The 68,897-nt window shown below is 39.5% G+C and overlaps 2 protein-coding genes across 2 annotated transcripts; one reads left to right on the top strand and one right to left on the bottom strand.

Annotated features, from left to right (window-relative positions):
• Window positions 1–12,185: 12,185 nt before the first annotated feature.
• On the bottom strand, window positions 12,186–41,263 carry TNKS2 (tankyrase 2). The gene is made up of 27 exons (XM_030950927.1): window positions 40,924–41,263; window positions 36,402–36,626; window positions 35,361–35,456; window positions 34,658–34,694; window positions 34,274–34,349; window positions 32,892–32,986; window positions 32,270–32,336; window positions 30,423–30,609; window positions 29,377–29,498; window positions 28,791–28,882; window positions 28,629–28,707; window positions 27,517–27,688; window positions 26,800–26,879; window positions 25,672–25,817; window positions 25,138–25,303; window positions 24,636–24,855; window positions 24,130–24,239; window positions 23,247–23,435; window positions 22,244–22,496; window positions 21,541–21,623; window positions 20,992–21,112; window positions 18,960–19,057; window positions 18,243–18,317; window positions 17,144–17,249; window positions 16,331–16,517; window positions 14,805–14,961; window positions 12,186–14,531 (listed from the first exon to the last, which is right to left on the bottom strand). The coding sequence occupies exons 1-27, from the start codon at window positions 41,126–41,128 to the stop codon at window positions 14,469–14,471; spliced, it is 3,507 nt and encodes a 1,168-aa protein (XP_030806787.1). The 5' UTR covers window positions 41,129–41,263; the 3' UTR covers window positions 12,186–14,468.
• A 22,741-nt stretch (window positions 41,264–64,004) lies between these two features.
• Window positions 64,005–68,039, top strand: PPP1R3C (protein phosphatase 1 regulatory subunit 3C). Its single transcript, XM_030951211.1, has 2 exons — window positions 64,005–64,041; window positions 65,528–68,039. Exon 2 carries the CDS (start codon window positions 65,529–65,531, stop codon window positions 66,471–66,473), a length of 945 nt encoding a protein of 314 aa, XP_030807071.1. The 5' UTR covers window positions 64,005–64,041; window position 65,528; the 3' UTR covers window positions 66,474–68,039.
• The last annotated feature ends 858 nt before the right edge of the window (window positions 68,040–68,897 follow it).

Genomic DNA, 68,897 nt, shown 5'->3' with positions numbered 1-68,897 from the left:
GAACTGGATTTAGGAGATGAATGATATTTCACCCAGCTAATGGCGTACTGTTGAAATAGGCAAGTTGTTTTCCAGGGGAAAGAGGGGTTTGAGAGATACTTTATCCACACAAAATGGGGTACATTTTGGTAAGGAAAGCTAAAGTTTCCCTCAGCTGCCTGGGGTCCTACACAGGCCTAGACATCTGCCTATGACCAGAACAGTTGCAGACTCTTTCTGTAGGGTTTTAAGGATGGCTGTGAGAGGGCCACTAAGAAGTAATCAGGATCTTCCCAGTGGCTCTCACAAGAATCTGGATTGTTGCATGCAGCTCTTAGTGCCAAGACAATTTCATTTACAGCAAATAGCTTGATAATGCTCTGTGCAAGTGCTATGCCAAAGCTTCATCATCACTGAATGTGGCTTGGATGACTTTTTTTTTAATGACTGCTCACTTTTCCTTCACGAGCCTGCCACCCAAGCAGCCACAGAGCGGGCAGCTGGCTAGAGCATTGCACAGTACCTTGCAATAATGCCCAGCTTTGTTTTACTTCCATGGCCCCAGCACAGCAGCTTTGTGCAGCGCTGCTAGAGCTTGTATTTCTCACCATCAGATGCAAAGGTGGAATGCCATGGCAACCAAGCTGATTACCCACATCACTCTGCATTTAAAAACCCAGCTAGGAAGGCTGAACAAATTCATTGTTTACCCAGGAGGGAGAAGAAAGAAGAGGGTCCCTTACTCTATGTTTAACCACAATATTTCCCTGAGTCTCCAAAATAGCTCAAAGTCTTCCTTTTAGCTCCACAAACTAATAAAATAAAACAACCCAAGAGACTGTATTAATTGCATTTACTGTGGTTAATAACACCAAAGCCTAGTGCTGAATAACAAACAAATACTCAGTTTTTCTATTGACAAACAGATCTGCAGATCCCAAAGGCTGGGAAACCACAGTGAGATCCTTAGAAGATTTGTTTTTAAGGGGGAAGACCATGGCCTTTTGATTCCTATCTCAACATTTTAATCCTCTCCCATTATTGGATAACAGCTGCTACCACCAGCTAAGGCAACAAAACCAGAAACACTTTGCAGCCAAGATCTTCACGTCCAACAGAAACAATTCGTTTTAGTCCTGTGGCAGCTCCACAAGATGTACTCATTACACTTCCCACCCCTGCATTTAGTTCAGCTCACCAGATCTGCCCATGCACCCACTCTGCACCCACCCTTTACCTCTGCTCTCCCATTGCAGCTGGGGCAGTCCTTCGCCGCCGCTCTGGGTCCTGGCTTGCCTGGCTCCTGTCATCATATCCTTCCTTCTTCAGCACCTCCTGACTGCCCTCAGCAAGAAGAGCCAGTGTGGCCAGCCTGGCAGGCTCAAACCCTGACTGTTTGTCCAGTTGGCCTGATAAACTCTTCCCTCCCAGAGGAAGGTGGTGCTGGGAATAATCAACCTTTGCCATATGCAGCTGCTGCTTGGGCTGTCATCACAAGGGTGCTGCCAGCTGACAGACCAGTACACTAGGTGTGGTTTTCAAGGAAAAGCATAAGCTACCTTAAAAAACAAAAAACAAATGATCAACATTTTAGCTTCTGGAAATGAATTATAGGAGGTCTAACTCAGGAAGTTTTCAGAAGCAAAAAACAAAAACAACCATAAAACCCCACATCTTTGTGCCATATTTCTTACAACGACATTGTTTTCTTTCCTTTGGCTGCTGAGCTCATCTCTGTATCTGGAGGTTCCAACAGAACCTTGAAAGCTGGCAATACCATTTCCTGATTTTCTTTTGGAGAAAAATCAGTGATGCTGAATCTGGGCATACTATTAGTGCATCTGGCTTTAATTGCTCTCTTTATATGCAGAAAGCCCTTGATCCTATTAAATAGCACTAATCTCTCTTTCACCACCTTCTGATTTTGAAGGGACATTTAGGAGATGTTACTGTAATTTGCAAGGTTAAAGAAGGCAGTAAGCTGTCTTGCTGTGTGTAGCAATTCTTTCCTGTAAAGTGACATCAAAAATTAATAAATGGAATGGAATTACTCTTTCATCACTGTCTGAGCAGAGCTTGTCCCACAATGGATCTGGAGCTGCAGACCCCAGACTTTGAGCAGTTCAGTCTTTTGTCCCAGTCCACAACAGGAATTACTCTTTTCTGGGTTCTGCACTAGGCATTGCCTTCTGGAAGATGCTGATTTTCCCTCTCAGTCTTTATTAATTCCTCTGAATTCAGAGGTTCAACAAGTGAAACCTGCTCAAGCAGTCATAGCTCAACCCTCAGCTCTACCAGCTGTACTTGCCTGTATTTGCATATTAATGTTTCCACATGCAATTTTGACACTGATGCTTCCTACTTGAGTTTATGACCAGCCTGTGCTAGGAGAGTCTGTGAAGGGATGCAATGTTTTTGGAAGTTTGTGGTGCAAGTTAAAAGCCATCAGACTATTAGCAAATAAGAATAAGGTGGAGACACAGAAAGAATAAAAAGAAATGAAAAAATAAAAAAGCAACTATTCAAGCTGGAGCTCATTGGATAATGGAACCTGAAATCTTTGGGAATCTCTCTTTAATTGCCCCTGACATATTTCAGGCCTCCCTTGTGCTGTGAAGCCTATCTAAGACTTACTGTAAAGCCAAGCAGCACACGAGGTGAGTGAATGGCAGGCTTTGTCAATTTGCCAAACAACAAATCCCCTCCTCTGCATTAATCTGGATTTTTTAAGAATTCCAAACTCACTTCATGAACACAGGTACATGAAAGAGTCTTTTAACCATACAGTATTACAGAGTTTAGGTTAACCCTCTCAGCCCTCATTCTCCTTCCTTGTACCTTGTACAGATACCTAACTTGTATCTGTTAGGTACAAGTATATATCTGTTAGGTACGTGTATATCTCCAGCTTTAATAATTTTAGGCTCTAACATGATATTATTTTCTGGCATAAAATAAGAAAATGTTTAATAGAAGCATCATGGTAAAACACAGAACTGATTTCTTATTAGACACTCATAAAGTACTAAAATATCTATTTAACAAAGGAGATCCATAGGACAAAATCTGGTCCAATTATAAATCTCCAAATCCTAAAATACAAAATTGTATCTAATATCTACTTTAGCACACATTCTTAATTCAATAAGAAATATCTTAAAGCATTTTATTCTCCAGATTATTTACAGATCCTATATTTAATCTGACTGCTGGAGCCAGCAGATATTCTCTCATGTGTAAATGAAAGCCTTAGGTCCCAAAATGTCTATAGGGCTTGAATTCTTGGTTGAAAAAGAACAAAAAATCCTAATTAAAGTAACTGGAAAATTTACATGCTGCAGTTGTAACTAGAAAATACATTAGATGCATCATCCTCAGAGTTAGTTTAGTGAAATGCAGAAGAAGAAAGGGTAGTGGCTAACCTTTTAAAGCTGTGTTTCTTTTCAATTTAAAAAAGTACTGTGCACTTCCCAAAGTCACGATCCTTAGCAGCAGCATGATTTGCACTAACAGGAATAAATATAGCCTCAACTCCATGTGTTTGCTGCTTCTTTTTTAATTTTAAGAGCAAAACCTTTTCCAAAATTATGAATAAATTTATCACCAGTATTCTTTTGATGGGAAAAGACCAACAAGACAGCCAGACAAGACAGTATTATTTCATGTTGGTCGAGACAAGATGCTGAGAATTTGGAGCTGATCTTTTGTTTCTGCTCAAAGACAAATGGTATAAAATTTATATGCATGCTTCTGTCCTGACAGCAAAGGGCTTCAGCACGACTCTTGCTGAGAGCTAATGGCTCTTGGGGATGCTGCTCTCTAAGTCCCTGGGCATGAAATGGTCTCTCGCAATTTATCTCCCGTTAATAGCAAGACTACAGTGTCTCTCTTTTTTTAAGTTCTTTTATCCCTGGCCGAAGCTGCCTGTGTTCCCATTGGAGCCGAGAGGGTGTAGTGATGGTTTTCTCCCCTCAACTCTATTCTCTCGCAGCTCTCAGCAGACGTCGGGGCAAGCTGGATGCCCTATGGCAAGCGGGGCCTGATGTCATCCCACCCAGCAGGGGCCAATGAACGCCTGCAGCCCCCGCCGGCACACACGGACACACGGACAGCATCTCAATGGCCTCTGTGGAGCTCTATGGGGCCCGGCAAATGGCAGTGGGAACGAACGGGACAGCTCTGGGCCAGAACATTGTGGGGCCGGAGTCATGTAGGAAAACAGCAGGAGAAAACAAAAAGTAGTTTGGTTTAAGAAAAAAGTATTTATAGACCCAAGGGAGATAAAGCTTCTGTTTTCATTTCTGTAGCCCTGGGTAGATGAGGTAGCCCTGGAGTGGAGGCCAGCCATGTGCAGGAGGCACCTATGGGGAAAACACAGAACTGGGACACCAAGAGGAGCCATCTGGCCCTTTCTGCCAGCACCAGGCTGGTGGGGAGAGTGCAAATCACCTGGCATTGGTTGCTTTCTTCCTTTTAATGTGCCCATGCGGTAAACGTGGCTTAGTAATGAAATAACATCACAAAATGACGAGTATATGCCTGATGATACCCCAATATAATCAGCCACAACTTGGTCTGCCTTTTACATAGGTCCTCCTCACCTGCAATGGTTGTGCAGATGTTTCATTGCCTTCTTCATACTCTTTGCTGCCTCAGGAGATCAGACTCTGATGCTCAGGTACGTTTCCACCTCTGTAGTTCCTCTGCCCACAACCTGATGGAGTTGGGACTCTCAACAGTGCTAGTTCCTTTCAAATTATTCAAACTAAGGTGCCAGTGTGGAGTAGGCTTCTTGTGGGAAATTTGGAGCTAACCCCTGAATGAGGTTAATGAAAATATTTCCATCACACATCAGTTGCAGTAGAAGTCATTTACACTTGAGAGGAAGTACCAGCTAATTTTAAATCAGTGAAAGTGTGAGTAAAAAATTGGCATAGGTAACTCAGAAGATAAGGCTGGAAAAGTCGTAATTTCCTGAAAAATGATAGCTCATTTGTTTTTTTATTATTACAGTCTAGGTAAGAAGTAAGCACATATAAATATTTTTTGAAAATTTAAAACAGTGGTTGGTTGGATACCCTCTATTTTCTAGGTACCTTAGGGATCCTGTTCAGCACAGGCTTGTGCTGTTAACCCAGTTAGCCCACATGGACACCCCAAGGCTGGGGAATATTGTGAGGGGTGTGTGGCCTTTGTCACTCAATACACACAGCAAACTGAAGCCATCTTCAGTCTAGTGACAAGCACAAACTGTATTTTACCAACACTGGATGATCACCACTTATAGATAAATATAAAATAAAAATAAACATGGGAAAATAAAAAAAGTGGTCTAAGTCTTGTGTGTGGAGGGGGTGAAAGGACAGAGATTTAAAGCTAACAGAGTTTTCAGCTACATTTCTATTGGTAAATTAACCTTTCCAAGACCTTCAATAATTGCTTGAGGCTGTAGAAGGGTAGTTTCTGTCAGATCTTCTCTCTTTATCTCCTAGGGACAACTTTTGTGGACTGTCATAGAAATGCATTATCATTCAACTTCATGAGTGTGTCTGCATGAGCTCACCACAGGGAAGAGCATCCTTCCCTGAGCAAAACGGCTTTTACAGCTGCTGCTGCCCTTGACTTGCATTAAGGTTCTAGCTGGAAGAAGTCAGACCAAGCAGTATGATTTCTGTTAGGTCTCTTAAAGTAACACAGCCATGCCACTGCCAGAATGACTGGAAGAGCAGTAGGATGTAAAGGGAGAAAGCCCCCACTGCCTCCCAATCTATTAAAATGAGCCACAAACACAATACTGGTGTGGTAAGTCAGGCAATATGCAAATGGCTGCATGTCCCAGAAACCCTAATCCTATCAAGAATGCAGAAGATGTTAATTTGGCCATCTTTCACAGCTCATAAATCTATGTGTAGCAAAGCCAGGCTGGCAGATGTCATCCACTAGCACTGCTTTGAGGCTGGCAGCCTCGGCATAGATGCCCAATCATGCCTCAGTAAAGACCAATGAAGAGCATTGTTTGTGTGGCCTGAGGGCAGCTTCTCACATTTTGCTACAATAGAGGAAAACAGTGGGAAATGTGAATGACTGATTGGCAGAACTGGTGGTCTTGGCTGTCCTGCTTTCCACATAGGGAGCTACAGATTTCACATGCATTTTTCATCAGCAGCAAGCAGATTAGTCTACCTCGTTCTCAACAGTTAGTGGTGCATGTTCCCCAACTTAAGTTTGTGAATCCTAAACTATAAATACAAGCTGGACATAGTTCCTTTTCTCTCAGGCAGATACTCCTTATTTACTTCAAACTACTTAAAAGAGCAAACGGCTTTATTATGATTTGATCTTACTCCTAAGATTTAACATCTAGGATAGAAATATTCTACTTCAAAGCAAGCAAAGGTCTGTAAATAAAATATCTATACAGCCATATACTCATTTTATCCTTCTTAAATACAAGCTTTGAAAATACCTGTTGCAATATAGCTTCTTTAATATCAGCCAGAATTAATCTAATTTTTACAATGAGGATGGTAAAATGGTAGCACAGGTTGCTCAGAGGGGGGGTAGATCACCCATCCCTGGAAATATTGGACAGGGCTCTGAGCAGCCTGATGACATAGTTGAAGATGTCCCTGCTCATTGCAGGGGTTTGGACTAGAGGATTTTTAAGGGTCCCTTCCTACCTAAACCATTCCAGGATTCTGTAATAATTTGCTTTTAAAAGGTGTATATTGAAAACACCACAGCAGAACTTTTTGTGTGAAGTTACCTGGGAGCAAGGTGGATGAACCTCACTTTATGAACTGTCTTTCAGCTTCTCAGTGGATATTGTGACAGTCACAGAACTCCACGTCAAATCACTTTATTAAAGCACTGGGCTGAAAAAAGAATCGTGACAAAATTATAAAGAATGCTGTAGAGAAACAGGGATTTACAGCAATCAAAATGGCACGTGACTGTCTGCTATTACAGGTACAGACATCCCCATGGAAACTGCTGTTCATTTAGGGTGTATGCATTCCTGTCACAAGCCACCCACATCACTTCATTTTAGATCATGAAGCTGCATCCCCACAGAACAGATTTCTCCTGCTTGTTCAGAGGGTCTAGAGAGGGGCAGGCTCTGAACCGAGAAGCTGAGCTGCTTAATGCTGGCAAATCCCTGCTCTCTGCAACAAGGGAGAAGGTGCAAAAGGCAGCCACAGTTAAATAATTCAGATGGGTCTAAAGAGACAGAATGCTGCAAAGAAGAAGAAACCCGAATGAAGTAAGTTTTAAAACTTAAGGACATAATGAATTTGCTTGGGAAATCCTGGCTGCATTTTACCATTGGAATTAGATACAACAAGGGACAATGCATTGTGTCTGATGATATGATTACTATTCCAACTCAATAACCTTAAATCACTATTGCTAAATTATGGTATAAATATAGTTCTGATTAATTTTCTGGACACTAACAGAATTAAAAGACAAATGTGTGTTTACAGATATGCGATAATTCATTGCGCTAGAACTAGCAGGTCAGTAAGTCCAAACCCATTATTTTAAGTAGGTTAAAGATGCTGAACCACAAACCCCACAAAATAAGTACTTTAAATTCTGTCCAGTGTAGGAGACATATTAAACACTATTTTGTAGTCTGTTTGTTTCTTTTTTTAAAGGAAAACATGTTATTTATTGATATTGTAGTAAAACATCTGTAATCCATAACAATGCACCCTATCACACAATAGTATCTAAGCTATTAATTGTACAAAGTCACACCATTACTCTTTCTTCTTTACAAAATATTAAACACTGTTGAAAGTTGATATATGAAATATTTAACTCATACATCTTGTCCAACTGCTTTACTGAACAGCTAGTATTTCTGAGAAAGGGGAGGGAAGTCTCAGAAGACACAGAGGAGGCATACCTAAACCCAAGAGCTTATGGACTATTTTTATATGACTCCTTGGCTTTTAAAATTTGCCACAAGGTTCTCATATCTCTTGCAAAGTATTGTCATGATTTCAGTATTTCTGCTGGACTACGTCCCTACAGCTGACACATGGTAGTCACATGAATAAAACTATCCAAAACTTTAAAGCATGTCCCTGAATAAATCTATTTACACTAAGTGTAAAAATTTCCTAAAATTTCTACTAAATTTTCCTTCTGACTGAAATATTCCACTTAACTGCTCCATGTCTGAAACTACTATTATTTCTTTCTGCATTTTATAAATATCTGTCCTTTTTATTAGTGTTTCCAAATTTATAATTGACTAGGAACACTTTTAATATCAGGTGGTATTACAGAAGTGCTTTGGAATATGGTCTAATATACAATTACATAAAAAAGCAGGTTTCCATATTTGTCCAGTCCTATCCATAATGGGTTATTCCCATTAGAATTCCCCTGGGACTTATCTGCTCTGTGCTACTATTGAGAATTGCTTGAAATGAGCTAGCTCATCATTCTGCCTCTCCACCTCATTTTGAGTCTGATTATACAAATGCCAAGGGGCTTTTAAAGCTGCCCAAAATGCTTACATGACATATATATGTAGGATGTTGGATAGAAGGTTCACTCTAATTTTGTTTATTTCAGAAATTCAGCAATCTGACACACTGACAAAAAAGAGCAGCATGTTTCATTAATTTTTTCTCCTTATCAGGACACTTGGTGCCTTTCACTCTAATTTAGTGTGGACTATTTCCTTGACCTTGTGGTGTAACACTGACCTGATTTTCTCTGTTAATGTAGTTCCCACCACTCTGAGATGCTCAGTCAATTACACCCACACCCCTGCTCCCTTCCTCTTTTTTAAACCTCATTTTTTTCTTAAGGTCTGTTCTGCACCTTCAGAAATCCGTCTCTCTAGTAATGTGCTAAATGGTTCTCCATTCAGAGATTTACTCCCAATAGGAGAATGTTTTCTTAAAACCTATCATTTTGCAGTTTCTAGTGCATTTTCACATTCCTAATCTTTTGAAATAAGCTTTAACATTACCTCATTTAGTTTGAAGTCAGATTTATTTCACTGTCTGATTACTTGGTTTAGAATCTTTGCATTAAATAACACCTTTGACACTGTGCTTCAGGGGCCTCGTGTTATTACTAGAACTATGCTGCTGTCTGTACAAATTGCACTTATTTATGTACTTTTTGATTATTTATAAATCTTGAAGTTTTAGTACCCAACTGCTAAGTGGGTTTTTTCCTTAAATACTGAATTAGACTTTGTTTGATGAAAACAAGTGCTCTAATGAATACTTATTATTCAAAGTAAACCTCCTTAAATTCAAATCTAATTACTTAATTTCATGTTTGCAATGCTTCAGTAAAATACTTTCAAATAGGGAACCATGATCAGACATTGGTCATCATATGAAGGTTTATTTATTTAAAGATGACACTTTTAGACTGCGTAGTAGCTCACTCTACCATTAATTAAAAAAATACTTAATGTGACTGCTGTCAGCTTCTACTTTGACTAAAAAGCTATTAGATACAATATCTCCCTCACCTGGGTCATAAATATCATGTAGACGAATTGATTTACTGTTACTCATTTTTGCAAGAAATTCTGCTTTTTCCTTTCACAGAATCACAGAATCAGTAAGATTGGAAAAGCCCTTGAAGATTAAGTCCAACCTATTTGCTTAATTAATTAACCTGCTTAAGTTACTTACCAGCTTCTTTATCAGGCTAGTAAGAAATTCTATTTCTGTATACATCTATTGATCTATGATGCCCACAGTCCCACAAAATTGAATAAATTTCTTGTGAAATAAATAAGTATGAATGAATAAATTTATTGTGAAATAAGCTTCCAAATGCATTGCTGGCAAAGGTTACCTTTTTGAAAAGCAGCTGGACAGCACAAAGCCAGACACCTCTGGCCCTGACAAAAACAACTAGTTCCCAGTCCACTTCACAGGCTACTTCTATCAGCTACACTATTCAATATTAATCCTTCCCCACATGTACCACTCCAGTTCTGTACACAGTATTAGCAGGTGACACAAAACTGCATTTCCAACTATAAAAGGCCTCAATCACACATTCTTAGGCACTGGTGCATCTTCTTTTGCTCCTTAAACAATTCACATTTGTTTTATATGTTAAGGTGTGCAAATACTTCGTGGTCTTTTGAAAACTCCTAATGGTCCTAGCTTAAAAACTCTGCAAGGAAGTGTTCCCCTGGCTGTGCCACTGCACGTCAGGAGCCACTGCAATCACCTTTGGTGCCACTCAGGAAGACCCCAGCTGAAAAACACTCATCAATGAATCAGCTTTATCAAGATTGCAGATGGAGAGATGGATCTCACCTCCACTTCCTTCAAATTTCCTGGCTGCACTAAAATCCCCACCTTCCCATATACATCCCACCACTATACAGAATGCAGGTGGATAATTTAATGTGACATACTTTGCTTTTATGCTGTCTGCAGGGGATTTTCAGTTTGTCTCTGATAAATCAATGCTTCAAAACCAAAGTTTTGAAGATCTGTTGTGCAGGGCATTTGCCTTTGGTATTTAAACCCTATTTCTTTACTTGCACACACTTTTCCCCAGATCTAACATTAATGTTTTGAATTTGGTGCAACTTTCCTCTTCTAGAACATGTGTGCTCTTCTCAAAAGGAGCCCTGTAATGTCCACACATCAGTGCTTTTTTATGTCAAATGTAAACTGGGAAGCTGATGTACCATTACTTTGGCCATTCCTAACAATTATATTTGCTATTCCTAACATGCCTTTTCAGTGTGTATAGTTTGCCTTTCTTTTTTTTGCAGGTTATTTCTTCTATTCTCTCCCTCCTGTCTGTCTTCTCTCAGTTGCCATCCTTGCTCTTTTTAGGGCAGAACTTGTTATCTTCAAACCAATCACCTACATGCTTTTTCTTTTTGCATTCTGCTCTGGCTGCCTGTAGCTTTCTCTGATCTAGTGAGCGACAGGGAGAGGGAAGAAACCCCTGATACTCTCAGAAGCACCACTGCTTATGCTTGCTGCACTGGGACAAGAGGAGGGACACAGCTCCCCTTATGCCCTCCATGGTAGTACAACCTCCACCTCCTTCTGCAACTTAAGCACAGCTCCAAGAACCAGAGGGGCAGGCCTCAGTCAGTCTCACTGCCAGGTCATTGAAGGCAAGAAAGCAGCCTTCAGCTCAATACCAATCAAGTCTATTTTTTTAAACTGGAAGGTAAAAGGAAAGCCACCCATGGGGCTGTTTCCAGTGAAAGAGAAAATCCATTTTAAGTTCAGAAGATGGGCCAAAGAAGGGGACATGGCTCCCAGGCTGCAGCACTTGCACTGACAATGATGTTCTGCAGGAAAATACACCTTCAAAACTTCTTTTAAATTTTCCTTCAGAGACTGAGCAAGTGTATGTGTATGCACAGACACACACACATGGCTAAGGAGCAAGTTCAGGGCAGAAAGGACAGTGGCAATTCCTTTACACTTTGTCATTTGCATTCTAAATGAGTGGCAACATACCTCTGTAACATGTACTGTATGGGTAATCAACTTTTTCAATAATATAAGATAGAAGAGTGTGGCTGAATGTTTTTTGATTTCTAAGAACTAAAGTTTAGCTTCTGAGCAAATTTTTTAAGAAAAGATCCTAATCTTTCCAAATTGCTTAGTTGCATAATTTATTTTTATACTAATTATTTAATTAAACAAAACCAAATCTAATGTAGATGGAAAGTTGATTTTTTACAACCCAGATAGGTGGAATTTTCAGAAGCAATTTTATCAGAAGTTATGTTCCCAAGACCCTTTAATGATTTTCATTACCATTGATCTTAGAAAACATTTGCTTTCCTGCCCTCTAGTGCTCACGTCTACTAAAGTCTTCTATACAAACCTGGTTTTGGAAACCTACCACCATATAAATGGTCCTATTGAAATAAAATTACTTACTTATTGCAATACTACCAGTGATTTAAACAGTTCCTTCTGTTGTTGCTCAGGTATGTATCACACCCATGCAGTTATCTGAAAGGTAAGACTCTTCAGGTTACTTTTCATTTTACCAAACCAATGTAAGCAATTTTTCTTTCTCAGTTCTGGACCACATAATGGAGTTCGAAGTGCACAAATTGTAGCTGACTTCTGGGTTTATTACTAAAACATTTTCACTACTAGCTAAAGCTGTTAGTTAGCCATATATCAAACTACACGTTTTCACAGTATTTACAAGTTTTCATCCACATTAAAAGCTCTTCTACTCAATGTAATTAATTTTGCCTCCAGTGATGCAGTTTGTTACAGCATTGTGCATGCTTACATTTAAAACAATGGGTTAACATACTACGTCTGTAATTACTCCCAAGCTACCAGAAAACCAGTGAATTAAATTTATTTAGTGTTAAATGGATATGGAATGTCATACAGTACATGTAAAGACACTTCAAGATGAGTAAAGCAGAACTAATTGCACAAGGGATTAAAGGTTCACCTCAACAGTCAGTATTATCAAATCATTACAGCTTCCATCTTCAGAGTGCAAGGTATGTCATGCAAAAAAACAGCTCAAAAAATCCCCAAACAGACAAAACCAACATTGTGGTACCACTTAAAATGCTATCATACCACAATATTTTACAAGACATCAGGTGATCATTCATACAGAATGAAGCATTTTAGCAATAACAAAAAAGTTTTAAACATAATTAACAGATTTTGCATGAACACAAATTCCAGCATTACTATACCTAAGGAACAGGCAACATGCTGGGAGAAAGTACCTAAAAATCAAAGCCTTTTTTATTCATAGCCAATATTACCTTCTGCAAGAATTCTGCAATCTTATTCAGTTTCCTCACATAACTGGGTAAGGTTCAATACATTTTACATAGAGCATAATCACATAACCACCACATCAGCAAGAGGATTTCATTATCTTGATCAGTTACTACATTTAAAACCATGGTAAGATAACATGCCCTGCAAACAAATTGTCTTCTGGGACAGTGTTCTGTATGTAGAAATATTAAACAACTAAAATATACTCCTACCCACTTTAACCCCAAGTAACTTATAATTTGTATTTACATATTTTTGAAATATGTAGGTAAAAACTGCAGATGGCAGGAAAGCAGAATACACACGAGAACTATGACAGCGCTGACGGAGCGGGTGGAACCAGGAACCCCCAGTGACACCTGGGCAGGGGCTGTACCTTCTGCACTCTTCCCCTGTCCAAGGGGCCTCAGCAGGGCTGCCAAAGGCAGCAGCTGCTGTGGCTGAGCTGCTCCTCCCCTCCCAGCTGGCTGAGCTGTGAGCAGAAGGTGCAGCCCCAGCAGTTCCACACAGCTGAAAGCAGACAAACACACTCCTACACACCTGCTTCAACCACAGCTTGAATGTTAACATGGACGAGACACAGGAGATGAGAGGATGGCTTTTAACATTTCCACCTTGCAATGCTCATATTCTGAGGGCACAAACAGGTAGATTAATCTACCAAAAAAAGCATACAAAAAAGGCTAAGTTGTTTGCCCTCATATTAGGAATAAACTATTTAACTTCCTGGCTTAAATGTAAGCAAGAGAAACTCAAGAAAGAACTTCTTGAGGTTAATTTTCCATCTACATTCAAAGAAAATAATTTACTAAAACTGTAACTTGCAAGGTCTACTAGCCTTGAAGTGAGGATACAGGTTAACTATACCTATAGTTAAATAAAAAACTTCAAAAGGCATTTTACAGAAATAAAATATGCAACTCTAGGAAGTAGGTGGAAAATCACTTTAGTATTTTTCTGGAACATTCTACTTTCATTGACCATCATTCTCAGGAATGTATATTTCATAAATAAAAATACAGAACAAAAATTTGTGGATTTAATCTAAAGTTGGATCTTTCTAAACCTCTTCAGATAAAATTTGCTTTCTCCCTCACAATTAAGTGATAAAACCTGAAAAAAACTGACTTTTCAAATCTATCTCGCATGAGAAAACACAGATGAACAAACCAACATCTGGAAAGAACATTTTGTACAAGATTGCAGTTCTAAAACACTTATATTACAAAGCAATGTAAATAAATACCAGGCTAGTACAAAAGCTCTTATTTACAGTTTTACAAATGAAAACGTTTTCAGTGTAAATGCAGTGTTTTAAAGAACACAATATTAGTAAAATGAGTTCCTGTATAGACCATTACAATTTCTGCTAGGTTTCAATGCAGTATTGTATAAAACCATTGTTTCAAGTTAATTTTTGTTTATAATTTAGTACAGCCAAACCCCAGTTTATGCCTGGAATGGTATCTGTTAAAGTGCTGAAAAAGAGGACATTTCTGAAATTTTAGAAAAACATACTGTACATTATTAAAGCTTTATCAAGTCAAAACTGGTATATTTTGTTCACATTTGCTACCACACCACCTGGGAATGGGAAGTTTTTCAACAAAAAGTTGTTATTTTTGGGATGGCAGCCATTGCTATCTTCACATCCAGACTCTGATGGTTTCCCACAAGTAACTCGTCTTAAGCTTCAGCGGTGGCTTCAGGTTTCATAATCTGGTAAGTAATCAAGTATTCTGGATAAGCCTAGAAGAGTGACAAACACATTGTTTATTATTATTTGATTCTCTGGATGAATGAATAATGTTTGTTAAGGAGGAGAAAAAATTAACACCAAAGGAAAAAAGGGCAAAATGTCAATAAAAGGGCAAAACATTTCACCTGCAACCACAGCTGGAGTTTGCTCTAAAACAAAATTAAGCCCTAGCACCCACAAACCTAGGGGAAAAAAACCCCAATCATGCCATGCCTTTGAAAAGACAAAAGAAAGTCTGTAAAACCAACCCAAAATCTCTTTACCTGCTCTCCTCTGTAAATGACATATTCTGCCAATGCCAGTCCATTGACACTGGGCCGCCCAGTCACTGAGTGATGTCCTGGGGGAGAATGAGCCATTTTCATGGCACTGAACTGCAGGAAGGACTTGCCCAATGTTACACGACAGAAGAGCAACTGCCTATGTTGAAAGGGAAAAAGGACCATAAATACACAGTGCTCTGAACCTTGAAGCCACTTCAGTCAGCTTTCACAGTTCATAAATTTCTCAGGTTCTGTTCTGCTGAACAAAAGTTGCGCTCACTTTGGAAAGCTCTAGCCCAAGGAAAACGTTGGTAGTAATATGGAAAAATGTTTATCTTAGTTACTAGAAACAGCATGCTTAACAATGTACTCAGAGATTGCCACAACCTTTTCTTTGCCTGTTATTTATTTTCATTTTTTTGGGCTTTTTAGGAAAAAGTTTTTTATCACCTCCCCCCGTGACTCATCCTGGCAACATAATTCACAAATGTTCTAATGTTAGATTTGTATCCAACAGCCAAGTCAACATCAAGGCCAAGGCAAACTCTAGGTCAACGCAAAATACCTCAGACTAGCATTTGTCAGTTTGTTATGCTATTTTCACTATTAAAAGACTCAACAAGGGCTCTTATTTCTGTATACATGTACCTACTCCAATGACAATGCAATTCTGGCATTTTTATAGACCAAAGTTACGTATCACCTCACTCTGCCAAAACTTTTGCTTTTCTCACTCTTTGCAGAAGACAAATTAAAAATCCCTTCTTATTCAAAACTTTAAAAAGCATGATGAGACTCTGACATCCTCTGTAACTCTGGAAGATGATCCTCATTATTTGAGAGTCCCACAAAAGAGTAAGCAACATGAAAAGGGGGAGAGACTCAAAGAAGGATACTGAAAGGATGACTTTATCCTTGTATACCAATGTAAAACAGGATGTACATAAACACTAAATATTCTGCTGGTTGAAATGACTGCCACCATCAAAACTGACTCCATGACCTAAGAGTTTATTCTGAACTGATGGGCTTGGTAACAGGTGTTCTTGTTGAAAAGTGAATTCAAGAAGTCAGTTAGTGGCAGAATCCACAAATCCACATCTCTGTTTCAGTGTGTGAAAAAGCGGTGATGTGAGTGTTGACTGTACATCCTCCTCTAAGAAATACTGCATCTGAGTATCTCCAAATTCCTCCTTCCTCTGTAACAGACAATGAACTAAACTCTCATATTGCATCTTTCATGTAAGCATCTAGCAGATCCTCTTCATTCTCTGGCTTCCTAAGTCTGTACTGATTTTTACACTAAGTTAAGGGCAAAGATGTGGTTAAATGCATTAGCATGGTTGAAGGTTCTTTAGGACTTTGAAATGTCAAAAGTTTTCTGAAAGTTTCTATTAGGCCCAGAACACAGAGAGTACTGAGAAGGTCTGGTTAGCAAGCAAATCTCTCTTCAGAGAGAGACTGCTGCATTGATAGTCTAGGACACAATATACAAAAGCAAAATCAGATTCTTTCAAGAGACTTACCTGTGGCAAACATAGCAAGATCTGTCTTTGTGGATTGGACATCCAGTGCCACCTCCAATTCCATACACATACTGATTGCTTTTGGAAGAATTTTCAGCAAAATAAATCCCAGCTCCAAACATGCCACCTATATAGGCATGTCTCTCATCAAAGCCTTTGTGAATGATTGCATTCACAAACGGGGAGCCTAAGAGAAAGGAAGTAAAACACTGAAAATACAGTACACACGTTTTTGTATGTGTCACAATTCACTCACTCATTCCCAGTGTGTTGGGAACTATGTGGCCTTCCTTATGAACATGCACTGCGAACTTTGCTCACCAGGACAAACTCTGTATTTGTGTACAGGAAAGACTTCAACTGGCTTTACCTTGCTAATGATAGGCTATCTTTGGAATGCTTAACAAAACAAACGTATCGACTTATAAAACCAAGAAAACAAACAAAAAAAATCCCGCCCCAAAACAATCCTTAACAGAATAAAGCTTGACCTTTAATCATTTTGGTCATACAGCTGACAAAACAGACTCGAGGAGGCACACTAATTAATTCTTCATTCATAACTACTGAAATGTTTTCACTTAGATCTTTGAAGTCTCCTTTGGGGAGAGACAAGGAGATGGAAATTTCAGAAGAACAATACAGTACATTATATCATCCCTTGTGAATACACAAACACTTGTTCATAAAAAACTAATGTAAAACCTGGAACCTACTTCCACTGAGGAAATTTACTTTGTTTGAGGCACTAGAAACCCTCCAATAGAATGCTGCTGATGAAATAAGTTCATAAAGTACATTTCAAATTCTCACCATGAAACAACATCCTTTCATTGGCATGGTTATGGTTCTCTTCAGAGACCTCTTTCCTTCTGTGTGTGTATCTTTCCCAGAGTTTTTTGTTGCACACTTTCTGAATCTGAAACAGTCAAAATCACACCAAAAATCTCAGTTCACTTCACTGGACAGATAACCTATAGCCACTACACTACAGTACAGCTACACTGCCACTGCAACGAGAATACTTTCCTTGGGACTCAATGAAACACAAATTGACTTACCCTGCACAAACTGATTGTTGTTTTATGACAAGTAAGTAATAACTATATACTTAAGAACCAATTCATTTTACAGAGCTCCTTGCTAATAATCTTTAAATTAAATATGGTCTAATTTAAATTTAGCAGGCTCAGTCACAATTTTTCTTGATGTTGAATCACTAGTAAAAAGATCAATAAATAAATTAAGAAATGCCTTCCATAAAGATTTGTGAAGCACTTCTAAAATAAAGTAAATTACATACTCCCTGCAGAGGTGTGCTGGGCATTGCAAAGTCTTGTGCATGTAGATATAGCATAGCAATTCCACTGTAACTTCAGTTAAGAATTAAACTTAGTAGTACTTACTTGCAAATCAAAATATTTATGATATTAATGAAAATTACCATTATTTCAGAGGAAAAACCACATAAATAGAAACCAAAATTCCATTACAGTATTTAAACTTATCTACTGCCTGTTTTTTTACACTTATTTGATGTTAAATCAAGCCAAAGTAAGAGTTCAAAAGTTCTGCTTTTCCTTCTTCTGTTTCTTTCCTGCTATTCTCCCTCAAAAGACACCCTCTTCTGTTTCTTATAAAACCTCCTGCCTTTTTCTTCAAAAATTCTCCAGTTTTCAGTGACATCCTTCTGTGTCAATTTCCTCCTGACTATTAATCTATAAATAGCTTTTCCATATAAATTAAGTCTTTCAATTTCCCTGGAAAGTGATCTTTATCCTGTGCATGTCTCAGAATGGCGCATCTTGTCACCTTATGGAACTCAAACAAGTGTAGAACATTTTATGGATATGTTACTTTCAGACAAAACTCCAAACGTGTAAAACCACTGGCCACAAAAAAAAACAGGCACCTTTAAGATGTTGTATCTATTGAAGACTCCACCAGCATGTCCTCCATCTCTGTGCTCTCGGACAGTACTCTGCATCTGAAAATGGAGAATTTAAAGAGGATGACATTCTTTCAGAAGACCTTCAACATGTTTCCTTTACACAAGTAAGTAAGGAAAGTAATGAATTATGTATTAACACAATTAAAAATCATAAGAGAAATTTTTAGGTGACTTGCTGTTAAGTAACGTCAGATTTTGTGAATGCACATGAATAGGTTTAATGATTAAAAAAACCCAAACCAACACATTTTGACTGCTCCATGGTCTAGTTTTCAAACTGGAGAAGATTGTCACTAATCTCTTTAAAATTGTAGTTGTTCAGAATTTTGCCTTGAGTGATTATGGCACTTTGAAAGGAAGTGATGTAGAACTGTCTACGACAAACAGGCAATCAATCGGTAGCAAAGAATTTATGTTATATTGAAAATATTTGATACGTAGTAGAGGTTTTAAAAATACTACAAGCAATAATAATGTAAGAAAGAAAAATGTTACAGACATCATGACCACAGATTATAAGTGGGGCAGTCAAAGTTGGGAGTCTGAAGTATCCTTATGTAAGTTTTACTTAAACTTAGTGATGTTTACTGCACTGTTAACTGTCCAGCAATGCTTCCTTATCTGCTTCTTTAGCAGCAATAGCAAAAATACTAAGAGACTACAAAGAATGGCATTTACCTCTTCTTCAACGGACTGAAATTCCTTGTCTTCGGTGGAAAGGTCTATGAGAATAGTTCCGCTAGCAGAAGTATTTAGAGTCAGGTATGGGTTCAGTCCTGTGAATGCAATAAAACACAGCAAAATGTATGTGAATGTAATAAAACACAGTCTCAGAAACCACAACTGCTTTCTCTGATCTGTGGACACTGATTGATCCTTCTCTCAGCAAGAATCATCATTTCAGATGCACTAACCCATTTATCCATGCTTAGCTCAGTATACTAATACACACAACAGGGGAAATACTTATAAACACTGCTTACTTCAGAGTTCATTTCAACTCTAGGCAGTGACACAGTGAGCAACCAGACCCTGTACAGAGTCCACAACTACTGGTGGCAGTGGCATCATGAATGGGAAGAGCAACCTGAAGCACTAATTTAGTAGGAGTATTTTCCCATGGTCATGCAGAAAGAACTTACAAAGAACTAAGTCTGTCAAACCAAAATGCTTGAGCCTGGTATTTAAAGCTTAAAAGATATTGAATGCTTAAAAGAAAAGTTCTCTATCTTTCCAAATATGCAAAAAAAGTCTGGAAGTTTACACAGAATCCAATGTCAGTTTGCACTGGACAGACTGCAATCACAACTGGCAAGTAATGGGAGTGTAATTACTGGATATAAGAATATGAAGACCGTGTGTATCAAGTGTCTTTCCTGGCCATGGCCTTTCCAGACAACTAACAGGAGACCAGAATTAAACACTGGGTCTGCCACGAGCTCTTTAAAAGGAATAATCTAGGGAAAGTGGAAATTACAGATTCATGCACAGTCTGGAGCCTCACGTTAGCAGTGTGTAACTGGAATAGTGCTCAGGAGAAACAAAGTGGCAAGAACCAAAATAAAGCTGATCCACTACTAACCTCGAAGCAATGGTTATACTTCAGGAAGAGATGCCATATGTACAAATACACACATGTTCAAAAATACATCAGGCCTACTTAAAAGGCAAAGTATACAGTTAGTGGCTATGTAAACTTCGAACTCAAACAAGGCACGAGGCCAAAATCACACCTTAAAACTAAATTCATCCAAATTACTCAGTGAGTCTGTCCAGAAAGACCTGACAATTTTGAGAAAATTATGCAGATTCACTTAAATACTTCATTATCAGGAAAAGAATTATGTTAGGGTTGGTTCTTATTGTTTTAAGGAGCAAAAAGTAATTTAGAGCTTGGGATAGTGACTCATTACTATGGAGTGAAAATTCTAGAATGAGATTTCACAAATGGTGAATCAGGAAGGGAGAAAATCCTACCAATTCTAATTTATTTAATTTCTATGAAACACAGCAAAACAACAGTAAGTGGTATTTCAAGGAGTCAGAGAAGAAAAAAGATTTGGAAGGTTTTATTTGCATTCTCCGCAGCCATATTTAAATGAAGCATACTGAATTATGATGAATTTACAACTGCTGGGACTGTGTCAACAGTCCTGCACAACTGAAGAGGCTTTAGCAGTAATTTCAATGCAAGCCAAAGCTGCTGAACAAAGCAATTAGGTTAATTTTGGTTCACTGAAAGCACACCAACTCTATTTTTAAAGAAAAGTGTAAGAATTTCAGCTGTTCTCTGAGTGAGCAGACAGCATTCTGTGGCAGGACCCAACAAACAGGACATAACAGGCCTGAACTCGTCAACAGAATGTGCTCTGCTCTTCAGAGTGCTCTGATGAAGGTAAATATTCCCTGTCTCAAGGAGCTTATAAGCATTTTGCATTAAGTCAACATTTTACCTAAATAAACAAAAAAGAGTGACCACAGAGAAAAAAAATAAGAGAACTGAAAGGCAAGATTCACAGTAATTCACAGCATAAATAAAAGTACCCAAGTTTCCAGTCAGAAGACATTCCTACCTTTAAAGTGCCATTTTCTAGGTCAGGTTTTATTACCAACTCTTTTTAATGAGATACAATTTGGAATAACATAAGTAATTAATAAAAATTTATTATGTAAAGGCAGTATTATGTGATAATTTAAAATAAGCATATACCTTGTTGTCCAGAAATAAGTCTTTCAACTCCTTTGATGATTTTATGCCTATGGCCATAAGCATTAATGCCAATTTCCTTCAATTCTTTGTGTCCCATTTCAACCAATACGTCCAATGTTATCTAGAATGAAAGCAAGACCATGTTTTTTTGTACCAGAACAAATGCCAGTGACAGTGAAAATATACCTCACAATAGCTGTGAGAAAAAGCAAGTGTGAAAAGAACGGGAACATTAGAGGCTTCAGTGTATTATTTTTGTATTTTACTTTTACTCAACTGCTTTCTTCTAACTTTTTGTCTTAAGTAAACATGCTACAAACTACAAACTGTAACTTGCATTGCTTGCAAGTGTTATGTATATGTTAATATATACACATCTATTTTAAGATACATTTATTAATATAGTTACAGTTACAGTCCTTTCCTTCCATCCCACTCATTCTGACTGTCACTCATTGAAAATCTGTCTTATTACATTATACTAACCAGTCACTATTTATTCCATTGCTTTCTAGCCCAGACTATCTGGAAATAAATATAACCACTTACCTGTTCTCTCTCAAATATGTCAATTAGATGTTCAAGGCCAAGGTTCCGCACAAACTGATTAATGCTAAAATCTACACCTGAAACTGGGTAAGAAGAAAAACACAATGTACATTCATACCTGTATTGTAAAATAAGGAATACACATCTGTCTGTGGCAACAATGAGAGAGGCAGAAATTCCTGGTCTTTTGCAGATGTAGATTAAATATTAAATATCACTAACCAGTAGCAACTAATCTGCTCTTCTACCTCCCAAAGAGCAGTCTTTGCCACAGAACAAGGCAACCAGCTACCAGAAATGCACATTACTACAGAAAATACATTGACAAGTAAAATGTCATAAAAGTAATCTTTTTAAGATACTTGATCTAAGAACAGCCTCTAAAAAACTAGATAAAGTTGGTAGTAAAATACTGCTTGGTATGCAGCCAAATTTCATTTGACTTCTCTTTTAAAACACAATTCACCATATTGGTTCTGTTCAGAAAAAAAAAATTAAAGGCTCTGTAAGGAGAAAACAGTAAAATCTTATTCTGCAAGACTTTCAGACTTCTGTTTCTCATTAATGACATCTCATTAATGACATAAGGAATCTAAATATTGCATATGCTATAATACCTCTATGAATATATGGGAAACTTCACACCTTTGTGTTCTTTTCACCATTTGTTAAGAAATGCTATTCACTCCTGAGAAAGCCTCACCTTCTTTTTTCTCCAGAACAGTAGCTCCCTCTGCACAGTTTGTACCAACAACAGAGGGAAGTTCAGAAAAACTACCAGACAAGTTGTCAAGACTACTTGCAGCAGACAGACTGGATGGACTGGATGGAACAGAAGAGAGGGAATCAGCTGCAGAACCTGTAGTCTGAGACACACTTATAACCTGAGGTTTGTAGCAAGTCGGTAAGGCAGAAGGAGGCATTGCTGCAGTCAGTAGCGCACTGACATCGTCTGCCTAAAGAGCAGAAAACAACTCATTAAAACAAAGGAACACTTTTGCACAATGTTTTTTCCTAGAATGCACTATCATTATATCAGATTTCTTAAGTACACTGCAAAATAATACTGGGAAAACAAGCATTTTACAGTTCAGCTTACAAATGGCCTTTTCTGCCAAAAGCATACAGGAAATTGTAAAATGTCTACATGTAAAAGCTGTAAAAAAGTAAAGACTTCAGTACTTCTAAAAAAATGTAAGGGCAGTTAAACAGAATTAATTTACTATGAAAGAAGCTTCTACTGGCAAACCAGAATTTATGAAACAAAACAGTTACTCTGAGAATAGTTTTGGATTACATTATAATACTTAGAAAGAACACACCAAGAACTTAACAGACAGATAATTTCTTACATTTATGCTGCTACAAGGTTTACTTATATTTTATTGTCACAATTTTTGTATTAGTCAAACTGTAAGCCCTGAATTCAAAGCATCAAATTCCAACCATTGATTTTGTTAGCATTCTGAGGTTTTTTCACCCCTAGACCATACTGAAATAAGACACCTAAAGGCAGAAATTATTTAAAGACAGTTTATAAAGCTCTATTGACTTCCCTTGCCAGGCATATACAAACCCCACAGAAACCACAGTATTTTTAATTTTGCAGAAGTGGTTGGATTACCGTTTTTTTTTAAAGGATAGTTTTAAATGAGGTGTCACACATAAATAAGTATGGATTTCCCAAAAGGAGCCCCACCACTTACAGTGACCAGGTCCAATGGTGTTTGTCCTTCTTGGTTTTTCAGAGTAGGATCAGCCCCATGTGCCAGTAACAAGGCACAGAGCTGAGTCCTTCCTTTCTGGGCTGCTTCATGAAGCGGTGTGAAAGCCCATTTGTCTGTAGCATTCACACATGCATTATATTTTATAAGTAAAGCTGCTACATCAACATGCTGGAAAAGTAAAACACATCTGTTAAATTCCAAGGTACCACAGTGTACTAAAATAATTCAGAACTATTACTGTTATTTCTCTGTAATCAGAATAATTCTGAATTTTCTTAGAATGCATTTAATTATGATTTTAGAAAGTATTAAAGCAAGGTGTTTTCTTCCTCACCTATGACATATCAGCGAAAAGTTAAGTAAGATTTGTTCTCTTGTGAAAAAAGGATAGAGTAAAACAAAATTCCAAATCCAGAGGAATCTGAAAGAAAAAAAGCCTGATTCTGAACTTCCAGTTTGGAAAGTTCTCCAACTGTTTTGACTAAAGACTCGATTCAAGGACAAAGATTCAGGAAGTTCACAAAAACAACTGCTGTCTCAACAGCATTCATATAAGTGAAAGTGAGATCTTCCTGATAAAATTTGACTGGCACAGGTAAGGAAGGGCATTTTACAGAACACCTTTCAGCCTACTGGCTTTTCAGGCATTCGTGGTCAGAAAACTCCATTTGTGACTTTACAAATTCATAAGAGTCTTTACCTACAACATAAGCTGTGATCTAATTATTCATTCTGTGTCTTACAAATAAGATTACACTATAACTCAATAGCAAAAGCATTCTACAGAGGCTTAAAGTGCTGTCAGTGAAATGTATCATTTAAAAAGAAATAAATAAAGTCTTGGAAAGTTTGAGATATTTACCCCATAAGATGCTGCATTATGCAGAGGAATCAAGCCTCCTTTATCCTGCGCATTCACATCTGCTCCATGCTGCAACAGGTATTCTGCAACCTCCAAATTATTGTAACCAGCTGGAATTGCAGAAGGACAGAATGAATAGAATTAAAACACCACCACCAACAGGCTGTGGAGAAGTTAATAATTAACTTAAATTACTTGAAAGTAAATTAAATTGTCAGTCCCAGTGAAGACAGTGCAATACACATTATGAAGGACAGCATTACCTTAAGAGTATCTGGATTTAAAACCCGTCAATAAACAATAAAAGACCTTCTCTGGCTAGACAGAACAGGAAAATAATTAAACAGTTTGAAAAGCAACCTAAAATTAATATGCATAAGAATCTAATTTTTTTAAAGAAAAGGTAATGAATCCTCCAGCTTGAGGCTACACTATAAACTTGCAGACATACAAAGTTCAGCCACAGTAATTAGTAACCAATCAAACTAGTTAATTAGAGCACTGACCTGCTAAATGTAGCGGTGTAGAATGCCGTCCTTGTGTGTCCCGACAGTTGACATTGTCAGGTGAACAGAGCTTTTTTACTCGGGCCAAACAACCTTTCTTTGCAGCATCTAGGAGAGCTGCATCTCCTCTAAGCAGGTCTTGAATATCAGTATCACCATCTTTAACAAGGTCTAGAGGAGTATTTCCATCCCTGTTTTTCTTTGTAGGGTCAGCTCCATGCTGTGCACACCAAAAACAGGTGGTAAGTATGTCAGTAGAATAAACATAATGCATCTTAGGCATCTAATGCCTTGTTGAGCAAATATTCTCACGCATACTGGAATCCTGGAGAGAGCCTTCCATTTACTGTGTGAAAAAGGACAACATGGGTACTAACAGTACCCCTTTTACTGAAAAGATTTAACTACAATAATTTAGAAACCACAAATCAATTTCTGAAACCTAAATGGACTTTGAAAGTTAACAAGAAAGAAATTTACCTCCCTCCAGCATATGTAATACCTGTAACAGAAGTTTGCAAATCTCGTATTTTCCTTTTGCTGCAGCTTCATGCAAGGGGGTGAATTTCCACAAGTCAGCTACATTGACAACGGCACCATGTTTAACCAACAGCTCTGCAACTTCATAGTGACCATATGAGCAGGCGTTATGTAAAGGGACAAGCCCTCTGGAAACAAAAGAAGAGAAAAACTCTCTTTAAAAACAGGGTATTTTTAAAACAACGATATAAACTTAAAACACAATGCATCTTTGACCATGTCAAGCCATAACAAATTATTTCCCTACCGCCCCCCCCCCCAACAGTCTAATATAGTAGGAATATCTACTGCAATAAAAACTTAATCAGCAGGGCACTAAAGAGAAGTAAAAGGACAGGGCCAGAGAAATTCTTGACGCTCCAATCTTAAGTACTGCAAAATGCTTTTGGATATTCTTAACATCTTCATTCCAGGACGCTTATCAGCTAGCAATATTCAAAAGCTGATAGACATGACCAATTACAATTGCCAAGAAAATATATACTCAAGCATTTACCCCTTATCTTTTGCATGTACATCAGCTCCATGCTGAAGAAGATACTCCACAACAGATACTCTGTTGTATCCAGCTGCAAAATGAAGTGGTGTAGACTGACGTCCTTCAATATCTCTGCAGTTCACACTCTGGACTGTACACAGCTTCTGTGAATTTCCCCAAACAAAACACGTCACTATATATAGTGTTGACACTTCTAATCTAGTCATAGAATATTGTTATACACATCTGTTTTTTATTGTTATACACATATGTTTTATGTTATAAAACATACCTGTTTTCAATAAAAAACCATTATTTTTACAGTCTTTACACATTTTGTCCTGAGGGAAAAATCCACCTGCCCCCAGATCCACACCTCTGACTTTAACCTAAAGCTTTTTATATAAGGCAAACATCCGGAGGTGATGAATATGGTACTCTGCAATCTGCAATAATTGTTCAATACAAAGGTTTTAGGATTGATCATAATTCTAAAGCAGTCAGTGAAGGATTGTCTAATCGCTTGCTTTGAGAAATTATACACTGACATATAATTCTGTGCTACTTTGGCTGGGGTGCAGTTAATTTTCTTCACAGGCTGTTTTGGACTTGTGCTGCACACAGGGCTGATAATACAGACATGTTGTTGTCATTGCTGAGCAGGGCTCATACAGAGCCAAGGCCTTTTCATGCTGCCACACTGGAGAGCAGGCTGGGGGGTGACACAGCCAGGACAGGTGACCCCAACTGACCAAAGGGCTGCTCCAGAGCAGAAGGCATCATGCTCAGTACATAAAGTGGGGGAACAAGGAGGAAGGGGAGAACATTTGTAGTGATGGAGCTTGTCTTCCCAAGTCACTGTTACCCAAGATGGGGCCCTGCTCTCCTGGGGATGGCTGAACACCTGCCTGCCCATGGGAAGTAATTAAATAACTCCTTGTTCTGTTTTGCTTGTGTGCGTGGCTTTTGCTTTCTCTATTAAGCTGCCTTAATCTCAGCCCATGAGTTTTCCAGCTTTTACCCTTCTGATTCTCTCCTGATCCTGCTTGGGGGAAATTGACCAAGCATCTGTGTGGGGCTTGGTTGCTGGCTGAGGTTAAACCATGACAAATTCCCTCTTCCTTTGAAGGAGAGGTTTAAGCTTACTTTTACGGTATCCACATCTCCAGCCTTCGCAGCCTCCAGCAACTGTCGATCTGCATCAGAATTACCTAATGGGATACCTTCTGCAAAATAAATGAGATTGCACGACAGGTAAGTGTAGCCAGTTGAAGAAATTTGTTAAGACAGGAAATAACTTGAGTTTTTTTAAAGGGAAATCCTTGAAATAAAGTTAACCAATTACCAACAAGTTTTGTCTCTGTTTACTATCTACAACTATAGCTGCTAGAGCTAATGGTGTTTAGCCATTAGCTAATGGGAAGTTAATTTCAGCAACATGCTTCCTGTATGTTTTGGAATATTGTGGAACCAACAAAGCATTCTTATTTCAGTTTCAGAATTAGACCAGATCAAGTTTATGTATGTATTATAATATCCAAACCTTACTCTTGAAAACCCACCTACACTGTTGTATCCACTCACAAATGCAAATCAAGCATTTTGTGTTTTAGAAATTAATTTTCTACTTTCAAGATTCCCCCCACCCTGTGTCAGGATTTTAATAAAATTATTCCAGGTGACTGTACCCCAAAATCTTCATATCTGATTATCCAGACAGTAAATGATATTGTTAAGTAGGGAGTAAAACATCACCCAGTACTGTCCTTCATTTTTGTTGATTAGTCTTCACTATTATCTGGCAGCACTTGGAACAGCAAGTAAAACGAAGCACCTCAGTGGATGTTGAATAACTCAGCATACCTTGTAGTAGCTGTTGCACACTTTCAGTCCCCATTTGTAAGGCTGTAAAGCCCTGCAGGGATACGATGGAAGGATCACATCCAGAGCTCAGCAGCAACCTGCATGTCTGAAGATGACCACAATGTGCTGCTCTATGAAGAGAGGTCTGGCCAAGATTATCTAATGCATTAACCTAAAAAACAACACAGACAAGAAATACCACCATCAAGTTGGTATTAAGATGTTTTCATTGCTGACTGGGAACATTTCACAAGTAGTATCCCTACTTTAATAAAAAGAACGTGTTTAGTATATTTCCAAAGGTGATGACATTTCAAACAAAAACAGTTCATAAAGTAGCCCCCTTTTAGAAGGATGGAAATAATCCAGTGCATTTTTACCACAAACAGGAGTAATTCACTATTTTGCTCCTCACAGTACAGATCTTCAGTGCTAACATGTAGAACAGCTTCTACCTTGCATTGACTTATTATGGTTTCTCAGACTGAGGGCTTCCTATCTGTTGGTTCAGTCAAAGTGTATTCAACAATTTAAAACTCTGCACCCAAACCCTACTTTAATTCCCTACTCTTCCTCTGGTTTTGGAAACTTCATATGGTCAGGCTACAATCAAATTTCTATGAAAGAGATTCAACTCAATCTTGGAGGGTTCAAGCACTACAGAGCCTCTCCTTTCTACATTTTCTTTTTGTGGAAGTTTGAACTAAACATTGTGTTATGAATTAACATTTTGCCTTTTAATTTTACTTTTTACTGCATACAACATCATGTAAAGTCTGTCACATAGTTCAGTTTAGCTTCTTGCTGTTCATATACACCCCCCACTTTTTTTCCTCATGTACTCCATTATTCCTGCTGGACAATGAAGCATTGAATAAGACATTTTGAAAGTTTTCCATTCCCAGAGAGAACTACGTCCTCACTTCTTAAAAACAGGACCAAACCAATGATGATTCTGTAATGTATAGGGCTGTACTGATGGATTGATGGCCTGTGGCTGAAGTCTACAAATCTAGAACTTTCCAAAACAAGTTGTTTTACAAAAACTTCCACTCTCCCGGTGTGAAAACCTGTATAGTATATGAATGTCAACAAAAGTATGATACTCATACCTTAGCTTCATGTTTCACAACTACTTCAACAACATCATTATGAGCTTTTTCTGATGCCACATGCAGAGGAGTCAAGAAGCTAAAAAAAAAATAATAATTCAAAATGTATTTTGCAAAATCTTCTACACAAACAGTTAAGAGCATTCATTTGTAAACACTCACTCTTTTGTTTTTTCATTGATATTGGCTCCTTTCCTCAGCAGCAATTCACATACTTGTTTCCTCTTAGGATATGGAGATGCAGCAGCACAGTGCTGTAAACATGAAAAAGTTTACAATTAACAACTAGCTGGCAATATCCAGGTTTTGCTGATCAGCTGGCAGTTAAGAGCTGCTGACATACAAAGACAACAGAAAAAAACCCCAAAACCTGCAGACACTTATTAATTTGGAAGATTCCACGCAGGCTTTTGGATTTACTCTGGTATTTTCAAGAACTCCCCTTTCTAATAACTGCTGGAAACCATCAAAACAAAGCCAGCGTACATAGATTGCTGCTGCTTAAAATAAGACTATTCTACAAAACCCAGTCATTTAGACTATCTAAACAGGCCTAAATAATTTATGTTGTTCTTAACATTAACAACAAAATACCAGTCAGTGTTATTTGCTTAGCTAGACACTGGGTATTCCAGGTTGGTCTGAATTACAGCACCTGACACTGCAGTATTTATTGCTAAACTATTAGCTAGTGTGCTTAGGTTAGTCACAATATATACAAAACCATTAATAAATGCTGAGATATTACCAATGCTGTCTCATGTGTCTGAGGATGCTTGAAGTTCACTGTTTCCAAAGAAAGATGTTTCTTTATACGAGCTACATCCGATTCTCTTGCAGCCTGCAGCAGTGAGTGACCTTTGAATTCATCTTAAAAAACAAAGAAATACATAGCAGAGGGTTACACTCCTTGGCTCAAGAAGGATCAAGAGAATTGCTTCTTTCAGTTAAAAAAAAAAGAAATTAATTGTATTCAGCAGACCATGGAGCACACATTTCCAAGTCTGACTCAAGCTATTACATCAATTGACAGAACTTGTTAGTTAAGTCAAAACACTACACAGCTTTTGCTTTGTTTCTAAACCAAAGCCAAACACATCAAACTGGCTGCCCAAGATCTATTTCACTCGCCACTCTGTAGGTTCTACTGTTCACACAGGTACTAACTCAGGCATATAAAAATCTCTACTTCTGACCTATTTCTGGAAAACCCTTTCTAGATGCTTTCATGAAGTCTAGTGTAGTATTTACTGACAATTCTTGTAAATATCCCAGAAAGTTATTGTTTCACCACTCAAAGACAGAATCTGAGTTCACTCTTTTCACTCTAAGTTTGCTGGACAAAAATCAATGCCCTTCATCAGTTTTTTTTAACTTTCAGTAATTGTGGCACATTCAAACGTATTCAGCATTCCAAACAGTTACTCTTTTCTTCAAAGAAAAAAACTGTGGAATAAAAATTAATATTTCAACAATCTTGATGCAATGACAGGAACAAGTATGGGATATGAAAGTGTACTGGCAAGGTCATGAGAGAAAGCATTTAATAGGGGAAAAGCTACAAAACCCATCACAACCACTTGACTATAAAACTGACATTAAAATTTTAAATGCCTTCATTCAGAAAATACAGCAGTTTCAAATTATAAACAGTGAAATATACTGTGTAACATTGCACAATTACTGTTAAAGCGTAAGCATTTTCCAAATCTGGGTCCTGGCAGGTCACTGTCTAGGGAATCTAATGACACATTACAAGCTGTAACTGCAGAACTGATCCCACTTGATACTCACATGCTAATCGTTCTTTTAACTGGGGCGTTGGAGCCAAATCAATGGTGCTTTTGTTGTGACAGTTCAACAGTGTTGGGTCAGCACCATAACTTAACAAAAGAGAACATACTTCCACCCTGTTCTTAGAAGCTGCTTCATGCAGAGGGGTGAATTGCCACAGATCCATTGCATTCACACATGCTCCATGCTTGAAAGGGAAAGGGGTAAAAAAAGATGCAATCAAAACCAGGACGTTAGCAAAAGACTATGTTATTAGTTTTAATACAGTAGACTGTTAAAATAAAAATCAATGCTTATATGCAAACTGTTTCCAAGACACTAATTTTCAATCTAACACAACATTTCAGCACATTGTGGTTTTTAATCACCTGGTGTCCCACAGGTACAATCAAAGAATCCAAAGGCTAGCTAGTCTTTTCAGGCTTATTTCAGAAAAGAAAGGAGCTCTGCTACAGGTCAGATCAGAGAAAGAGAAATATTCACATTCTCCAAATCACCTGTGAACAAGCTCTGGTTCTTTGCAGCTCTAGAAAATGTCTAGAGTGACCAGATGCACTAAGATAAATACATGTTCTGTGAATAACCCCCAAGATATGAATGCCACGGTATCTAAACTGAGATGGGCACTCAATTTTAGTTCAAAACATTTAAGTACAAGATTCTACAAGTAATACCCCTGAATGAGTAACGTATGTGTAATTCTTCTCCAGTAACATTTTGACTGTACTTCAAATTCAGTCTGTAAGCAAGTACATGCTCTTTCCCATTGCTTCTCTTAAAGATGTATACCTTTGCAAAAAGTAATTCAGAATTCTCTAGAGCAGAAATCCAATACAGAATACAACTCTAGCTAAATTGTTAAGACACACAGTAGTGTATAGGCAAAAGCTCATTTGTGGGGTTGTGTCTAGTACCACCACTGTAAAAATTCACTTTACAACTGGCCCCTGAAGTAAAAAAAATCACGACTCTTTACACTTACTGCAATGTAAGCTTATTTCAATAGGTTTTTTTCACTTAATTTTTTGCTAAACAAATAGAAAGATATATGGAATTAGTAGGGGGCTGAAACACACACAGCAGAACAAGAGCTATTCCCTGAGCAGCCAAATGTCTGGAGTTAGATATCAGAACACTCTCAGTTTTTATAACAATCTTGATTTGCTGTGGCAGCTGAGAATAGGCACAGCTCAAAACTCCTTTGGTGGAGTACACATACTATGCTGCAGCTCACATCTTCAAGCCACTAGTTTAATGTGTATCATACTTATCTTCAAGACTAACATAATCCAGATACACTGCTTCAGTTCCAAGAGTTCCCTTTCATCTAGGAAAACTGACAGGTTTCTCCTTCTTCGGGGTAAAGGCTACAATTCAGGGCCAGAACTGATGCTGTAAAGTTAATTTCCTCCAAAGACTAACTGCTCTTTAATTTTAAAACATTTACTATCTTTACCAGTATTATTTTTAAACCTCTGTTATTGCTTTGTCTTCTAAAATATTCTTCTACTGTCAAACTCAAAACATCAGCTTGTAGGGTGTTTTTCGGTGCCTTTTTTTTTTTTTGGATTGAGATAAGCAGTACCTACTTGGTGGTATGAAAATATTTAACTTTGGAGCAGAGAGAGTTAAAAACAGAAAGCATATTTATAAAGAAAAAGCTTCCTTGCAAGCAGAAGATTCTGTAGCTCCAGCTTAATAATCACTAACATGTAGAGCAAAAGCAATTTATCATTCTTTAAGTTTTGTAAATCTATGTACGAAATAAGAAAATATGCAACTTGTATTAGTCTATTATAAACTGTTCTTATTTAATAATATGCAATTTGATCTCTTCAAAGACCAACCTTTACTAGAAGCTCTGTTACTTCATAATGACCATAGGAACAGGCATTGTGAAGTGGTACCAGATCTCTACATGGAAGAAAAAGGAGAAGGATGATTAGTTTAGTACACATATATTAATTTCAAATGCATCTAACACATTGCAGCTGGCATTACACTTCATGCTGAACATTTTACAAAAATAGTATGACAAATGTTCAAATGAAACTGTGGGGAAGTAAGAAGCTGAAGAAGAAACCAGAAAATCCCATTAGCATTTATCAGAACAGTAACCATCCAAAACAATCAGAAGATGAGAGGTGAATTGCATTGTCTCACTGCAGAGGAAATGGTTCCACTCAGAATTGCAACCCTAAGCAGGAAGAACTATCTGCAGGGGATGTTCAGGAGTGACCCTAATTATATCCTTTTTCACAAGAACAATGCTGTAATATCTTCTCCTGTGAAAACTAACCAACTAACTAATGCAACTAACTTGCTTTTTGTCACAACAGAAAGGTTAAAGGTGAGAAAACAGTCTAAAGTTGGAAATTCTCTGTGGTTAAAACAGTTTTACTGCTCTTTACTTCACCTCAATTTTTTATGGATTCTGTTTATTCTGAACAAAGGGAAAAAGGAACCTACCCTTTATCCTTAGCGTGCACATCAGCTCCATGCTGCAGTAATAGCTGGACTATTTTCACACGGTTATACCCAGCTGCTAAATGTAATGGAGTAGACTGAAACAAGAGAATGCAGAATGAATCAGTAACACCAAATCAAGGTTGAGTTTCTATTTCTTTTTCCAGAACTTGTTAGCAGTACTAAATGCTGAAGTCCTTTAAGTCCTTTAAGCTTTACAAGCTTAAAAAAAAATCTCAGAGTGCTTGAACCAGACATTTGATAACTATGTTCATTGTTCACTGACTACTCTTGAAGTCAACATAAACACAAATCCCAAATTTACTCCATCACTAATACAAAGGCCATTTTTGGTTTTTTAGCCTACCATTAGCTATAAATACTTTCCTGGCACAAACTACATTCTTGTGAAAGGGGAAGTAGGGAAGACCATTAGCAACAACGACTGTTAACTATGAAGAAGTCTCTCTGCCAATCACTGAAGTTTGAAAATTATCAAGAGGGATTGTTATCCACATTTGTGAATGCAGTGAGCAGGGTGTGGGGGAAATTTCATCTCTTCTAAATTCTCACCCTCCAGAGAGCAGACTGATGACTAACTGCTCTATGATCTTTTCTAGCAAATGCATACAAGCATCAGCAGCGCTAAAGGCAGAGCTATGAATTAGTGAGGAGGAATCCTATCCTCTTCCATTTACAAACCCATCCACTGAACCAGATTTCTACAGTTCCTAGAGGATAAGCCTCATAACCAGATGAGAAAACAGAGATGTATCAGTGGTTTGGAGATCCCAGTATCTTACCACAAAGCTTCACAAAAGGGAAGTAACTAAACCAAGACTTGGGTGAATAAGTACAAATACTTAATGAGAATAATGATGCCAAAAAGTGATACTCAATAACCTGAATGTTCTGTAAGCTAGGGGCTGAACCCAGAAGACTCGGTATTTTTCAGAAAGGAGATTCTGAACATTTTAATGTATTTCTTTACCATTACTTACAGCAATGAGCAGCTTGCTCCTGAATCAGGAGCAGCAACTTGCCTAAGGGTGTATGTCAAATAAAGCACCTGTGTTTCTCCCTGACAGGGACGAAAATCTGTGCAAAGGCCTCGTTTCTTTATCACTGCAGATATGAAGGTCAAGCTGAAGCTTCAACTGAGAAGGTGTTTGTTTATTGCTCCTATACAGAATTACATGCATAGTCCTTTTAAGATTAAAAAACAAACAAAAAAACCTCAGCTGGCTGCTAGAGAGGTGGAATCTTGTTTTCCCACATACAGTGAAGAAAGTAGATTTTATGCTTAACATTTTTAAAATCTGGCCAAACAATAACTTGATCACATAAGAGATAACTACTTTTAAATCAGTTTTAAACAAAAATACCTTTCTGCCATCACTTGCATGACAGTTAACATTTAATGGTGTAAGAAGAGACATCATCTTTTCCTCATTTCCACTCCTGAAAAACAAGATGTGAAATGAGCAGAAATATTCTTATCCCAATTTTTAGTAGCTTATTTTGGTTTTATATTTTTCACTGTGGTAATGTTCAACAGATCTGAAGCAACACATTCCCCTCTGTATTGTCAGCATTAAAGAGAAAACAAAAATGCATTTATGCAACCACTTTTGTAGCTTCATTCACAGAAAACAGGCAAAACTTAGCATCTAGATGGAATGCAAGCTCCAAAGACTACATATCTATATATTAATTACACAAAATTCTGCAAATATAACTAATTACACTTATTTTCCAAACATACATACCTGGCACTTTCTAAGAGCTCATCTTTCTTGTATTCACCTAGAAGACAAAAGGGCTTTCTTTAGCTATCAAATAAGTATCTGTATGTGAAGTTCACTATTTATCCTCCTCTTCAAAAATTTTAGAGAACATAAGTGCTAGAGTACTTACAAACACTCTTTTCAGTTGTTAAAGAGAGCTTTTAAAAAAGAGGAAGGGCGAGTTTTTACACAGGCGGGTATCGATAGGACAAAGGGAAATGCGCTCAAACTGGAAGAGGAGAGATTTAGATTAAATGTTAGGAGGAAATTCCTTACTCAGAGGGTAGTGAGGCACTGGAATAGGCTGCCCAGAGAAGTTGTGGATTCCTTGCCCCTGGATGTGTTTAAGGCCACGTTCGATGGGGTCTGGGCAGCCTGGTCTAGTCAATGTTCCTGCCCATGACAGGAGGATGGAATTAAGTGATCTTCAGGGTCCCTTCCAACCTAAGCCATTCTAAAAGCCAGTCTATGACTCTAAAAATTTGACAGTTAATTACTGAACTAGCATGATAAACTATCCAGAACACATGCCATGACTGAGATGATGAAAGCCATATGGGAATTCTATTTAGAATTTTAAACCAGAAACAAGTTAAAGTAGTATCAAATAGACAAGCTCCTAACTACTGTGTTACATCAATTCAACTGTTACTAGTCATAAAGGAATCTAAAGATTATCACTTACCAGTCAGCACTGCTTTTGCAGACGGGTCTGCTAAATCCAAAGCTGTTCTTCCATCTGTGTTCCGGACGGTTGGTTCAGCACCATGCTGCAACAGTACTACAAAAATGCCAAAGTTTTCCATAAGAAAACAATTCTAGAAGACAAGGTTTATGAGACATATCATTACTGTAATCTTCAAACAACAAAAGAAACATTCTAACTTCCTTTTTCAAATTTTTAATGTCAGCATTCTGCAATGTCATCTGTGACCAGTGTCTCTGATGAAACATGTCTAGACACATTTCAAGAGAAAAAAGCAGATCAGAAAGAGAACAACTAGAGACTGACAACAGACAATCTCAGCTGAAAGCCTGTGACCAACCCACCACAAAACTCAGCTATTTTCCATCAGCTCCAGAGCATGCTGGCCCAAATCCTGTGTTCTCCTAACCTGCAGACCAGCAGTGGCAGGCCATGCATGCTGCACTCAGGTCAGACAGGCAATGTTATCTGTACAGCTCTCTAGAGCTTCACAGCTCTCTTAAAGTAAATAGAAGCAAACCACACAATCAAGAAATGTGTCTTGACTACGTGTCTAACTTTCTACTTCCTCCTTAAAGAGTTCCTCTTAAGAACTGTGTACGTAAAACAGGTAGTCAATATAACTGAAGTTTTCCCATCCTTAACTAGTTTAACGCAGCTGCTACACATAAGAGAGAATGAATCCATTATTAAGATCACTTTTGTTCTTCTCACTGCACTGTGATCAGAAGCAGAAGGCAGCATAACAGTCTAGGCTGAAACAGAAGAGAATTTAGCTCCACCATGTCACTTTAAAGCACTTTTCCCATGATGAACCTTTATAGGTAGACAATTATAAAAAAAGATCCAAAAACCTGTATCTTGTAACAGTGACATATGAACTGAGGTTTATGAAAGATGTTTACTTTTAACCCTTGTATCAGCCATAGCTCCACAGAGTTAAAATGGTCTTAAAAGGGTTCTTGATTTTCCACAGTGAAAACAAGTGAGTCAGTCACAGGAAGAGTGGGAGAAAATTACCAATGCAGACATCTGTCTTCCCCTTAATGGCAGCTTCATGAAGGGGAGTGTAATTCCAATTATCTCGAGCATTGGGATCTGCACCGTGCCGCAAGAGCAGATTGACAACTTCAGCATGGCCAAAGGAGCAGGCGTTGTGAAGGGGAATAAGGCCTCCATCATCCCGTGCGTGGACATTGGCACCACTCTGAAGTAAATATTCAACCACATCCTTCCGACCAAAACCTGGAAAAGGGAGAAAAGGCTTCAGGGTGGGGTAAGAGAAATTCCTGCCCCAGATGTGCAGATTAAACCAACAAACTTCAGTCACAGTAACCACTCCTAAAGACAATCACAAGTGGCATGGTTTGCTAAAGAAGCATTTACACACTAAGGATGCTTCTGAAACTCTTAAAACTTAGATTGAATTCAGCAGAAAAGTAATATTAAAGATTTCAGAAACAATTAATATCTTGATAGGGTTCCCTCAAATTTCAGCTGCATCTGGCATACTTCTATAATGGCAAATGAACTAGGACATCAAACTGTATCTATATTTGCTTTATTATCTCCATATGAGGCCAGAATGCTTTAAGATTTCTGCTTGTAGCCATTATACCCATCTGGTTATGTTCCAAAGGCCACCTCAAAGGTTCCACGAAACACCAGTGGTACATATCTTAGCTTACCAGCACCTCGCCTAGGAACCACAGACCCTACAGCAAATTCACTTTTGAGTCTCACTATGCCACTTACCCACCCTGCCTGTCCTAACAGAGAACAGAAGCTCAAAATACTTGGGATGAGAACTGGATCAGACACGTGGTCCATGCAAAACCAATTTATCTGCACAGCCACAGTAAGTCACATTCACTGCACATGCAAGCATATTTCTGCTGCCAAAAAAAATATTAGTGGCTATACCCATGCAGTCTTATTGTCTATAATTCATTACATGCATAATGTTTCTCATTCTTCAATATGTTCAGCTATCCTAAGTATTTTAGATACTGTTATTTTTCTTAAACGTGTCCTGATATTTTTCTTGTTTCCTCAAGCTTTCAGAAAATTCTGTTTATAGTTTGAATATATACTCAAAATGTACTAAATTATTTTGTGAAACTACTCAAAAGAGACCTTCACATGTGCAGGAGTCCCGCAAACGCATAATCAAAACTGTTATTTGATGACAGACTGCTTGGTATTTTCTTCTGAGTACCAAAAAATGTTCTCCAGGACTGCTGCAATTACATTACAAAAGATTCTGATCAAATTCTTTATTACATATCTGGTAGCTAAACCACTCATTCTTGTACAGAAGGCATTCCTACCCCTCAAGGTATTGATGTAAAGCCATGTCTTTACACGTAAAATTCCTCATCAGGAATCGACATCGTAATTGAAAATCAGCTGTAGTAAACCTTATTATAGGCATAAAGAATTCCCTCAGATCCCTCTATTTAATACAGAGGTTCAATCAGATACAATTCATGAGCAATCCACAGCTTCTCTCTCAGCAAAGCCTGCATTTATTCACAAAGTACCTTCAGTACAGCAACACCCCTGTAGCTAATTTAATGTCCATGAAATGAACTCATTTGTATCACATCTATTTTTTTAACTTCTCTCCAGCCCTGAGTGCACAGCAGGAATTCCTTACTTCCTTGGGGAAGCATCTGTACAACAGGGCACCATATATGGAAGGGGAATTATTTTCCCATTACTTTCTAAAGGATGCATGAGTACAGAGGAAGTGGCCAAACTGCACAATGGTCTCTGCCTCTGCTCTTTTTCCTGAGAGTGGAAAGCAAAGGCAGCTTTTGCTATCACAGGAAGGCAGTCACTGCCTACTCTAACAGCTCCTCTTCACCATTAGCTGGCTGCAGTAAAAACTATTTCAACACTTTAAAAAACCCCAACATGGTAATTTTTAAGAGGTAGGTGTTTACTTTAGCTCTTGGGCTTTTATGAAGAGACCACGTAAAAGGGATTACACCTTTCAACTGTGCAAGGTAATGGTCTTATCATCATGAACTCTTTGTTTTAACTGCCAAGAAGAAAGGCTGGCTGCTCAGGACCTCTTCTACCATCTGCGACACTTGAGCAGCTCACTGCACTTGTTCCCCGGAAAGTTATAATTTTTTAGCTGACAATTCACAATTATTAATCATAGTAGAAATGTACAACTGTGTATAATTTTAAAAAGGTATTCATTTACAATCACTGTGGGTTATAATTGACATTCAGCTACTTCTGATGGGATAAAAAGCTAACAGAAAGAACTCAGCTCAAATTCTTCTCCCCTACCCTGGGTGTTCATATATTTTATGAAATTTAGATTGCAGGAAGGGCATTTTAGTACCTGCCAAGTCCTTAAAACCTTGTGATACTTTGACACACACTGTGATGAAAAAGACTGACTTGAGGAAGTAGATGCAGTTTATGATGGGAGAGGACGGAGCCTCTTTTATTGTGAAGGATGGTGGGCTCTAGACTAAACCTTCAGGATAACTTAACTATCACACACACAGTTGTGTATTACAAAATCCAAAGAGCAACCTCCTGCAAACCTCCAATATGTATTACTTCTGATAATGACACATTTCTAGGGGGAGCCTGAAGATTTTTTTTCTTTTATATCTTTTACTTCAAAATCTGCCTTTACAAACTGACACATGGAAAAAGAGGAATTTGGTTTATTTAAAAAAAAATTGTTAAGTAAGATCTGGGAAAAGATTTAAAAAATAGAACTCAAGTTCAGACCCAGAATGCCACTAAAAAAGGAAAAAAGAACAAAACAAAACATGGTGACATGGTGTGTTTCAGCTCCAATTCCTCCATAAAAGAAGTCTTGAAACTGAATGAAACTAGTCAGAGAAGTTTTGTAATCTATTTTCTAAGAACACCCAGACAACTAGGATAAACAAAGCCAGAATAAAAGAGATTTTTGCTTTTACTTCCTGGAATGTGACTCTTTCAGAGGCAAAGACAAAAGAAGTGAGTATTATTCCAACTGTGAATAACAGGGGAAAGGCAAAACCAGACAAAACCAGTCAGGCCCAAGTCCAAGAGCTACTTATGTCCACCTATCACACAAAGCCCATTGCAGGTGGGCTGACAACAGCAGAGTTCGACCTGAGGGGTAAAGAGTTCCTCAGAGAAATCACACAAGTGTTTTCTGTCCCATTTAACCAGAAACTCTCAGCATCTCCTACAGGCTGCTGTAGGAGAAACAATTAATTTCTCTGTAGCAAGTTGGAAGAAGACTCAGGATGACAACAGTGTCTCCCATTTACACACCAACCTGCTTAACCTTAACAATCTAACAGCTACCTGAACCTATGGCTATGCATTTTTGAAGAAAAATCTTTCTACAGAACAGGAGTTATTTAAAGTCAAGAAAGATCGCCCCTGTTCAGAGAGATAAACCAGATCATTATAGTGAATGAGAAACATCTTAGGCAAAAAAAACCCCCAAACTAACAAAAAGCAAATAAATAAATAAATAAAAACAACCCCTCACGTCTCCAAAATGCCCCAAAATACACACAGTTGTTTAGAAGTTCAGAGTTTACAAGTGGACAGGCAGGATTGATGCATATAAAAAAAAGCTAGAAAAATTGCTTTCCTCTGACAGGATATTTTAAGTTTTCTTCTGAGCTCTCTTGCCGATTAAGCTTCTTGAATTTATTAAATACTGCTGTCCTGAGGAGACTTTCAAGAATTTAGACTCTTAAGTTTGAGTCAAGCTCTCTTAACACGAGGAAAGGACACCTGAAGCAGAAACCTTTACCAAGGCAATCTAATAAAGAAATAAACATCTTTGTTACTATCCATATTGATTAGCTGAAAAGAAGCTGCTGTTTTCTGCAGCCTGTCAGCCCTGGAGTCCTACATCGAAGGCTGTAATTAAACCAAAACAACCAACATGCAAACAACAGTCACAGTCAGGTCTTTGTCTGAAAAGGTGGGATACAATCTTCTGGCCAGTATCCAGTGAAAGCAGTTGTCCTGTGACGTCAGCTGTTTGCTTACTTACGTCCTGAATTAACAAAGTCCATTTGTCAAAGATAAGAACGCAAAAAGCTTAGAAACGGTGTTGTCTGACAAACATCTTCACGCGTTCAATTCTAAAAACGCACAGGCCCGCTGAAATCTGTGAGAACTGTACGGGGGACATGCGCCCCTGTCAGAGCTCACGTGTCACAACACGAACAGCATAAACCCCACTCCAGATGTGTCCTCAAAGCCAGATGAGGTTTGTTTTTTCAAAAAAAAAAGGAAGGAAAAAGGAAATAAGCGAGCAGACGCAGCTGTACCGCTCGGCGACCCCTCCGCGTGGGTGACACCGGTTCGGTCCCGAGGCCGGGCAGGGCCGCGGGGCGGGGGCGATGCTCGGGGCCGGCGGAGCGCTCGGACCCCGGCGCTGCGCCCGGCCCGAACGGCGAGGCCCGAGCGGCCCGGCGCTCCCCCGCGGCCCGGCCCGGCCCGGCCCGGCGCCCCGGGGAGGCGGCGCTGCAGTCCGGCTCCCCTGCCCCGGTACCTGCGGCGAAGTGCAGCGGGCTGGACTTCCTGCCCGCCGTGTCCCGGCTGTTCACGTTCTCGGGCCGCACCAGCCGCTTGACCCGCTCCACGTCCCCGTTCCTGCAGGCCTCGAACAGCTCCCGGGCCGGCTCGGCCGCCGCCGCGCCGCAGCCCGGCGCCTCGACCAGGGCGGCCGCGCCGCCCGCGCACCTTCGCCCCGCCATGGCCGGGCCGGGCCCCGCGCAGCCCCCGCCCGCCGCCCCTCACGGCCCGGGGGCTCCGCACGCGCTCCCGGGCGGGCGCTGCGCCCGGCGGAGGGATCCGGGCACCGCCGGCCTCTTGCGCAGGCGCGCGCGGCGGGAGCCTCCCAGCGCCGGCCCTCGGTGCTGCGGCCCAGGCCGGAGCGAGCCCAGCGCGGCCCCTCACGGGCTGCCCTCAGTACCCCCTGCTCCCTCGGGAGGGATGGTGAGGAGCAGAAAATAAATACAGCCCCAGAGATTCGTCCCAGAAGAACAAATGTGCCTTTGGTGCTTTCAGTAGTTCAATGTAGGGATTTTTCTGTTCAGGGATTTTTCCCCCCTGCGAAGTGTGTAAGACTGCATTTTGGTGCCAATGGCTTCGTGATCCTTGCACAGTTGCTTATATAGAAAAATACTGTGACTCCGAGGAAGTTCAGAGCATAATAACTATGAAATGGAAATTATACAACATAAATGGCATAGTTCTCTTTATTAATCTCGACAAGCAGATATTAAGAAACCTGTTAGTTGACTAGTTGACTTTGCAAATTCAAGGTTTTGGAAGAGAACAGGAGGTGTCCTGTCCCTCCCTGCCCCTGCAGTTAGCTCATCGGCTTGATGGGGAAGCCTGAGCCTAGATGGGATTGACTGAAAGAGAATTCAGTTGATCATTCTGAAACGTGGGTGGTGGTTTGTTTTTTTTTTTTTTTTTTTCATTCACACCATATTAAAACACTTACTTTGGAAAAAGTAGTTGAATAGAGTCAGTACCTTCCTATTGCAAATGCAAAGATGAGAACCTCCAAAGTCAATTCACCTTGCAGACTTGTGCCACATTAGGAAATTAAATTACTTAAGTACAAGGGAAAAGATCCAGCACATTTGTACAGTCTAGTCACTTTCATTCTGTCAAACATCCCTGTCCCTGAAACAAGGCAGTTACATCCAAATTTTCTCTCCCTGGTCCATGCTAATGCCTAAACTGCGCTCAGGAATTTTTGGGGGGAGACTACAAGCTGTACCAGGCTGTCACCATGCTAGTGACAGAGCAAGGTCTGATGCTCGTGTCAGTGTGTGTTCAGTTTGGTAATTTACACACAGCCACAGCAGCAGAGTGACAGAAGAATGCAGCCAGCACAGGGCAGGAACCACATGTTTTAACAAATGTGATGCCTCAGCCATGTGTGTTTTCTGTAATCCCACTGGCTTCTCTCTGTGTCTCCATTGAAATTTCAAGCTGTGCTCAGCAGGCAAGGAATAGCCAGAGTCCCACACATGCATAATTCATCCACTGCTTTGCATGGGGCCATGATGTTCCCAAATAAACTGTCATCAGCTGTGGCTCACAGGCCCTCTTAGACCTTCCAACTTCTCCAAAGTGTGCATGATGAGAGCTTCCCTTCCTGCCTGCAGGCACCACAGACTGAAAACAAGACCTGCAATGCTGCCATTTGTATCTTTTATTATCACCATTAGCATAGCTTGGAAAACGATACAAACTTTTGAGTTCATAAATCCTTTTCTGGGCCTACAGCAGAAGCAGCAAATGCAATAACTTGACTGCTTTCATTTCAAAATTAAAGAGGGGACTTTATATCTAGAAATCTGTGGAAGTGCAAATAACTGGGTAAATCCAAACACATCCTGCTCCTCAGTCTTCTAAGTAATTTTAAATCCAGAACAATATTTTACTGTTCCACTGGAGCATGATTATAAAGAGCATGGCCTGAAATAAATTCTAGATTCTCTCCACATCACTATACCCAAAAGGTACTATTATTCTAAATTATCTGCAGCCTGATTTGCTTTTCCAGCATGTCTTTGTGATAGCTGACTGTGGAACTCAGCAGGTCTTTATGAATGGAAACAATAAAAAAAATTACACTGTAAGAGCAGGATTCAATTAGCCTTGAATTCAAGGAGGCAAAGACTCTCAGCATATTTTGGTACTGGTGTGTTAATAGCCTTCACAGTCACTTTTGAGATTCACCATACATACCCCCCTTTTATATGTTATTTATATGTTTATTTATTTTATGAGAAAATAATCTGTAAAATTCAATATTTTTCTTCCTTCTGTACAATAGCATGGTTAGAAAATCATAGCTGAAATATATGCCAAATCCCACTCAATACAGGTGGTAGGGACTTTTCTAGAGGCAGCAGGGGGTTTGTAACCCACCTGTTACTAACCCAGCCTGAGAGGCTCAGCCATGAACAGCTCAGAAACATTTCACTGTTATTCCTTTTAGTTTACTTTGTGATATAACAATGGCCTCTGCCTTTGAAGTGTATTTATTCTGGTGGCATAACCTCACAAAACAGAAACATGAAGTATTTTGGAATTGTGCTCAGTTTATTTAGGAACATGCTTGGTTGGTCACTAGAGGGCAGGAAAGGAAAGGAGATAGAAAGGAAGGAAAAAATAGAAAAAATGTGTTCTGAATTGTGAGAGCAAGATCAATTCCTGGAGCCAAAGATCTACATTAGTATGTCAGTATCCCCTTTTACCATGGCTAATGGTAATGATGGGCATAATGATAGCCATGAGCAAAGTTTTCCCTCTATGAGCCCCATCCAAACATCCCACCATCATTCACTGAAGTGTTTCCACATAAAGTGCTGAAGTATCATCCCCTCCTCAGCTCTGCTTGACAGATGAGTTTGACCATGGTCACACAGAGGGTGTAGAGCAGAATATTCCCCAAGGCCATCCTTCCTCCTACAGGTTCTCACACTTTGATCAAACACAGCTACACTCCTTTGCGAGACTCTGCAGGAAAATGCATCTGCACTGCACTTGCCCTGAGTATCAGCAGACTGTCCCAGAGAGCCAGGCTGCCATCCCAAATAAGTTCAAGAAATGCCACAGAAATTTCACTTAAAAGTATTCCAAGGTATCCAAGTGGTTTTCATAACAGCTTAGGACAGTCATTCTGGTTCTTTAGTGTGACAAGGAAAAATTGGCTAAAGATGTGTGACAGCTGCTGGCAAACTCATTCAAACTGACAAAACTCTTGAAGTAACTGCCTGCAGTGAAGACGTTCACTGCAAGAGCAATCACTTTTAATTGTAGGAATTTCCCTGGCTCATAATTTTATTCTGTTCTGAGTCAGATTTCTTAAATCATGGAGACATTATATTTTAGACTGTAAAGGTATGTCAGATCTATCCCAGTTTTTCAGCAGAAAGGTTTTCTGGCAAAATGATTTTTCCAGTTGCAGTGTACTCATAAAATTTAAGGGGAAATAAAAAGGGGGAAAAAAAAGAGCAGAAAACAAAAGGGTGAATGATATTATCTCTCTGACTTATTCCTTATACTCAGTCCATCTGCTTCAGTTTTGAAATTTGCATTTTTTACATGTGTCTAAAGTGGCCAGATTTACATGTTTTAGAGTTTAATGAAAGTTTGATGCCTGAGAGTATTTCTGCACTGTTTTTCCTTTACACAACAAATTTTTAATTTGCGTTCTCCAAGACAGAGGTATTGTTGCCTCATTATGTAATTTGTCAATGTTGATCTGCTTTACCCAAAACACTAGGTAGATTTTTCAGTTTGAACTCTGCATTCCTACTCTATGGGACTCATCTGAGATTTTGAGAATTCATCTATGGGGTCTGTAATTATATCTTTAAAATCTGTGCTGATAGTTGTAAGGTCTTTAAGACTCGTTTTAAAAACTTGAATCTTGGTTAATCATTGCTAACAAACTTTGAAGTCATCTCAGAAAAGCTCAGGACCTTTAAGCCTGCAATCTCTTGAACAAAACCATGAAATAATATTTCTCTGAATTATTACTATTCAGATTGACAAAAAGTTGAATTACCCATAAATCAAGTGCAGAGAGAGATACTCCTCAGAGTAACAGATATTCTGCATTTATTTTTGTGATTAATCAGAGCAGAAGTGCTAGTGATTTTAGAAAATGCAAAAGTGTACACATACAAACCAGTAGGTAGAGAAAGTCTTGGGAAGAGCAGTGACTGGCATGCACCAATCAATGCTTGAAACACCATAAATAACAACCAAAAAAGAAAAAGTCAAATGCAATATTAAGATGGAACAGGTGGATCATATTATCATTAGGGATTGTTCAAGATGCTGGAGAAAAACCCCTCTAAAATATTATTTTTAAGAATTTAAATCAAAATCTGGATCAGAAATACAACAGTTCCTGGGAGGATCAGTAGAATGGAGACGCTTTTCATAAAAAGTTACTAAAAAAGCTTTGCTTGTTAAGTCCATCAGATGAAGTCTCAGAGGGAAGATATGATTGCTCTATAAAGATCCTTGATGGGTAAGCATCAGGAAGGAGAAAAACTATTTAAGGTAAAGGACAGTGCTGACACAAGAACAAATGCATATAAACTAGCTATGGATGCAATTAGGCTGGATATGAGGAGATTTTTAACCATGAGAGAAACAAGAATTGGAAACAGCCTTCCAATTAGAAGTGTAAGGGTATAAAACCTAATTGACTCTTAAGACAGAGAGCCATACTGGTTTCAGAAAAGAATAATACAATATGTGTCATCAAGCAACTACACTTCAGGAGCAGTTTTGTTCCCTTATTCCTATGCATAGGCATATGTGTGGTTTACAAACTGTGTAGAGAATTAATATTTCTGCATTTTAAAAATTTTAAAGTCATTATCCTCATGTAATTTTAATCCATTACTACTGTGTCTGTACAGTACCTTTCAAACTGAGTAGGATTCATTTTGACATGGTGAAAGTGATTAGTCATCAAAATAGTTTTACGAAATAACTAATCAAATGGGATGATGTGACTAGCACATTATCACCTTCCATTTGAAACTCAAAGCTCATCTGTCACAACAGATAAAACTGAGAAACAAAGACAGGAAAATTTGAGCAAGAGAAACCATCTTCTGATCAATGCTGTGGTGAAAGACAAGATATTCATGCAATGAGCATGTAACACATGTTAGTTCAACATTAAAATATTTTGGATGCTAAAAATTGCACTGCAAACCTTGCAGACCTAAGGATAACAATGTACATCAGGATAAGTAAGTCCCTATTTTTTTTTGCGTGAAATGTGTGATAATTAGGTGGAGAACTGAGGAGACAGGAAGGCTGAGACTGTATTTGGTAAACAACCCGATGTGCTTTTCTGTCATCAAAGGCATCATTGTGCCTATCTCTGACTTTATACAAATAGACTGTCATGTTCCTGTTTATTATGGATGTATTGAAATTTAAGACTGATTAAGTCCCTCTTTAACGTTTTTAATTAAACTCTAAATTTTTCTGAAAGTAAAAATCACATCTTCAGTATGGTGGTCTGTAATGTTCTTCCTTGAAGTCTCACCTCAGTAATCCTACTTTATTACAGAAAGTAAAAATAATCATTATTGGAACATGTCTGGATTTTATACTCATCTGTGCAGTTTAAAAAATGACACAGACCTGCATTTTTTTAAAATTTAAACAGCAATAAAAAATTAATACAAAATCTCTATGGACTTTAATTTAATAGATTTGTAATTACAATTGTTTACACAGATTTAAACAAACAAAAAAGCCCCTAGGCATAAGTCAAAGCATCAGACATCCAACCAATAAGGAAAATCAACAGAAAAAAACTCTACTTTGCCTCTCTTTGTGACCAAATCTGTAAGATTTCCCTTAGAGCTTCCAGATCAATAACCTCTGTATGCATGAGAAGATCTTGTAGCAGCTCTGTGAAATCAGCTCCACGCTTCATGGGAAATGCCCTTCTGGCGATGCCCTTTCCTTTAGAACAAGAGGCCATCAGTCCCTCAGCTCATTTCCCCCCTGTAACTACACCCAAAGCAAATAAAGTGTACTTCAGACAGATTCTGTGCCATCCAAGGCATGGCTCAGCTCCACAGCTGGGGAACAGTTTGGAGACCATAAGGTAGATGAGCACTGGCTTTGCAGTGCTGATTTTTCCTGCACCATGAGCCTCATGTTTTGGTAGTCTAATTTGAAGGTGGTCAAGGCTGAAACAGACAATGCAAGTCACATCTAGAATGAGTCCTTTAGTGCTACCCATGCCAAAATAGCAAAATGGGCTCTGTGTCCAGACTGAGGACAAGCATGTGCTAAGGCCATCCCTGTGCTTTTCACCCTCCTGTGTTTAAGGGCCACAAGCTTTAAGTCAGAGTCTGGGATTGCAGCACCATTTTCTCAGCTTCTCCCAATAGACTCAAATGAGTTTCAGCCTGTTCTCCAATTCTTCCCCATTTCTTGCACAGACTTTGGCTAAGGCCTTACCCACTTTAATGAAATGAGATGGAACCAAAATTTTAGTGAGTGCAGACTTTAGAGCAGATGCTGCACCCTAAGCCTGATGCATGGCCCCCACAGCCAGTACAAGTAAAGAAGCAGCAGAGTTACCCTGCCTGCACTACTTTTCTGGTGAAATGACTAAACCTCAGTGTATTTACAAGCCTGTTGAGATCAAGAGATGTTACAGAAACTCTGGTTTTCAAGAAGCTTTAGTGCTTTCTATTAATGATCTCATTTTCCATATTATTAACTGTCTCCTAATACCCAATGTTTCCCCTATAAATTATCTGATAAAAGTGAAGAAGTGCTTGTAATAGCCTCCATTGCATGAAAGCCTGAAAGAACAACACATTATACTTTAATTGTTGTTACCTGAGTGTGACGGTGGTCACAGGGGTTGTCAGGTGAGGGAAGAGATGAGAATGTTGACTCCATGTTCAGAAGGCTCGATTTATTATTTTATGATATATATTACATTAAAACCATACTAAAAAGAATAGAAGGAAAAGTTTCATCTCAGAAGGCTAGCTAAGCTAAGAATGGAAAGGAATGAATAATAAAGGTTTGTGTCTCGGACAGAGAGTCCAAGCTCACTGGGCTGGGATTGGCCATTTTTTGTAAACATCCAAGATGGGCCAATCACAGATGCCCCTGTTGCATTCCACAGCAGCAGATAACCATTGTTTACATTTTGTTGCTGAAGTTTCTCAGCTTCTCAGCAGGAAAAATCCTAATGAAAGGATTTTAATGAAAAGATGTCTGCGACAGCTGAGTATTCAGCAGAACTGACTTCCATTATAGCATCTGTACTTGGTGTAATTGCACATAGTCTTGGTGTCTGAATGTGTTTTTATTTTCAGTCAGAATAGACTTGTGATCAGTATTAATTTATTGATAAAATTAAGATTCAGAAAACACTATAGAGATAGATACAGTAAAATAAAGCTTATTTTTAAGATTATTTAATCAAAATGGGTCCCATTTTAAGGCTGTGTTAGCTTTCCACAGTTTAAAGCTTCACTGATTGCATTAAAATGGCTTTAGACATGTAGTGTCAGACCAGACAGAGTCATAAGTTAACTGGTTTCCTCCAACAAAAAACAAATTTCATGAAATTTTCAGGACATCTTTCATTATACATTTCCTTTTGGTGCCTCCTTGAAATGCCCCACTTCAGTTAAATGCCCCACTTGTGTTAAAACACAATAAAGATCACATAATCTCAGAAGTATTTTCTTCCTAAGTGTACAGTCCCTGATTGTGCCCCAAGTAATGAGCCTATCAGTTTTATCAATTGATGTGGTGCTAAAATGTGTAAGTAAAGTTATAAATGACAGTGAAAACCACTAACACAAGGGACAGTAGAAACCCATTGTTATTTGACAAAACCTAAATTCGAAACATTTAGGTTGTCTTGCTGTGCCCCAGATTGAATACTGTTTTATAATCTCAGAGCTGGGGAATTTAGTGGGTCAAAGAATAGGGGTTAATTTAGTAAAACATTAGGATTTCCTTTCGGGAAGGGAAACAGAATCTTGCCATTTCAATGGGGACCACTAGAGGCATCTTTGGTGCATGTCCCTGAACTTGATGGCATGCCATGCTTTTGATGGCTTTGACTTTGGGCAAGATTTTTTTTTTTTTAGGTATCCCTGCCATGTCCCTCATATCTTCCCCTCCCAGTTGTGTCTTCCTCCTTGACTTTTTCCCCTGCTTTTGCAACATCTGTGAGCTTAGTTTTGCCCTCTTTTGGTCCTTTGCACTGCACCTGATATAATCCCAGTCCATTTTCTGGTAGTCACTAAATTTCCCAAATTTCCCCAATTTTTTTTTTCTCCTCCAATTGCAATTCCTTTGATGGTATCTCCATTCCAGAGTGTTTGTAAGTCCTTCTTTTCTGTTTTGGCCTTCAGCGGGGATCAATTTTGGCAAGTTTTACTGCATGTGCCTACACTTGATAGCATATGGCCTGCCTTTTGATGGCTTTAACTTTGGGCAAGATTTTTTTTTTTTTTTTTTTTAGGTATCCATGCCATGTCCCTCATATCTTCCCCTCCAAGTTGTGTCTTCCTCCTTGACATTTTCCCCTGCTTTTGCAACATCGGTGAGCTTAGTTTTGCCTTCTTTTGGTCCTTTGTACTGCAGCTGATTTCCTCACAGACTGTTTTTTGAAGACACTAAGTCTCTCAATTTTCTGGATTTTTTGGGCTTTTTTTCAATTGCATTTCATTTGATCCTATCTCCTTTCCAGAGTGTTTGTAAGCCTTTCTTTTTGGGTTCGCAAGATTCCGTTTCCCTTCCAAAAGTGGGTAAAACTAAGCTCACCGATGTTGCAAAAGCAGGGGAAGAAGTCAAGGAGGAAGACACAACTTGGAGGGGAAGATATGAGGGACATGGCATGGATAATTAAAAAAAATATAAAAAAATAAATAAATCTTGCCCAAAGTCAAAGCCATCAAAAGCATGGCATGCCATCAAGTTCAGGGACATGCACCAAAGATTCCTCTAGTGGTCCCCATTGAAATCGCAAATTCCGTTTCCCTTCCCGAAAGGAAATGAAATTGTTATTGGCAATTGTTGAGTTTAGCCAAAAGAGGAAAAGACTCTTGGAAGAACATAAAATTATACTTTTCTGAGTAATTTTCACTTGGCATCTACCCAGGTAAGACAGAGAGGGAAGCTCTGGGAAGTTTGATTTTCCTTATAGGGAGTATGAAGTAGAAACTGTCTTTTGCCTCTAACTGCACAGTATCACCATCCTGTGGGGGAGAACTTGTCTGCTTTTAGCAGAGACCTCTCAGAGTCCTGTAGCCCACCTTGGGTAAGAGCTGAATTATTTTTTTTCCCCACATGACCTAGCTCTGTCTAGCAAAATATTGGCATATTTGGAGTAGTCATATTGACTTACATAGAGAGGTTTGATAATTAAGCTGGTCAAGTGCCAGTCCCTTTAGGATAGGAAAAGAATCTGAAAGCTTTGCCTCTGCACTGGCAGAAGAGCAGGAGAGAAAGAAATAAATCTACCACAGATTCCCTTAGCTAACATTCCTCAGCAGTGTGTTATTTATTTCTGGACAGATTTATAATGTACTTTGATGCTGAGCTCAAAACATTCTTTAAAGGAATATTTAATAAATCCCTGAAGAACCAGAGATCAGAACATTATGCTTCAGTATAATAAGAAATGAAACAAGTGTTCATGCTACTTACATTGTTCAAGAAATCTATGGGAAACCATAGTGGTTAAATCTAAATTATGCATTAATGGCTATCCTGAGACCACTCTATAAAGCAACATCCTTGTCCAGCAGATGCTGACTTGGGAACTTGGGTTAAGACTTGGTGTGAGCTGGTGCCTTCCACTGCACAGGGCCACGAAGGCTGCAGGCTGCAAGGGACTTGTGAGGCAGCAGGATGGATGGAGGATGGGCAGGGAGTGCAACACTGCTGTGTGAAGTGTGCATCACTTTGCACTTCTTGCAAAACAGCATTTGTACAGCTATCTTGTCTTTTTATTGAGGTAATTACCCAGCTGGGATGCTAGAAGAGTTCACTGTAGGTGTTATAAGAGTTAATTCAAGAATGAAAAAGGGGTGAAGTAAAAGCAGATGTTCTGCAAAGTGATATTAACCACATAAATAGTTCTGTTGGCAGAAGGGAATAGTCATAGCCTTGCTATTATTATTAGTCTGATCAGGAAGGATGAAATTTAAGCTATGTTCCCACACAGGCCAAGCTCACAGAGTTGCTTAAGATTGATATGTGTATGTATGGATAGAAGTCATCTTGGCACAGCACTGAAGCTCCTCCTTTAGGAAAGCAGCCTAAGGAATCAGATTTAACCTTTAGTTACTGACTTTGGAAATATACTTTTTCTTGACAAGGAAACAAGGAATCCAAGATTGTGTGTTTGTATTTTGAAATTGCCTGGTTACTGATTCTTTTTAATTTCTAAGTTACACTTAGTCCAAATACTTTAGACAGAAGATTTATTGGCAGTTTGGTTTTTTTTTCAGGCAAACTGCCAGTGTCCTAGTTTAAACCCCTGCTTCTGCTCTAGCTGTTCCCAGCACAAATGTGAAAGCTTATGTGACATTATACTCTTTGGACAGGGGTTCAAAATTCAAACTGTGACAAGGCTTAATATAGCCCCTCTGTGGAGCTATAATTGGGAGGAACTGTATAAAGCAGCTGGGCATGTGGTTACTGTGAGTAATGGCAAAGTCTGATGATCTTTTTAATTCTGATGCCAAGCACCCTGATAAATCTTAGAACATGGTGCCATTTGGAAACCCTGCCTTCTGTCCATTGTTTAGGGGAAAAGAAGTTGAATGAAGAGAAACCACCATAAACATAATGTGAATTATATGCCTAAAAGTTTCAAACCAGAAATTTAAAATCAGTAAAAGACCTTGATTTTTTAGGCCAAAATGGTATTTCTTTTATGTTAAAAGCTGAATTAGAAACATGGCTAACAAATTAAATTGTAATTCTGCACACAGGATATTTTGTACCCCATTCTTTTGCAAAACACCCCAGCACTTAAAATTACTAAATAGAACTATTTACATAAATGTTAACTAAGAATCCCAAACAATAAAAAAAAAATCCATATAAAAAAAGTCTAAGGATTTTTTGACTTTTGGGAGGTGAGGGGGAAATATTTTCACTAGTGACTGACAATTATCTGCTCTTTGTGGCTACTTAATAGGAAAAATTATATTCCTTCTCTTGCAGGAAAAAGTATGTTTACCAAAAAAGCCCCAAACAGTAACAGCCTTTCCAGACAAGTCCCAGAGATGATCTTCCATAGTTTCTTGGTACCTTGACTGGTGTTCACTTCACATTCTGTCTTTCAATTCAGGGATCTCTAAACCATTTCTTAACTAGCAATTTTTCTGTCAGCTATTAGAAGGTTTTAAGTTATCCAGTGATTAAGAAGGAAAAATATGAAAGAGATAGTGGAATTTGTTTTTCTGTTTGAAGCTTAGCTTGGACCAATTCTGTTGTGCTGTGTACAAAACAACTTCATGTGGGCATGGACCCTCCAGGCTAAATTTGGAAGGAATTCAAAGCAGGCCACAGTGACCTGCAGGGATTTATTTGAATGTTCTTTTCCTTTGCTGTGTACCTTTTATTATCTTATGTCAGTCCTCCAAGTTTATCTATGTGAAACTAACACTCTCCTATTTTTAAATTGCTTCTGAATAAGGTGCAGAGCCTTTCCTTTAAGATAAATGTGAATTGTTGTGCATTTGTGCTACCAAATTGGCACGTGTTTGCAGCAGACCCATTGACACACTAACCTTGTTTTTGCACCTGTTGTGTTAGCATACGGTAAGACTAATCCACTGATTCTGTGAGGGATCACTTGGAGCTCACAGGCTGTGCACCTTGGAAGCTGCCTCAGCTGCAACTGAGAACAAGACCACTCTTAGTCATTTTTCACAACAAAGGAGTTCATCTCAAGTCCTGCTCTGTCTTCAGCAAACACCTGACATGACCCTAAATCTCTTAGAAAGATTCACTGAATCAATTCTTGACTGGTTTTTGTCATCTACAAGTGGGAGGAGACAAAGATGAATCTGATTCCTTCCCTTGTGTCCTCTGGGCAAGAATGACACACTGAGTCCCTGTTATATTCCCTCCAGTAACCTGCTTTGCCCCAGTCCAGGGATGAGTTTTCCACTGTGGAGAGCTTGTTGTGCAGATATGTGAGCCCAGCCCCAAGACTGGCACACAGAGCTGTTAGACACTCGTGACTAGCACAGCTCCTCTAACTGCAGGGATGAAAAAAAAAGAGGTAGGAGGAGAAACTGAATGTCAGGAAAATGTGCTTCTTAAAATGTCACGTGTCATTTTAGCTGTCACCTTTTCCTTAATTTCGTGCTGCATCACTTGAGGCACAAGATGAAGGAAACAGAGGAAAGGGAGGGCAGTGGACAGCATGTCCTCTGAATTAGAGACCTTGTGCTTAGCACTTCTCAAAGACATTAAATATTTTGGTTTGTTTTTTTTTGAAGTAACGTCAAGGACTGAATTTCTGTTAGAGTAATGATGTTCAGATAAACTCAAATGTGCCTACAAAACACTTACCTGCAGTGAGAACACAGAATTTATGAAGGCTTAAAATTTCCCTTCATATTTAGACAATGTGTCTAAATTATTTTTGCTTGGGTCTTTCTTGGCACATATTGCATTTAAATTATGACATTTGTGATGGAAGAAAAGGACTGACATGAACTGGCAGCATTCCCTTCTGGGTCCCGTTTGATGAAAATGCATGACCCCATAAAAATATGCCTCTGTCACAGCATCTACTTAGAGACAGAAGAAAGCCTCTAGATACAGAGCATCTAGCCCAATTTTTTCCTAGGCTGACATCCATTTTTTTTCCATCATTACTTCCTCCTGCTCTCTGCCGCCTACTCCAAGTTCAACCAAATTTAGTAAGCAATTCCAGATATTCCTATTCAAAATGTCCCCTGGCAGGAAATCAGTGCCCTGTTTTTCAGATTAAAAAAGAGCAAGCAAGCTAAGCATTTTCTCAGGATGTATGCTTTTATCTCTCTCACCTACTCTAAATCCATGCACACGCTTTTTGCACCAGCCATCCTATCATCAGCCCTCTGAGCCTGGCTACCAACAGCAAATTTAAGGCGGTTGAGTAGTCAATTATCTGCAGGAGTGAAGTCTCAGTGGGTAATTGAACTCATCTACTCAAAAGACTTAGAAAGGAAGAACACTTGAATTAGATTTGGTACTATATGTCAACAATGGAGCCACAATAGATGTTGGTAGTAGTTAAAATACTCTGTGACATAGCAGCACCTCAGAGTTCTATGGTACTTTGTCTACAGGTTGTTGGAGTGTCTGGTTTACCTGTAAGTCATGTTTCCTTCCTGCTATAAAGTCTTGCTCTAATTCAGATCTTTGACTATGTAACTCTTTTGATAAGGCATGGAAACATCATCATTCCACTGTTAAACTTACACCAGTACGAATCTGCAGGGAAAGAAGGTGTGCTCAGCTGGTCTGCTGAGCCACTCTTTATTCCATAAACAGACAATATAAACAGATGAAATAAATGTTAAGCAACACTTCATGAAACTGTAAGCTTTTCATGACATTTCTTTTCAGCACTACAGGAGATTTGAGTTGGTTTTTGCCACTTGATCTGTTTATAGTATACTGAAATACAGAAAGCCATGGATTCAAAGGAACCCATGCGCTATTAAATTTCTTCAAACTACTGTGGCTGTGGGAATGATGCACAATGAAAGTGTAATTGTCCCTAAACTGGGAACACACCCCACTGAATGTGTTTCTAAGCATCATCTTGCCCCATCAAGAAAAGCCTGGCAGGAGTTTCACGTGGGGGTTCCCACCCTTGTTATTAGCTGCATTGTAAGGGTTACACATTCTGTGTGGTAATATTGCTCAGGGAAAAATCTTCAGGAATATAATTACTCTTTCAAATTCATATGGATAAAGAAAAGAAATTATCCTGAGAACAGAGGACCTCAAAGACCCATGAAAGCAAGAGACTGTATCTCTGTTGACTTCGTTGAGAAGGCATCATTAGAAATGTCAGCCAGAGAATCAGGGCAGGGACTTTTTATATTTATGTGGTAGATGTTATTCATACTTCACACCAGTCTGATATGCTTACACTGGAGTTGGTCTCACGCAGTTTCATTAGGAACAGCTGGTTTTTATCAGCTTTGCATCCAACTCTCATAGTTTATACAGTTTAAACGAAATAGAGATGAGTGTCTTCTTTTGATAAAAATGGTAGAAAGAATCTTTTGCTAGCTTCAGCAACTGATGTAAAAGTAAAAACCATAAATGCCAGAGTCCAGGAAGCTCCCTGTCTTGGACAGAATGACTTTTTCCTGCAAGAAGGATTAATTTGCCTTTATTTTTGTATATGGCTATCATAAAAAACAGGGCACAAACATAAGCCTGGAATAAAAAACTGTAGTGTACTATCAACAATATTATGTGGTTTTAAAGTTCCATATACTGTTTGAAAACATAGAGGACAAAACAAGTACTATATCACTTGCAAAACTTATAAAAAGGGATGGTAGAAGTAGGATATACTAGAAGAGACAATAAATGCTACTGACTCTAAGGCTGATCTAAACCTTCTGATTTAGAACAAGATCAGTGACAGAAAACATAGCCCATCTCCTTTGCACAGCATCTAGAAAGATGATTTGACAATAGTCAAGAATACGTTTAGACTTGTGAAGCTTTAGGATGTAGTATGTGAATCAGCATTCTTGGTTTATGGATGAACAGATAATGAATCATCACTTCTCTTCCTCTATCTGTACTTACACTGTGTTACATAAAAGGGCCAGGTATTCTGTTTTATTATCTGGTATTATACCTGCAGGGCATGCCTAACCTGAATTTGAAACTAGCAGCCCTGATAATAGGGTGTAATTTCTAAAACAGAGACATTCCATTGACCAACACCCCATCCTGCTTTCAACATTGTTGTGCTATGACTAGCAGAGAAGTTTCTCCTTAAATACCTTTGTGGGATATTCAAACATTGACTGTATAAATTACAAATATGGCTATTTTCTTGAGAATCCAAATGTGTAATATATGACAGCAGTAATAAAATCAATGCATAATTTCTGTGCTACCTGTTTATACAGAACTACAGTTTATTTTCTTTCATGCTCACTGTCTTTACTACTGCCCTGAGAAAAAAGCTACCAAGGGAGCAACTTCTCTTTCTCTTGGGGTACAGAGAAATTTAAAAAGTTAGTAATTTAAATGGGATGGAAAAAGATTTAGTGTATAAATATTTTACGTCCCTCCATTCCCCCACTTGCTCCCAAAGGATAGAACCACAACTTCCTCTCCCATAATAGCCAGTGGATATGGCCAGGCCCTGGCTTGGTGATAGTCAGCTCCTGTCCTATGAATAGGCTGAAAACTGCTTTGGCTGGACTCCATGTCTCTGAGCCTCTCCTGTTGGAGCTATGCATCTTTGCATGCATAAATATACTGCAGAGAAATATATGGGTGTATAAAAAAGGATCAAGTACTTCAGGATAGGTTGTCCTAACCTAGGAGAAGGACATGAATGCCATGCCACCAATGCCATGTGTTATTTTGTGTCCCATCTCATTCTCCACGAAGGGATCCTTGATAGAAATCTTTGCCAAAGCCAAAGAGAAAGGCTGGCTTTGTTGAGCTTTGTTTTTTAAATGTTATGTTTGCAAGAAGCACTCTGGATATTTATTTGGATATTTATTTCTTTAAACATCAGAACTTCATTAAAAAGAAAAATTTCTAACTACCTCTGGGTTACGACAAGCTTTTTGTTTTCACCTAGTCTGGGAATAAAACCAGAATTCCTTTTCCCCCAACACACTCAGTGATTTCTCTTCAGATGAAAGCCCTCAATTCTCATACCCTTAAAGTGTACATTATGGCTAGCAAGCGCATGTCAGTGTCACCAAGGGGAGATCCATGCCTTCGAAACAGAGGAAAGGGTAGATGAAGTTAGGGCATGAGCTGTGTTTTGCTCAATGAACTAAGTCCATCCCAGTGCCAAAGTGGATAAAAAGAGCTGCCAGGAAGGATGTAGGGGGGTTAGGTTTGCATTTGAGCATTAGGTTTGCATTAAGAGCAGTGGAAGGTCACCAGCATGGTTAGTGGCATGGAATGTGCTGCAGAAGGTGAGACTGCAGCTGGCTTTGAGGGAGCTGACTTTGCTTAACTTGCAAAATTAAAGCTAAGTTAGAGTGGGTCAGACTGCAGCCTCCCAGTACTGAGAGGAAATCAAGTGAAGATGGAGCCAGACTTTCCCTTAAGAAGTACAGCAAAAGGAAAAGAGGGAGCAGTCACATGTTGCATAAAAGGAATTCCAGACAGATAAATAGAAAAAAATAATAGAGTTAGCACTGGCACGGGTTGTCTAGAGAGGCTGCATCCTTGAAGTTGTTAAAAGCTCAGCTGGAATCTGAGCAGCCAGATCTAACTTTGAAGCTATTCCTGCTTTGAGGAAGAGACTGGATTATGTGACCTCAAAAGGCCTCTTGCAACCTTCACTATTCTGTGACTGCAATTCTCCAGAGAAGCATGCAAGATTATTCTCACTGATTAAAACCATTTTAAATCTTGCAAAACCTACTGTAAGCATTATTGCATATATGGAGCAGCACATTTTGACAGTAAACCATCTGTGTTCTGGGAAGCAGCATCTAAGAATAACCCAAAGAAACCAATTTATTGCAAATATGTTATTTAAGCCACAATCTTTCTACACTCAGGACCATAACTAGTTCCCCTTCCACTGCAGGATGAAAGAGGACTAATGATGTTATAGCACTTGGATTGAAGAGCTTCATTCTTTCCAGCAAATCTAAAAATTAAGTGGATGTATACATGAAATTTGACCCTTGTGAAACTGGGGAAATATACATTCATATACATATGTGTGCTGTACCCAAAGAGGCATAACTAGGTCAGATCCTGGGAAACTCAAAGTTTTAGTCTGAAGTGGTTAGAAATTAAATTAAATCTGGAAGAGAAAAGATTCATTCACCTCTTAGTGTGCCATGGGGGAGTTTTTTCCCCGCGCAGAAAATCCAAGAAAAACTTGGCACAGAATTTCACTGTACTGATTTCCAAGCCCCATTCGTCCCTTGTGATACACAAGACAAGAAGGACCTTGTAAGAGAACCTAAAATATAGAAATGGATCATGTCTCTTGGGTGGCAGAACAAGAGAAGGAGTGTTACTCAGACCCTTCAAGGGCTTCTAAACATTCTGTGTGAACATCTTGCAGCTCTCAGTTGGGCTGCTGTCAGATATAGCAATGCTTATTCAGGTTGAAGGTTTTAGTCAACATAAATTTTATGGGAATAGTAATCATATTGAATAATCACGTGGCCTCTGCAAGTCTGCAGAGAATTGTACACATGTGCATTAAAAAAATCACATTTTTCCTTGAGCGATTGCAAAGAACAAGAACACTGCCCACATAGCTGATGGAAGTGTCTGCTGAACCAACATTTGCTTCTTCACACAACATTAAGCATAAACCAAATTGCACAAAGCAGCATTTCACTTACTGTTTTCTTTGGAAAAGACTATTCATCAGCATAGGCAATTCCTTTGCCTGGGCCTAGGAGAAAAAAAGAGAGAATAAACACTCATTATCTATATACAGCAACATGATTTATATTTACAAAAGGTTTGGCCACAGATTATCAAGGTTCAACCATCTCAGGTCTGTGGTTAAATATAAAACCCACAAAAATGGAGAAAAATAATGCTTTTGTAATTGAAATACTGCATTTATTTCAGACATCTGGGACAGCTTTTGCATTCTCAAAAGTAAATCTGGTCTGTATTTATAAACCAGATTTATACTCATGTATAAAATATATGTACATGTTTTGTTTTCTGCACTCTTGTAAAACACTTCATGGAAAGTTCAGGTTATTCCACGAATGAATACCTACATTTATGCTCTTCTTTCTTTTGGTTTTATTTCATTTTTCACTCTACATCACAGCAATTAATAAATAATGTGGCATTGGCTTTATTTCATCTTACTACATACTAGCAAAGACTTCTAAAAGACTGCATTTTGCATAAAATCAGTTTAAGGAATTTTGCTCAAAATAGCCTGAATTTGATATAATCACATGACATTAAACATTTGAGCAGCCTGAGACATGTTTTCTTGCTTTTTGTATGTCACTTTTTCCAGAAAGCAACCCACTCCTCGGCCACTATACATTTTCAAAGTGCTGACTCATCTACAATTGACTAATTTATCATTAGTCAGCTTTAACAAGATCAGACATTTTAAATCAATTTCTAGCTTCTAATTCAGTCCAAAGCTTTCAGTTTCAAGGAATTCAAATGTCTTTGAATTTAACCTTAGCAAGTTCCAAGAGTGGCAAGAACTTGCACTATTGACTGAAACAGAATGAGACCTAGAGCCCCTATGAATGCCCAAAGAACTAGACCCATGTCCTGTCGCTGTAAGAAAACATAAACCCCATCCATCTTTGCATGTGCATTTGGCTGCACATTGCTTACCCTGCTCTCTAGGAGATGATTGTGGCAGTATTGCAGTGAGGGCAGTGCAATATTTTTTCCCAGACTTTCTCTGATTTGCTATTAGCAAGTGATTACAAGGTAATTACTTACACTTTCTTACTTAAATTACAATTTACAGGTATTTCAGTGAGTGCTTCCCAACAGCTGTAGCATGTTGGATCTAGTTGACACCATGCTCCCCACCAATCATGAGAAATGGGCTAATAAAAATTCTAAAAATATCAAAAATTTATTTCTTTCTTGTATGGACTGTACCAGTGCTGAAGAAATTCCTAAAACAATAACAGAGTTTCCCAGGACTAGTAATTAGTACCATTTGTAATTTTCAAATGGTACCATTACCATTAGTAATTTTCAAAATTCACCAAAGGGTTCTGAGAAGCAAGTAAAGGATATAGCCTTCTATTAAGACTTATTAAACTTCTGCTTACTGTATTTCATCAGATAAACCATTACAAGTAATTTTAAATTTTCAAAGGCTTATAGGCTCAACTGACTTGCTATGTATCTGAAAAATCACTATTTGCCTCATGGTCACATCCATAGAAAACTGAAACCCAACTTCATAGATAATACATTTTACAAAGGCTAGTCTTAGTAGCAGAGAACAAATATTGAACAGAAGAGCTCAAGACAAGGAAAAAAAATGCTGCTGTCAACCTTGTGTGACAGAATTGTCCCTGTCTATTACCAAAGGTGTTCTTTAAAGTCATTAAAGCTCTGTCTCTTTCACAGGTGTTGTGTGATGCTGCAGGAACGTGCCAGCCAGAATAAGGTGGACATACTCTGTTTTCTAATGACACCAGTACAGTGCCACCGGCCTAGCAATTTGTTTTAGTTTCAAGCCCAAAACCAAATCAAAAGCTTCCCTGCTCAATTGCATACTGTAACTGCATTAAGCTAGCATTGCTCTCCCTTGCAAACAGCAAGGATTTCTCAAGAGATGCATTACTATGCAAGTGAAATGGACATATATTTTTCTCTCTGGACTTTTTTGCCTATAAATGCCATCATGACTTTACTTTGCTCTGAGGAAATATTTGCCTCTCTTTGCTTCAAAAGGCTTTAATTAAATGCTAATAGCTCCTCTACTCTTTCTATATCCTCCACTGCAATGTATTTCCTTTCTTCCCTCCTGAAGTTGTGGGGGAGGATAGTAAAGAAGCAGAGCGACCTGAAAGTAATAAAATCAGAGTAAACACAAAATCCTTGCTTAATTACTCAGTCTCAGAACACAGGCTGAAAAAAAGCAATTCTTTCATTCTCATAAAATGGCAAGAGCCAGCAAAGAGATTACCAGAGCAGCCCATTGCGGTGTGATAGCTGACAGGAAGGCACAATCACTCATTATCTGTTCCCAGAACTGCTGATTGGAAGGTTGTGGGTAGTTCAGGTGAGGTGAGGAATGGCAAGACCCGGAGGACCATCTGCATATAAAAGCATTCACTGTGGAGCTAATACCATATATTTGTCTTTGAACAGAACAGCGTGAACCCAATTGCCAGTTTGTCACTGAGCAACCCCAATGAACTCCTTGAAAGTGAGCCTGTGCCTTCCATTGCATCTGGACCATCTAGGCTGCAAACTGTTCTTAAAAACATACATTTAATGTTTAGTGAAACTATGGTAGCTATGATAAAACTGTGTTTTCTATAGCTAACGTGTTGCAATTAACTTATTAGATCTAATGTGCCACATTTTCAGGAAAAGACAGAGAACTAGTCTGGGTGATCGAGTTGGGTTTCCTTCTTACAGAAGTGGTTGAAGTTACAGCCCCCTGTGATGGGGCTTGATTTTATAATCAGCTGTGCTTTTTCCAGTTACATATTTCTGCCATTGTGCTCCTACATATGTCAGAAAAGCTGATATGCCACAGAGTGCTGTCAAATGCACAGTAAGACAGTAGGTTTTTTTTTTCTCCGGTGCTCCCATTTTAGCAGCACTATTTGAAAGGTAAGACAGACAGATCTACATTTTAAGATGCCAAACCAAAGTATCTGGAAACCTGAGTCCTCTATAAAAAGCACAGCTAGGGAGCCATCACTGACAGGACAAACTGGTGTGCTAACTCAGATAACCCTGTCAGTTTGCCTCAATGCAGGGACGCCTCCCTGGGTGAGGAAAGAGTTACCCTGGCTCTGCACAATGCTCTCTGCTTGTATTGGCAACCAGGAACTGGGACATCAGTCCACGGCCAAGAATGTGCTCCAGATTACCAATTAGGCACAAAGTTACCGTATCCAGTCTGTATTTACTGACTTGGGCAATGATCTGCCTGTGAAAGGCTCTGGATCTCGCTACTGGCTTTTTGCTAAACATACCACTTTAAACAATCTTTCAAGATGTTTTCCAAGTTGGGCAAAACAGGTATTTTACACAGCAAGAGCAAAATATTTTATAGCACCAACAGGGCAATGAGCTACTACATAGCAACAGAAATATGTCTAGGAAAGCCTTGAGGCAAATCCTTTTTTACAGGAATCAACCAGCTCTTATTTAGTGTCTGCAGATAGTGGGATAGAGCAGCCTCAGCTGCTGCACGTGATCCCCGATAACACAGCAGCCCAGCTAAGCCGTGTGTGGGGGAAGATCCATGGACAAAGATTCAAGTAGCACAGGCAAACAAACTCCAGAGTTATTTGCTCATTTTTTATAATGGGTAAATAGAAGAGATTTGATAAGCACTAGCCATGTGTCCAGTCCTCCCTTATACCCATGGGTATGTTTGGCCTGGCTTACTGCCGGTGGGTGGATGGGGCTGAAAGTCTTTGTAGCTCCTCCAAAAGAAAAATAAATTTGCGGCTAGTAAGGCTACTAGCAAGGCTTCCAAAACACAGATGCTGTCTTCTATCACTTTCTGTAGACAAGCAACAAGAAAATATCATCTGCCTTTGATAGGGAGCCAGCAGTCACCAAAAGATAAAAGAAGGGAAAGGAGAGGAAGAGCAATGTGAGCAGCAGGGACGCAAGTTGAGAAGCAGAGGACCAGGGAAGGTTGTCCAAAGTGGCTCCAGGGAACAGAGCAGGACCTTCCAAAGCCCTGCCGGCATTGCCAGTTACTAATTCAGGCTTTGTCTGGGTGGCACTTAATGTCATGTACTGTCATGAAAGGCAGGAACTTCAGTCACCAAGGGGCAGAAATAAGAAACTGAAGTGTTACTGTCTTATGAATACTTTCATTATTTGTGCAGAGGCAGATATTGATCCATGTGCCATGCATCTGTCATCAGAAGCCTCTAGCCTTTCCTGTTTCCTCCCTCTGCTTATATGTAGCTTGAATCCAAGGTGGAAGTGTCCTCGTCATCATCTGGTATGCTCACACCCTATCTTCTAATAAGTCCTCACACATAAGCAGTAGAGCTTTCAATTTCTTTTGCTCACAAATCAAGAACAGAAAAATCCTTTACTGTTTGTTCATCACTGTAAGCCCCCTTCATGTAGAACATAGGACTTTCTGCTGTTCATACAGATGTATGCGGTCTCATCTGCTGGTAAAAGCTGTGAACTCAGAAAAATCACAGTTCACAGACTCCCTATCACACCTTGTAGGCTGACTGCAAGTCATCTACCACCCTTGGGAAAGAGCAGCTGAGCAGCAAGAAGGTAGCAGTGGAACTGTTGATCCACAGAAGACCCAGAGAGAAAGTCAGCAACCAGGACATGGTCTTTGAAGAGCGGTAACTCAGTGATGAACCTTCTCTAGTAGGATTACTCAGCCTGCAGAAGACAGCACGCTGCTTGTCAGCTGTCCACAGCCTCTGCATGGGCTTGTCTGCCACGGGGCCCCTAGGAGCAGGACACCAGCAGTGCCACAGTATTGCGATGGCTAATGCTGCGGGGGCTGCCTTCCACCAGTTTTTGTCCCTTTCCTCTGGAAAAAGGCAGCAGATAAAATGTAGGACCTATAGCAGGGCCTGTCATCCTCAGACAGCGCACAGATCTCCAGGTGTGGGCGGTGAAAAGCTATCGGCACCATTCACATTAAAAGTTCAAAAGTGCTTTTTCACTGACGACAAAGGCAGTTAGATTCCAGGATGATGGATTTCTGGCTCTGGGAACATTACCTTACAACTCAGAGTCCCAGCTCCTTTCCAAGGGAGCAGAGAAGTCTATAACTTAACACGGCTTTAGTTCCACGGGGCAAGGTCCTTTAGCAGCGCCCCGAGCAGCCCCCCCGGGCACGCGTTCGCTCTGCCGCAGGGTACAGAGGGTCCCCGCCCGCTGCACAGCCGCGTGCTGCAGCCAGCCCTGCCGGACCCTGCGTGCCCGCAGCTGCTGCTGCCCTTCCCGGAGCACGAGGGAGCGGGGGCAGCTCCGGACACGGACAGGGAAGGGGCACCGGGGGCGAGTCGGGCCGGCAGCCCCCGGGCACGCGGCAGCGGCGGCCGCGCCCCCGGCACGGCCCGGCCGGGGCCGCCCCTTGGCCGCGGGCCGCGCCCGGCCCCATAAAGGCGGCGGAGCGGCGGGCGCGGCCCCAAGCGGCGGTGGCGGCCCCAGCACTGCAGCGCACCAGGTAAGCGCCGCCCGGGCCCCGCTGCCCGCCCGGATCCCGCTGCCCGCCCGGCTGTGCCAGCGGCGCCCGGGTCCCGCTGCGCTCCGCGGCTCCCGCCGGGCGCTGCCCCCGCTGCTGCCCGAGCACCCGGCAGCTGCTCCGGCGGTGGCGTGGGGTTTGCATGCTTGGCGCTTGTTTGCTATTTCTGTGTTGCGTGGGCTTTTTTCTTTTTTGTTTGTTTCTTTTTTTTTTTTTTCTCCCCCTGACACTGCAAAAGCTCGGGTCACCAAAGTTGCAGAGAGAGTATTTCTGAAGCCTTAGTTCTGTTCCTAATAAAGCAAAGCAAAAGTTGATTAATTTGATTCGAGTACTCTCCTCCTGCTGCTTATTATGGTAAAAACTCCACAATTAAAAAAAGCAAGAGGAGGCCAGTGCAGCTTCTTGCTTTAGTTTTGGCAGGGCTCTGAAATACCAGTGAGAACTCTGGGAAGCAGAAAGCCATATGTTTAAGTGACAAAGCAAATGCCTTTCTGTGACTCAACAAAACTCTGCATTTCCTGCAAGGACTGCATCCATCTCAGCAGGGATGTGCTATGGTTGAAGCCCCTTTTTAGAAATATTCAAGCTATCTGGCATTGTGTGGGCCATGGCCTTGCACAGTAATTTTGCCATCTGTCATCTGTAACTCTTTACAAAAAAACCTGTAGTATTCTTATTAAATCCTTGCAGTAGTCTTTCGGCATAGTCTTTAGGGATTATCAAAAGTTGTTTTAAAGTCAATTCTTGGAGCCTAATGAGGTGAAAAAATAGCATGTCCTTCTCCCACTTTTTTCCCCTGCTTCGCTCAGCAGTTGACATTAACAGTGCAAAGAGCCCTATTACATAGACCTGGTTCACAACTCATAAAAATATTTCTAAAGGTGCTTTAGTATTTTTATTCAACCAAACGAGTTCCTGAAAAGATCAACTGACAGTTATTCAGGACCACAGAATGATGGTTCTGCATAAAGATATGTAGAATCCCATCTGATGCTCTGATGGGATAGGCAACTTGCTTAATATAGTGCTGTCTGTGCTCAGAGATGAGGCAGCTGATCCGGCTTGTTGGAATTTTAAGACCTCACTCAGGGCCTCTAAGAGGGAAGTTCAAGTGGATGAGCACTTCTACTTTAACTGGATCTGTTTTACTCGTTACTAGAATGTTCTTTTCTGTATTTTCAAGAAAATATGTTCAATTAGCTTTCACTAAAATCTGTTTTTTCAGAGGTTTGGATAAAGAAAGGACAGTAGATTTGAATTGAAGAAGTTTAGGTTTGCCAAGAAATGACTGACTAGTTTCACCCTGGCTCTGTAGGTAGAACTGTCTATTTTGATTTAGGCTGCATTGTTTAAAACTGTGCAGAGATGAGGCCGTGAATAATTAAGAGAATGCAGTAAACACCCATTCTTGAGAAGCTTCTTATCTGATGTAATAAATGATGACATCCTGTGTTTCTTCTCCATTCAGAATGATACAGATCTTGGACCCGAGACCCTTGCCCAGCTCCAGCATGCCTGTGGATATGGCCATGCGAATTTGCATAGCCCATTCTCCTCCACTGAAGAGCCTTCTCAGCCCCCTCGAGGACTGCCAAAGAAGCAGCTTTGTGAACAGAATCAAACCTCTCAGGCCGTGCCTTCATGTGAAGTGTGACTCAGAAGATCAGAAGAGCGACTGGAGCCCCTCGGCAGCCCGAGCCAAGAAGCGCGTTGTGTTTGCAGACTCCAAGGGGCTGTCCCTGACGGTGATCCACACCTTCTCCGAGTTCCAGGAGCCCCCCGTGTGGGATCTGCAGTTTGACCTCTTAGGCATTGAGGACATAACATCTGACTTAAAACTCCATGAGGAGAAAAACTTGATTCTGGGTTTCCCTCAGCCCTCAGCTGACTACCTGGACTTCAGGAACCGTCTGCAGACGAACTTGGTCTGCCTGGAGACCTGCACCCTGCAAGAGAAGGTCCTGTCAGGCACTGTGAAAGTAAAAAATGTCAGCTTTGAAAAAAAGGTTCAGGTTCGTATTACTTTCAACACGTGGAAGACCTACAAAGATGTTGAGTGTGTGTACATGAACAATGTTTACAGTGATTTTGAAAATGATACCTTCTCATTTGCCATTGATTTTCCTCCTGACATTTCCTCTGAAGAGAAGATAGAGTTTTGCATTTCTTACCAAAGTGGAGAACATACCTTCTGGGACAATAATGAGGGGCAGAATTACAAAATTGTACATGAAGAGTGGAAGCCTAATGGTGTTCAGATACCATCTGCCAAGGAAGGCTATGTAGATCTTCAGACTTCAAGGAGAGGACAAGAGAGAGAACCTGATCAGCTGGGCAGTCCAAGGTTGTCCAGTGGCTTGTTTCCCCAGTGGCAGAGCTTGGGTCAGATTGAAAGTTCATCACCATACTGGTGATCCAGACTGCTGGGTAAGAATCCTTCCATTTGGCAACAGAGCAGTGCTAGATTTCTGGTTCACATACTGCATGGTGAAACCACCTGGCAGGTTTTGTTTGCTGTCTGAAAAAATCCAAGTTCATTAGACTGTGGGACTTGTTAAACCATATTATACTCCTGAAGTTCTTAGCCAGACTTTATCCTTGGAAGAAAAGAAAACCAAGGTGCAACTCATGTGTATGCTACATACTATAGGAGTAGCTTGCCTGTATCTCAAGTGTATGCTGCTTTCTTCCTGCTGTCAGCTCTCCTGGGTCACTAGGAGAGAGATTTGCAAAGTGTATGGAAGGCAATGGTGTCTCAGCAAGCTGTGGTAACTGTGTGTGAGTGTGTGTGCACAGGGGTGGAAACAGAATGTCACAACTCATTTTGCACCTATCAGGAGTGCAGTAGATGCTGTCAGGAGGCTTGCTGTGACCCTCTATATGCTTGTAGCAAAGGCAGGTAGTGGTGCATGGCAAAGATTTGTGGCTTCAATACATCTTAAGAAACTTGGAGAGGATAATGGACAAGTGGGAAAAGGGGAAGAGGTACAATGTGCTACATAACTTGGAGATGTGCAATGTTCTGATTACTTCTTTCCAAAGCTGTTTTTCTAAATCTCAGTGAAAGATCAATGGGATAAAAAGAAGACTAAAGAAAATGATGCAAAGTGAATAGTAGAAGTGACCACTGCTTTAAGAAGTCTTCTCTGTCCTTACTGTCTTTGTGAAGCCTTGCATTTGATAACAAATGTAACCTTGACTTCACCATCGTACTTTTTTAGCAGGCACATGGTTGCCTTTCAATGTTAAAAGAAAAATGTGCCTTTAAAAAATTTTTAAAGCCACCCTAATATGACAAAAATAGGGTTAGGCAACAGAAGAAAGTGATTTTGAATTTCCTACTCTGTAGTATCATTAGGTGGTTCCACTCATCACCAGATCTAATCTTACAGCATCTGATGGTTGAGTATCTTGCTCCTAATTGCAGTGTTAGCCATGACTTTTCACAAGTAACATAGGCAAGGTCCTTCATATTGAAGACAGTGAATTAGCTGCACTTTATGAGAGCTAATTTCCTTAAAAGAGCAGGGTTGTTACTAGTTTTTTTCTAGACTAAATATAGGCTTGCACATAGAAAACTGTTCTGGTTTACCTCGTTTTTATAAGTTTATTTGTTTTTAGCATTTAGTAAACTAATATATATTGTGTATCTCTATGCTTATAATTTAGCTTTCTGAGCTGTCAAACTTTAAATGTTATCTGGGTTTCATGCAAGACTTGTGTGAGAAATTGTCCAGTACATGCTCAGCAGGTGTGAATGCTGGCACACTTTTTAGCTATACAGAAATGGTGTTAACATCAAAAAATAAATCACATTTTTGTCCACAGCTAAGAAGTATAATAGCCTGAGTGTGAAGCTACTTGCAGTGCAGCGAGATGTTAAGTACTAAGGTGAAATAAGCCTCCTCCACTAATTGCACTTTTCCTTATGTAACCTTTGCTGTTATGTGTAAACTAGCCATTTTAAGAATAAATTTTATTTTGATACATCTGGTTCTCACTGTGTCAGCTCAATCTATTTTCTCAGCTTCTGTAAAACAAACTTAGCTGTGATACAAGGTACAACCAGTTTGTTCTGTGCCATGGGATCTGCTAAAGTTGGCTGTGGTATGGCATCTCAGATCAGAAATTGGCACTACCCTGAAAATTAAATCCAACCTCTTCACTAAATGAGAGTATTCACCTTGCAAGTTGTATCATTTTAAGAAACACTGTATCTAAATTTACCTGGAATATTTTGTTTTGACAGATTTAGTCAAGGATCCTACTGTGCTGTGGGCAAGTCTGGCAGGAGTGTGTCTTAATCTGAGGGCCAGATTTACCTGCTGAGCTAGAGCATATGTGATGTGTGGATGGGTGAATCTACACAGCAGCACTTAATGTTTTCTGGCTTGGTTTCACCTGAACTTGGCTGGTTGTGCTGCCTCCTGCAGCTATGCTGCTGTCTGGGGCAGTGGGAGGTTACCCAGGAATCCACAGAGCTGCCATCAGTCCCAAAGACTTGCTGTGAAATAAAGTGTCTGCTGTGAAATAAAGTGTCTGCTGTGGGCCAGCCATGCACTGCTGAGGCTGCAGCCTGGCCTCACGGGCACTGAGAATGCAGAGAAGGGAGGGTGGTTTCCAAGGGCCCTCAGTCCCTGGGGTGTGGGCAGAGGGCATCCCTACTCCCCTCCATGGCCATGGACAGCTGCACAGAGGATTTCTTAGTACATCAGCTCACTGACAAGATGCAGTTTAGTTCTGTCTGCTGCACACAAAGTCAAAGGTTTCCAGCAAGAAATCTGGCGTTAATTGTGAAAAAGCAATTCCCAAAAGGCAGAAGACATGAAGCTAACAGC

This window comes from Camarhynchus parvulus, chromosome 6 (assembly GCF_901933205.1).
Source record: "Camarhynchus parvulus chromosome 6, STF_HiC, whole genome shotgun sequence".
Lineage (NCBI taxonomy): Eukaryota > Metazoa > Chordata > Aves > Passeriformes > Thraupidae > Camarhynchus > Camarhynchus parvulus.
This window is presented reverse-complemented; position numbering and strand designations above follow the sequence as displayed.

Excerpts from the sequence above, each read along its gene's own strand:
- PPP1R3C (XM_030951211.1), top strand. The coding sequence starts at position 65,529 with ATGATACAGATCTTGGACCCGAGACCCTTGCCCAGCTCCAGCATGCCT.
- TNKS2 (XM_030950927.1), bottom strand. The coding sequence starts at position 41,128 with ATGGCGGGGCGAAGGTGCGCGGGCGGCGCGGCCGCCCTGGTCGAGGCG. Across the intron at positions 32,987-34,273 it reads ATGCAAGTGATGGCAGAAAG|TCTACTCCATTACATTTAGC; the intron begins GTATTTTTGTTT and ends CTCTTGTTTCAG. Across the intron at positions 21,113-21,540 it reads ACATATTTGAGAGAGAACAG|ATAACATTGGACGTATTGGT; the intron begins GTAAGTGGTTAT and ends CTTTCATTCTAG.